Source organism: Balaenoptera acutorostrata, chromosome 4 (genome assembly GCF_949987535.1).
Source record: "Balaenoptera acutorostrata chromosome 4, mBalAcu1.1, whole genome shotgun sequence".
In the NCBI taxonomy this organism is placed as follows: domain Eukaryota; kingdom Metazoa; phylum Chordata; class Mammalia; order Artiodactyla; family Balaenopteridae; genus Balaenoptera; species Balaenoptera acutorostrata.
In genome coordinates, this window is record NC_080067.1 from 25,399,286 (window position 1) to 25,459,231 (window position 59,946).

At 46.4% G+C, this 59,946-nt stretch overlaps 2 protein-coding genes across 2 annotated transcripts; both read right to left on the bottom strand.

Annotated features, from left to right (window-relative positions):
* Positions 1–12,340: 12,340 nt before the first annotated feature.
* LOC103017961 (IQ domain-containing protein F2-like) lies at positions 12,341–13,477 on the bottom strand. The gene is made up of 2 exons (XM_057545686.1): positions 13,403–13,477; positions 12,341–12,886 (listed from the first exon to the last, which is right to left on the bottom strand). Exons 1-2 carry the CDS (start codon positions 13,475–13,477, stop codon positions 12,341–12,343), a joined length of 621 nt encoding a protein of 206 aa, XP_057401669.1.
* Positions 13,478–37,013: 23,536 nt separating this feature from the next.
* On the bottom strand, positions 37,014–58,589 carry RBP2 (retinol binding protein 2). The gene is made up of 4 exons (XM_007188039.3): positions 58,430–58,589; positions 44,098–44,276; positions 38,847–38,948; positions 37,014–37,274 (listed from the first exon to the last, which is right to left on the bottom strand). Exons 1-4 carry the CDS (start codon positions 58,500–58,502, stop codon positions 37,224–37,226), a joined length of 405 nt encoding a protein of 134 aa, XP_007188101.1. The 5' UTR covers positions 58,503–58,589; the 3' UTR covers positions 37,014–37,223.
* Between the last annotated feature and the right edge of the window lie 1,357 nt (positions 58,590–59,946).

Consider the following 59,946-nt stretch of genomic DNA (forward strand, 5'->3'; position numbering starts at 1 on the left):
CTGCCAGGTTCTGAAGGTTCTGGGAAAACCTTTGCTTTTACTAATAAAGGGGACAGACATAGCTAGCTCAATCTCTTCACATCTTCTTCTTAACTTGGGGAAGTTTGCCACCTCTAGCAACCTCAGCCTTTTCAATGTAAACTGATAATAATACCTAACTCATGGATTGCTGCAAGAGTTATAAAGATAATATATTTGAAATGAGGATACCATTTTAAAAATATTAGCTCATTTTTTTTGCACCTCATATTTCCTTTTTTTGTGTGTGCTAAAATTCCCCACCCCCATCCCCTTTTTCATGGTCAACTATTCTATGATTACTACTACAGGGATGAGATGTACTGTGTAAAAACAGAAGTCCCTTTTAGTCACTGAGTAGGTGTAGATGAGAAAAGAAAGGACACAGGACATAGACCATAGAATTCAACAATTTGGATGTTTTAAAATTTGTAAATATCAGTACTTGACTTCCACTTCCAGGAAAATTAAGTAAATGGATTTTTCCCTAGTCTTCTCCCTAAGTATAAGACACCAGCTAGGGACCCCAAGACCCAAATAACGACATAATGGTGAGTTCCCTGGGTTCTCTCTTTGTATTTACTATACATCCCAGAATTGGAGCTGAAGAAGCCAGCAATCTGGAAACACCGATGGGCACAAACAAACAAACAAACAAATAAACAAAAAAGCCCAAATAAGAGCCTGTTCTTACTGACCAATGGACCAGGAAAGAGGCAGTCTAGAGAGACAGAAAACTTTTAGATGCTAAACACTCAACTCTAGCCAAACACCACAGAAAAAAATGCTGCCCCACACCACTCATGCCAGCAAAGACCAAGTAGTGAGCCTAGACTTCCACTCTGGTCAGACTATGATGAGGTGTCCCAGCCCTCTTGCTGCAGTGGTGTCAGAGGAGGCCAGGACAGAGCTGGATCCTTCGTCCCCACTGGATGATAAGGAGGCCCAGCTCTCCACAGTGTGGAGATGATGTGGGGAGCCTGGACTTCCCCCTCTACCTGTTCGTAAGGAGGTACCCCTCCATTCTGCTGGAGTGATATCAGTGGAGAGTTAGCAGTAAGGTGACCACCTTCCCCTCCACCCCTGGGATGTTAGTGGAGGCCACGTGGGGAAAAACAATGTGACACTCTTACCCCTCCCAGCTAGAGAGGTATCAGTGGAGGCTTAGTGGGGCCTCCCTCCACCTAACAGTAACAGGGAGCTCCCCCCATCCTGCTTTTAGGTGTCAAAGGAGGCTACATAGTGAACCTGAACTTCTACCTGCATCTGGCAATGAGATGCCTCTCTTCTCCCCCATCACTAGAGCAGTGTCAGAGGAAGTCAGCTAAAACAGAAGGTTCAAATAAGGTCAAGAGTCAAACATAATACCCAAAATGTCCAGATTCCAATTGAAAATCACTCATCATACCAAGAACCAGGAAGATTTCAAACTGAAAGGGAAAATACAATCAATAGATGTCAACACCAAGATACCAGAATTGTTAGAATTATCTGACAAGGATTTTAAAGCAGCCATCTTAAAAATGCTTCACAAGCGATTACGAACATACTTGAACAAATGAAAAGTAAAAAGAAAGTCTCAGCAAAGAAACAAAATATATAACAAGAAGAATATTTGTGTTATCAGAGTCCTGGAAGGAGAGGAAAAAGAGGATGAGGCTGAAAAAATATTCAAAGAAATAATGACCATAAACTTCCCAAATTTGGCAAAAAACATAAACCAACAGATTCAAGAAGCTGAGAGAATGCCAAACATGATAAACCCAAAGAAATCCATACCAAGGCTATATCATAGTCAAACTTTTGAAAACTGAAGACAAAGAGAAAAATCTTGAAAGCAGCAAGAGAAATGCAACTTATAGGGGGAAAACCATCTGAATGATGGCAGATTTCTCATCAGAAACCATGGAGGCAAAGGAAGTAGCATGATATTTTTCATATGCTGAAAGAAGGCACTGTCAGCTCAGAACACTGTATCAAGCAAAAATAACCTTCAGGATTGAAGGGGAAACTCAAGACATTTTCAGATGAAGGAAAACTAAGAAAACTTGTCACCAGTAGACCTGCTCTAAAACAGGGGTCCCCAACCCCCAGGCCATGGACTGCTACTGGTCCTCAGCCTGTTAGGAACCGGGCTGCACAGCAGGAGGTGCGCAGTGGGCAAGCAAGCAAAGCTTCATCTGCTGCTCCCCATCATTACCCACCACTCGCATTACCGCCTGAACCATTTCCGCCCCACCCACCGCCACTCCGTGGAAAAATTGTCTTCCATGAAACCGGTCCCTGGTGCCAAAAAGGTTGGGGACTGCTGCTGTAAAAGAATGGCTAAAGGAAATTCTCTAAACAGAAAGGAAATGATAAAAGAAGGAAATTTGAAACATCAGGGTGAAAAAAAAGAATTTGAAAGCAAAATATGGGTAAATACAATAGACTTTCCTTTTCCTGTTATGTTTTCTAACTATGTTTGATAATTAGGCAAAAAGTATACCACTGTCTAATATGGTTCTAATGAATGTGGAGGAAATATTTAAGACAATTATATCAATATCATAGGTGAGAGAGGGTGAAAATATGTAAAGGGTGATAAAGTTTCTACACTTCACTTGAACTGGTAAAATAATCAGTAGACTTTGATGTTACATACATATAGTGTAATACCTATACCAACTGCTAAAATAGCTATACAAAGAGATATGCTAAAAAAAACTATAGATAAACTAAAATGGAATTCTTTAGAAAGTTTAGGTAACCCACAGGTAGGCAGGAAAAAGGAAACAGAAGTGAAAAACAGAGCAAATAGAAAACAAAAAATAAAACGACAAACTTACGTCTTGACAGATCAATAGTTACACTAAATGTAAATGGTCTGAAAATCGATACACTAATTAAAAGACAAGAATTGGCAGAGTGGATTAAAAACTGACCCAATTACATGTTATCTATAGGAAACTCACTTCAAATATAATGACACAGGCAGATTGAAAGGAAACGGATGGAATAAGATATATCATACAAACATTAGTCAACAGAAAGCATAGATGGCTATATTATATTAAATAGACTTCAGAGCAAAGAAAATTTCCAGAGACAGAGAGGGAAATTATATAATGATAATAGCAATAAAAAAGACACAGCAATCTCAAATGTGTATGCACCAAAAATAGTGCCACAAACTATGTAAGGCAAAGAAGGACAGAACTGAACAGAGAATTAAACAAATTATAGCTGGAGACTTCAACAACCCTCTCTCAACGACTGATAAAAACAACTAGACAGAAAGTCAGCAAGGACATAAGGGAACTCTATGAACTGAACAACATCATCAACAAACAGGATCTAATCAACATATATAGACCATTCTACCATACGATACCAGAATACACATTCTTTCCAAATGCCCACAGAATATACACCAAGATAAACCATATCTTGGGCCATAGAACAAAAATTCTAAAGAAAAAAATTTCAAAGAATTTAAATAATACAGAGTGTGTTATCGGATGACAATTGAATCAAACTAGAAATCAATAACTGAAAGGTAACAGGAAAATCTCCAAACACTTGAAACCTAGATGATACACATCTAAATAATCAATGGATCACAGAGGAAGTCTCAAGGGAAAGAAAAAAATACATTGAAAGGAATGAAAATGAAAATAAAACATATCAAAATTTGTGGATCACAGCTAAGGCAGTGCTGACAGGGAAGTTTATAGCACTAAATGCCTACATTAGCAAAGAGGAAATCTCAAATCAATTACCTAAGTTTCCATCTCAAGAACCTAGAAAAAGAAGAGCAAAATAAACCCAAAATGCTTAAGCAGAAAGAAAAAAAAGTTGACCCTTTAACAACACGGGTTTGAACTGCGTGGGTCCACTTACACACAGATTATTTTCAATCAATATGTACTACAGTAGTGCGTGACCTGTGGTTGGTTGAATCTGTGGATATGGAACCCAGATATGGAGGGCCGATTGCAAAGTTATACGGGGATTTTTTACTGTGTGAAGCGTCAGCGCCACCAGCCCCCGCATTGGTCAGGGGTCAACTGTAATAAAGATAAGAGCAGAAATCAGTGAAATGAAAACAGAAAAATAATAGAGAAAATCAATGAAGAAAAGAGCTTGTTCTTTGAAAAGATCAATAAAGTAGACAAATCTCTAGCAAGACTGACAAAGGAACAAAAAAGAGAGGAGACACAAATTACCAATAACAGAAATGAATACAGACTCTGGGCAGACATCAGAAGGATAATAAAGGAATACTACAAATGACTCTACATAAATATGACCACTTAGATGAAATGGGTCAATTTCTAAAAGAAACACAAATTACCACAACTAATCTAATATGAAACGGATAATTTGAATAGCTTTATGACTATTAAGAAAATTGAGTTTATAATTTTAAAACTCTCCAAAGAGACTCTCCAGGCCCAAATGATTTCACTGGAGAATTCTACCAAATGTTTAAAGACGAGTTAACACTAATTCTACACAGTCTCTTCTAGAAAAAAGAAAATAGAGAACTTTTCACTTCATTTTATAAAGCTAGTGTTACCCTAATACCAAAACTAGGCAGAGATAGTACCAAAAATAAAAGTAAAAACCCTACAGACCAATATCCCTCATGAACTTAGGCACAAAAAGTCTCAAAAAATATTAGCACATATAATTCAGCAATACATAAAAATAATTATACACCAGGGCCAAGTGGGGTTTATTTACCAGGGATGCAAGGCTGCTTCAATATTTGAAAAAAGTGTAATCCACTACATCAATGGGCCAAAAAAATCACATGATAGTATTAGTTGATGCAGAAGAAGCATGTGACAAATTGCAACACCTATTCATGATAAAATCTCTCAGAAAAGTAGGAATAGAGGGAAACTTCCTCAACTTGATACAAAGCATCTATAAAAACCTTTAGCTAACATTATACTTAATGGCAAAGGATTGAATACTTTCCCCCTAAGATCAGGAACAAGGCAAAGATGTCTACTTTCATCACTCTTATTCAACATAGTGATAAAAGTTCTAACTCATGCAATAAGGCAAGAAAAGAAAAATAAAAAGCATACACATTGGAAAGGAAGAAATAAAACTGTTCCTATTTACAGATGACATGGGTGTCTATGTAGAAAATCTCAAGTAATCTCTGTATAACTATAACTAATAAGTGAGTTTAGCAAATTTGCAGGATATAAGATAAACATACAAGAATAATTTATTGCTATATACTAGCAATGAACATGTAGACAATGAAATTAAAAATACAATACCATTTACAATTGCTTTAAAAATTAAATACTTAGATGTAAATGTAGCAAAACATGTATAAAACTTGTATGCTGAAAACTACATAACACTGATAAAATAAAGAAGATCTAAAATAAATGGAGAGACATCTCTTGTTCATGGATTAGAAGACTCAGCATAGTAGAGATGTCAACTCTCCCCCAATTGATGTAGAGATTTGCACATATTTGCAATTCCTATCAAAATTCCAGCAAAGTATTTTGTACATATAGACAAGAGTATTCTAAAATTTATATTGAAAGGCAATGGAACTGGAATGGCTAGAACAATTTTGAAAGGAAAAGTGAGAGGAATAGTCTTTTTAAGTCTTATTATGTAGCTACAGTAACAAGACCATGTGGTATTGGAAGAGGGATATTCACATAGATCAATGGAACAGAATAGAGAATCCAGAAAGAGATGCACACATAGATGCTGTACTGATTTTTAACAGAAGTGCAAACACAATTCAGTTGAAGAAATATGGGCTTTTCAAAGAATGGTACTGGAGCAGTTGAATATCCATAGAGGGAAAAAGAGAACCTCACGCTAAGTCTCATACTTTGCATAAAAATAAACTCAAGATGGATCATGGACTTAAATGTAAAACATGAAACTATAGAGGAAAAATAGGAGAAAAATGTTCATATCTAGAGTTAGGCAAAGAGTTCTTAAACTTGGCACCGAAAACACAATCCATAAAAGGAAAAATTGACAAATTGGACTTCATCAAAATTGAAAACTCTTTGCTCTGTGAAAGACCCTGTAAAGAGGATAAAAAGACAAGCTACAGACTGGCATAAATATTTGTATACCCCTTGGTAATAATTGAATAAATGACAGTGAATACTGTGAATAAAGGTATATATATATATATATATATATATATATATATATATATATATATATATATATATATATATATATATACACATATGCCTAGTAGTGTATGAATGAGTATGAGTGTGTGGTCTGTTCTGAGCTGAAAGAGCAGCATGCTCAAATCCTGGAGATAGAAGTGAGCATGTATATTTTGGGAACTTCAGACCATTCATGGGAAAGTACACATCAATTGGCAGGTGGGGTTCTTATCTATACTGTGTTGTGTTCCTTCTTTTACACAGTGACATGGGTGCAACGCACCAAGTTGTGATGCCAGGAAAAACATCTTTTTATGAAATGTCATACCCACTATCTGGGCAATGGTGTTGCATGTCTTTGGTTCTCCAGACCACCCCAGAGGGTGTGCTGCCAGTGACCATGAGGGGGCGCCCTCAGCACGTTTATGAGTGTGGGTGGGGCGACTTTCCTCTCCTTCCCCCAAGTGATGAGCCGCTGAAGGGACAGCTCAGCCAGGTCACCACCAATAACACTCCCTAACACCCTGCAGCTCTTTATGGACTGGGTCTCAGACTTCCAGGCTTGTGGAATGATAGAATTTCAGACCGAGGAGGTTCCTAGAGGAGCCAACACCCTAAATATTTTACAAGTGGAGAGACTGAAGCACAAATAGGGAAGGATTCCTTGTCTAAGCGTGCCCAGCAAGCCAGTGACTGAGTCTCTGGGTCTCTGAGCCCCCATCCCGGTGTTTTCTGGCTACTTCACCGCGTTTCATGACCCTCTGGGGTAGCCTCCACCTGGGAAAGCACTACCTGCCCCCCCAAGCCCACCTAAATCTTACCCAACTTTCAAACCCCCCCCCCATATGTCCCCTGAATTAAACTTTATCATGGCAATTCTTGTCAATACTATTTGGCAATTAAACAAGCATTGTCTTAATGCCTTATCTTCTAAGGTTGCTCTGTCGTCTTGAATACATATGCGTATATATATTGAGATTACTTAACTTCTTAACCAATTATGCATTACCTTATCCAATAAAACTATTTAATTCTCAAGGATGGGCATCATGCTGTGTGTGTGTGTGTGTGTGTGTGTGTGTGTGTCTGTGTGTGTTCTCTCAACAGTACCAAGCATCAAGTGGATATACAATATTAGTTGATTGGATGCCGGTAACACAAGCTCACTGCAGTGTAATATATGCCACAAAGGCAGGGTAATATGGAGGTTAATAACATGCGTTCAGGTGTTAGTAGGCTTGGTTTTGACAGGTTGTGTGACCTTGGGCAAGTTGCTTAAGTTCTGAGCCATATATATATATGGCATACAACATACTTATATACACACATGGTCACAGCCATAAGCCTTCAGTTGATGGCAGCTATTACTACTACTAATGTCATGTGTTGGAAATCACTGCAGGTCTATTAACATCATGGAATTCTGTGGCCTCAAACTCAACCTTCAACAAACACAGTCATTTCAACACCTCACAGAAGGGTTACAGGATCCAGGCAGGGACATGTGGATGTGTGACCATAATTCTCACCTATTCTTATCCCCATCCCACTCTCATCTCCATAAAAAATGGTGATGGGGACTTCCCTGGTGGCACAGTGGTTAAGAATCAGCCTGCCAATGCAGGGGACACGGGTTCGAGCCCTGATCTGGGAAGATCCCACATGCCGCGGAGCAACTAAGCCCGTGCACCGCAGCTACTGAGCCTGCGCTCTAGAGCTCGCGAGCCACAACTACTGAGCCCACACACCTAGAGCCCGTGCGCTGCAACAAGAGAAGCCACCGCGATGAGAAGCCCGTGCACTGCAATGAAAAGTAGCCCTCGCTCACAACAACTAGAGAAAGCCCGTGCACAGCAATGAAGACCCAACACAGCCATAAATAAATAAATAAATAATAAATTTATTTTTTTAAAATGGTCATGTGTATTTGATACATAATATATATATGTATATATATATTATTTTCAACAAATCTTTGCAGGGCATCCCCTCCAAAACACCCCAAACAAGCCAGTATCCTGTCCTACAGTTGTTAGCCATGTTCTGTCTCTGCATAAATAGTTTCAGCCACTAGACAGTGCTTTAGTTCTTCTCAGTGGCAGCATTTTTGCTTGTTAACACCGGGGAGTCAGCTCAAAAGCCTTTAAATGAATCTTTCTCAACCTACCGCAGAGTGAGCAAATCATTCCCTCTGCTGATTCAGATGTATTATGATGTGCTGGGAAACCTGAGCATTCTCTCACCTCACGGAGATTAATTACCTTGAAATATTCATTGGATTAAATGTATTTAAACACGCACTGTTAAAGCTCAGGGCTGCAAAATGCCATACTCAAGATCTATATTGTGGGCATCAAATAATAACTTTATCGTGTGAAGGGGAGGGAGAGAGGGAGAGAAGAAGAGAGGAGGAGAGAAAGAGAGGGAGAGAAAGGACTTATTTAGTACTAGGCCATGGGTGAGACTGATAGCCTCCAAGTCTCTTTCCACAAATCCGCTAAATCCTAGATTCACCTAATACTCGAATTATGTGACGTTGGGCAAAATACTTAACCTCTCTAAGCCTCGGCTTCCTCATCTGTAAAAAAGGAATGATAGGACCTCAGAAGTATGAGTGTTACATGTCTAATACATGAAAAGCCGTGGGCATTGTCTAACACATAGCAGGCACTCATACAAAACAAGATTCGGGGGTTTTTTCTTTTTGCTCCTTTAGATGCAGAGAAGGCCTTTGTCCTGGCTCTGTGGCACTCTTCTTCCTGCCCTGTGCCAAGGTGTTTCCCCTTAGCTCTGGGAGAAGCATTAGAGCATGGATGTTAAGTGCATGGACTCAGGAGCCAAACAGCCCTGGTCCGTGGCCCAGCTCCACCACACACCCGCTGTGGGACCTTGGGCAAATTTCTAAACTCCTAGTGCCTCAGTTTCTTTATCTATAAAAGGGGATAGTAATAGTACCTTGTCTCATAGGGTTGTTAGATGGGTCGAATGAGTCATCATTTCTAAAACCATGAGAACAGTACCTGCTGCATAGTTAGTGCTCTGCAGGTGTTGGCTATTCCTATTATTTCAGGTTCAATTCAGGACTCATGTGCATTCACCTCTTAGCTGGCCTTCACACCCAGGGTAGGGACTGTATTGCCGCCCAGTGCCCCAACCTGTTTGTCTCAGTGCCATGCTCAGATCTTGGAACTTCTAGAAGCCCCTATGCAGACCTACCTTCTGCATAACGGCACCTGCTCCATGCTGTAAACCTTCCCTCTTTTACTTGTTGAAATTTCCGCCTCCTTAGTAGCCTGATTTGTGGCTGCTGTAGAAAATGGAGCAAACCAACTAATTCATACTAAGATGCTAATGGCTGTTTATAAGCTCCGGGGCAAGAGGCGTCTCATCTGTCTTTTTCTCCACCTATCCCTAGTACCTAACATTTGCCTGAACGTAGAAAGTGCTCAATAAATATCTGTTGCATGACTATTTGGACCTTAGTTGAAAGGCATGCGTCTTGACTGATGGGATTTCAGACATCTTGACAGGCTGGAGAGGAAAATGTGAAAGCAGGGCACTCCTACTTGTGTCTCTCAGACCACAGTGTCTAGGGGAACTTCTACTTCACTTAAGTATACAGCAGTATTTTTTTTTTCACTTTTTATTTTGAAATGAATTTTGACTTACAGAAAAGTTGCCCCGAAAGGACCCATCTCTCAGCTCTCCCGGAGGTAAATGTTAACATCTTACCTAGCCGTAGTCCAGTGATCAAAACCATGAAATTAACAGTGGTACTATGAATGTTATTATTAGCACTATTATGATTTGAATTTCACCAGTTCTTCCACTGATGTCACTCTCACGTTGCATTTAGTTGCCACATCTCTTAGTCTCTACCAACCTGTGACCGTTTCTTCATCTTTCCTCGTCTTTGGTGACTTTGCCACTTTTAGAGCATATTGGTCAGTTATATTGTAGAATATGTGTCAGTTGGGGTTTGTTGGATGTTTCTCACTACTAGATTGAGGTTAAGGATTTTTGGCAGGAATATCGCAGAGTGATGTGACCTTCTCAGCATACATATCGGGGGTAGATGATGTCAATATGCCTTATTACTGGTGATAATTAACCTTGAGCAGTTGGTTAAGGTGGTGTCTGCTGGGTTTCTCTACTGTAAAATTGTTATTTTCCCTTTATAATTAATAAACCGGGGGAAATACTTTGAAGCTATGCAAATATACTGTTTCTCTTCAAAGTTTCTCATACTCATTTGAACATCCATAGGTAGGTTTTGCCTGTGATAACTTACTGTGGTGTTTGCCTAATCGTGGTTTTTTACATTTCTCATTTCTTCTACATTTATTTCTTGGAATTCTTTAAGGAAGAGCTGTCCCTTCTTCCCCATTTATTTATTTATGCAATTGAAAGTTTATATCAGTATGGAATCATGGATGTTTATTTTATTTTATGGATTATTACACAGTCCTTTCTTTAGTTATTTCTCATTTTGTTCCAGTTTTGGCCGATGGGGTTGCCTTCAGGTTGACGGTGTGTCTTGTCACGTGCCCCATTTTTTTCTGAGCCCTCCCATAAGGTCATATTTGGTAACCGTGGAGATCACCTGGGCATATCCCCCATCACACACTGGGGGGAAGGTCCAAGAAGGCAGGCTGCTGTTAGGGGCGGTTGGGCTTAGAAGCCAGGTCTCCTGAATGCCTGTCCTGCTCTCTGCCAAGGGACCTGTTGCCTCTCTACACTTCACAGCCTTTGTTTACCAAGAAATTCATGTAATCCCAGGCATCCCTCCCATTTCTTTCTTTCTTTCTTTCTTTTTTTTTTTTTTGCAAACACACCAGAGAAATTTATTGGGAAATTTGTCCAATGGAGATTTGCAGTCATGAATATGAACCAAGACCATGCCTCATGGTTGTTTTGCTCTAGCCATGCCACTCTTCTGCAGGCACAGAGCAGGTAGATAATTAAGTTCATCCCACACACGTTTGCAGAGAGAGGGTCAAGGGAAGTCAAGTTGTTCAGGGGAGAGATTACAATAATTAAGTATAGACTCTGAACTGGGTAAAGAAAGATACAAGGGTTTGTCAGGGGTGATGGCTGTAAAAAAAATTGGTAGGGTCAATAGATTGGAAGACCTTATCACATCTGAAGAAACATTCTATTAGGGGTGTTTGAAAGATGAACTGGAAGGAGAGAATAAAGTAAAAAGAGAACGGAACTCTAGAAAAAGCAATGTGGGCAACAGTACACTGATTGGTAATGGTAAGGTCCAGAGCCACACTATTCAATGGAATAGCCACTAGCCATATGTGGCTATTTAAACATAAATTAATTTAAATAAAATTTAAAATTCAGTTCTTTAGTTGCACCAGGGACATTTCAAGTGCTCCACAGCCATGTGTGGCTAGTGGCTACCACATTGGACAGCACTGATACAGAGCATTTCCATCATCACAGAAATTGCTAGTGAGTAGAGCACTGCTTTAGTATGACCATGGGAGTGAGAATGGAGACAAGAGTAGGGATGGGGGTAATACCAGGGGGAGCCCTGTTTGCTACACAGCCCTCAGGGAGAGGAGTTCTGGTAAGGGAATTGTGAAGGTGGAGTCGAGGTGCCACGAACTCCTGTTTTCTACCAGTCCCCAGGGTCATCACCTGCTCGTCGGCATGCCCAGTCACATCTGTCACTAAGGCCGGCCTCCTGTCCTTTACCTGGGGCTGCACTGCACTGCTACCAGAAGAGTCAGCCACATGCTGGCCTTTTCACTAGGTGATTGCCAAAGATACCTTGTCCGAGGCATCTGAGATCCCAGTCAATCCCCAACTGCAGGCGGACAGAGAAGACCCTCACTGTCTGTTCTCATGTGCAGAGGTACCCAAAGTCTTCAGGAAGATGTAGCTCACCTGTCTCGCAGATTCCCGGCGAGAAGAAAGGAATGGGGCTGGGGATGGGAACTGGGACTTCTGGCTCTGTTATATTAGACTAAGACCTCGGTTTCTGTTTTGACAACGAAGTAAGTAGCATAGGGAATTGTCAGTCCAGAACAGGGTTCATGGGCACAAGGGGAGAACCTCACTAAAGTTCTTTCCCAGGGAGAAGAGGAGGCAGCACGGCTTAAGTCCTAAAATTTCCATTAGCTGGCGAGGAGACCACGAGACATACCAGGTCAGGTTAGACCTTTACTGAGGAGAGGAGACAGTGCCGCATTCTTGCCATTGATGATTTCAATGTGGAACTGCAGGTGAGTGGCTGTGACGACACGGTGGCCCCGGAGGAGAGCACAGGTCTGGCAGTTGTGGCATTGCCAGCGGTACTGGATGATGTAAATGGCATTGAGCACCTGGCAGTATCGCCAGTGGATGCACCACATACGGACCAAAGACTGGAGCTGGACCACCGCCCTCTCCGTGTGTGCGTAGGAAATCAGGGCTGCCCTCCGCTTCTTCTGCCGCAGCCTGTCCATTGTCAGTCTCCACCAGCACTGAATGATCCAGGCCCTGAGGGCTGCGTGGAACAATGTCTGGCGTACCAGGGTGCCACGCCACCAGGCCTGGATCTTCTTGGCTGCTTTTATTCTTTCTTTTATATTTTTCTTTTTTTTTTTCTGCTGCTGCTGCTGCTTCTGCTGCTTCTTCTGCTTCAACCTAATTTCTTCTTCGGAATCCTCAATCGCAATTAAAATTAAATTGCCGTCTGTCTGTCCACTTCCCTTCTGTCAGAGACGTATCCGAGCTCAGAGTGGAAAGACAGGGCACTTGGGTGCCGTTCCTCCAGTGAGGCCCATCCACATCCTTTCTCATTATCAGTCACACAGGAGGGCAGGAGGGACCATGGCAGGATAGCTCCATACAGCTCTCTAGTGTCTCCTCAGACTTAGCACTTCCTGTCTTCCCTGGATTCAAGTTTCAGTACCTCAGTGCGCCATAGGAAACTAGAGAGACTAGATGAATCTGGGTTCCAGTCTTGACACAGACCCTTTCTGGCTGTGTGAACTTGAGGCAGGAGATAGATGGGCCCCAGGCTGAGTAGCTGGAGTTTGTCCCCTGTGGTCAGATACTCCAAGATGAAGATAATAGCAGGAACAAGAGAGGAGGTGAGCCCTTCGGTGGAGGGGACGGAGGGGGTGAAGGTGGACGCTCTTTTTCCTTCTTTTTCTTCTCTCTCTCTTTTACTAATGTGGTTTCATCAAGGTCTTCGATCACGATTTGACAAACGTGGCCATCTTTACAAATCTGCGGGGCTCCAGGCAATTCTCCATGCGGTGTCCCTCCGGGTGCTTGCTCAGCCTTCCAGGCTGCTGCATGCTTACACCACCTCCACGTGGATACGAGCTCCTGTGATCGCCCTCCTCGAAGTAGGGGAAGGAAGGGCTGGAGAGAAGAGCCCCAGCGTAGTAGTTTTCCACTTGGAAGTGTCTTATTTCACTTCTGCTCCCTTTTTATTGGCTCAACAGCCATGCAGCTGTGTCTAAATTCAAGGAGAAGGAAAATACAATCTTCCAACATGCTTAAATAGATTGTAAGAGATTTCGTGCTGTGGTCTTGCCGCGGTCCCTTCGCGAGTTCCCTCGTGCCACAGGCGGTCTGCGTGTTGGGAGGGGGGCTGCCCCGCGCCCCTCGGTCAGGGCCCAAGGTGGTGGGACCGTGCCCAGGCCTCCATCATTAGCTGCACACTGCCTCCCATCCCTCGCATTTCTGATTCCCAGGGCTCAGCCTGTCACTGGGAGGTTGGGAGTCATGGCTCTCTCTCCACTTATGCCTGACAACTCCTGGAGCCAAGTGCCATGGAGGACTGGCCTTCTCTGGTGGCTTTTTGCGTCTTACCCAGCTCCTGGCAAGCAGTCAATAGTTTGGAAAGGTAAACCTTTAGCTTATCATTATTGTTGCTGTTATGTGACTGTAAAAGTAAAGCGTCTCATTTTTCAGCTGGTGTTAACAGCCAGAGCTTTTTAAAAAAGTGTAGGTACAATGTATTCCTTATTCACATAATAATGGTTCAAATGCAAATGAGGCTGGTTAAAGGAACCAGGCTGTCTAAGCTGAAAACTCTTTCCTCTAGAGAGAGAGCAGTAAGTGAAAGAATGCCACCAGGAAACACCAACACATATCCATAGTGTGGAATGTTCTACAAGAAAATTGGCCTGGACTCCTTACAAAGTCAGTGTCATAAAAACATAAAACAAAATACCATGTGTCAATCCTTGATGGGATCCTGATTTTTAAAAAGTTATAAAAGTCATTTTGGAGACATTTGAGGAGATCTGAACTCGAACTGGATATTAGACACCAGGAAATTATTAATTTTCTTAGGTGTAATCATGGTATCATCATTCTGTAGAAGAACATCTTTGTTCTTAGGAGATACATGCTGAACTATACAAGGGTGAAGTGTCTTAAGGGTGATGTCTGCAACTTACTCTCAAATAATTCTGGGAAAAAGTCTATAAAGTAAAGCAAATGTGGCGAAATGTTAACAGTTGTTAATCTGGGTGTATAACACGACAGTCCTCCTCATTCAGTATTCTGTTTGAAATTTTTCAAAATAAAAAGTCTGAAGGAAAATTACTTTTACAACCGGGTTTTATATCCTTTATTTATTGAAGAAACACCCTCTTCCCTTTATTCCCATAAAATTGGCAAAAGTCACTTCCATCCAACTGAAATGATCACGTGAGCAGGGGTTCAGGAACCCACATGAATGGGATCACAAGTATCAAGGCTGGATCTGTGGAGAGATGGTTAGGAGTGGGGAGTAGAGCTCTAGTCTCTGCATATCTGGCCTCAAATCCCAGCTCCCCTGCTGTTTCATCATTCAGTGACCTTGGCTAAGGAACTTAAAACTTCAGGGCCTCAGTTTCTGCAACTGTAAAATGAGGATAGTAGCATGTTATTTCCATTTGTACATGCTGTGTAATATGGATATGGGTAACATATCTATCCATCTCTTGTGAGTCTCTGCCTGCCCTCCAGTCCTTCTGAAGAGTGTAGGGAATGTGAAGATAATAGCTCAGGCCCTGGGGAGCTACAGGTTGACTGATGGAAGAAGGCTTGTGGGTGGGGCCTGTCTTCAGGGACCTCGAGATAATTTGAGCAAATGAGATTTTATATATAATCACTGTCTCATCATAATTTGAGGTTAAGAGTACTAACTTATTAAATGTGACCACTTAAAATACTTGAGAATATTTTAAGATTCTGTTTTGGTGTAGCTTCTTGTTTTTCAGTATCAGGAGCCTCAAGAATAGAAGGATTGACAGTTGGATATTGTGCAAAAACACAATCCTTGACCCTTATCTGACACTATATACAAAAATTAACATGAAATGGATCATAGACTTAAATGTAAGAGCCAACTAAAAGACTTCTAGAAGAAAATATAGAATAAAACCTTAATGATCTTGGGTTAGGCAAAGATTTCTCAAATAGGACACAAAAATTATGAATCATAAAAGAAAAAATGATTAAATTGAACTTCATTAAAAGACAGTGTCTTCAAAAGACACTGTTAAGAAAATGAAACAGCAAGCCCCAGACTAGTAGAAAATGTTTGCAAAACATATATCTAACAATGGACTTGTACCTAGAATACATGAAACATTTCTTACAACTCAATAATGAGAAGACAAGCAACCCAATTAAAAAAATGGACAGAAGACTTGAACAAATACTTTAATAAAGAACATATATAGATGGCAAATAAATACATGAAAAGGTGCTCAATGCTAGTCAAAAACACCGTGAGATACTACCACACACCCACTAGATGACTAAAATTAAAAAGACAATACCAAGAGTTGGCAAGAATATGGAGCAACTGAAACTTTCATACACTGCTGGTGTGAATGTAAAATCATAAGGCCACTTGGGAAAACAGTTTGGCAGTTTCTTATAAAGTTAAGCACACAATATAATTCCTAGAAATTCTACTCCTACGTATTTACCCAAGAGAAATGAAAGCATAAGTCCTCACACCGCTTGTATGTGAATGTTCATAGCAGCTTTATTCATAGTAGCCAAAAACTGGGAGCAGTCCAAATGCCCATCAGCTGGAGAATGGATGAAAGGCTGTGGTATGTCCATACAGTGCAATGCTATGCAGCAATTTTTAAAAAAGGGATGAACATGCAAAACATGAGTGAATCTCAAAAACATGGTAAGTGAACAAAGGCAGACACATAATTACACAATTCCACTTACATGGTGTTCTGTCAACTTTAAACAGGGATGTTCTGGGAAAAATAACCTAGGGGTGATGTGGAGGTTACTTGACTTGTGGAGAACCCCATGGTGGTGTACCTGCTAGGAGGTTGGCTGTAACCTTGATATGACCTGCTGGGAGCCTGGGGGGATTAGAGAGAAGGTATGAACATCAAGGGCATTATACAGAGACTTGGCTTCTCACCCTGGCTCTACTAGAGATGGGCTGTGTGCCACTGAGCAAGTCACTTAACCTCTCTGGGCCTCAGTTTTCTCATCAGTAAAATAGGGGTAAACTGGAGTTACAGGTAAAGTGTCTCATACCCAGAACAGAGGTGGGGCTTTTTGAAGATTAATTCCCTTCTCTGCAGATTTCTTCGCCTTGCGCCTCATTGACATGTACCTTGCCCCTTTCCTCTGCTTCTCTTTGGTAAGAAATATAAGCATAAACCTGGGTCAAAATGTGTCTTCTGGCCAGCTTTTTCTCAGCACCAGCCCTCAGTTTGGTCTTTCTTCAGCACACCTTGGTCACTAACATCCTGTGTGACCTTGGACAAGTCAACTTCCTTCTCTGGGCATCTTCTCCAAAATGAAAGGCTTGGGCTCGATGATTGCTCTGGGCTCCACTTATTAGCTCCTTCACTCCAGGATTACAGTCTAGGAGTGAAGAAATGGCAGGACTCAAGAAGCAGTTGCATATGAAAGTCCAAGGGAAGAGACAGATCCTCTGGGGCCTTGGGCCTGGGCCTGTGGTCCAGCTGTAAATGGAAAAGGAACGTTCATATCTGTCTAGAGCTAGAGAAGAAGGATGGTGAATTCAGAGTGGTCTCTGTTTCCCCTCTGGCACAACCCCCCACGCTGCAAAATGTTGTGTGTTGGATGGGGGCACTGTCCTTTCTCGGAGGAAAGTCACTCAGGGACCCTGAGTGTCTAAAGCAGAGGCACTGACCTGCTCTTCCCCAGCACAGCAGACCCATCAATGGCTTCCAAAGAACAATGGTACTTGGCAGCAGCCCGCCTTCTTGAATTTCTAGTTTTCCTGTTCTTTCCATCAGACTAAAAGCAGTGAAAACAATAACAACAAACAATCTAACTTCTCAGCCCCCTACTTTTGGTTGGGAACTACACATTTTGGTACGTCTTTCTGTAACCCAGCAGGACCCTATGGGTCTTTCCCGGGACAGGCCTTCCCCCATATCCTCTGCTTTAGCTCCTCTCTGAAGTACCTAGATAACAGTATTTGATGCACATTTCCTGAGTTGTTTTACAGAAGTGAAAGCCCCCCCCATTAAATGGAAGATGTTAACTACCTGATGACCATGAGCACATAGCCTCCTGGGGCCTAAGGACTGATAAGGTTAACCCCTGTGACACTGCCTGGTTACCTCACCATCAGCCAATCAGAGAAGTGTGTACCAGCTGATCACTTACCCTGGGACCCCCACTCCCTCACCTGGCTTTTACAAATGCTTTGCTGAAACGCTTCGGGGAGCCCGGGGCTTTTTAGGGCATGAGCCACCCATCTCCTTGTATGGCCCTGCAATAAACCTTTCTATGCTCCAAACTCCAGCGTTTTGCTGTGTTTGGCTTCACTATGCGTCAGGCACACGAACTCACGCTAACATCTCCTGAGCGGGGGCTGCAGTGTGGACTTGGCTCCTTCCTCATCTGTATTCTTCATGATGAGCAAGACATCTCCTATGGGGACAAACTGCCATCCAGGGAGTGCTTCAGATCCTGGCCTCACCAGACAGACAAGGTCTGCCTTCCCAGGTTTCCTCCCGCCCTCTCTGTCCAGCTCCAGCAGTGCATGGTCTCTGTGGTGAAAAATGAAGTGCCAGATCATCTGGGGCACGTGGCTGCTCTGTGATTCTTTCTGTTCTGCAGGCTTTTATATGTTGGTGTATTCTCAGGATAGGGGTATGATGGCTGCGGAGGTTCTAGATGTCACACCCAGACTCTGGCAACACTGCAAGAAAGAAGTCTATTTTTTTTTTCATTATTTATTTATTTATTTATTTAAGGCTGTGTTGGTTCTTCGTTTCTGTGCGAGGGTTTTCTCCAGTTGTGGCGAGCGGGGGCCACTCTTCATGGTGGTGCGCAGGCCTCTCACTGTCGCGGCCTCTTGTTGCGGAGCACAGCTCCAGACGCGCAGGCTCAGTAGTTGTGGCGCATGGGCTTAGTTGCTCTGTGGCACGGGGATCTTCCCAGACCAGGGCTCGAACCCGTGTCCCCTGCATTGGCAGGCAGACTCTCAACCACTGTGCCACCGGGGAAGCCCAGAAGCCTATTTTTGTGGCTCTTTCTTTAGGAACCAGGAAGCTTTTTCTGCAAGGTCCTGGAAGCCTTCCCTTCAGGTCTCATTGGCTGGTCCTAAACTACATGCCCACTTCTAAACCTGTAACCAACAAGGTGGTGAAGAACCATATTGGCTTATACCAATTTTGGGGAGTTGTTATGGGTTGAACTGTGTCCGCATTTCCCATCCCCCAAATTTACATGTTGAAGTCTTAACCTGCAGTACTTCTGAATGTGACCTTATTTGGAAATATGGTCATTGTAGATGTATTAGTTAAGATGAGGTCATACTGGAGTAGGGTGGACCCCTACTCCAATATGATTGTTTTCCTTATAAAAAGGGAAACTTGGACACAGGGAGACCTACACACAGGGAGAACAGTATGTAAAGATGAAGGCAGGTATTGGGGTGATGCAGCGGAATCCAAGGAACACCAAAAATTGCCAGCAAACCACTAGGAGCTAGGGGAGAAGCTGGGAGTAGATCCTTCCTCACAGCTGTTAGAAGGAACCAGCCCTTCAGACACATTGATCTTGGACTTCTAGCCTCCAGAACTGTAAGACAATACATTTCTTTTGTTTAAGTCACTCACTTTTGGTACTTTATTATGGCAGCCCTAGCAAACTAATACAGAGGTAGACTAGACGTTGGGGAGTGGGAATCATCATGATCACTACATTTGCCATCAGGTAATGAATGTTATACTAATATCACTACTATGATGTACACTTAAAATATGAGACAAGCAGGATCATGAGATAGTAACTGCCCAGGCTTTGGAATCCGAAGGTCTGGGTTCAAGCTGTATCCCTGACTAGTTATGTGACTTTGGGCAAATCAACTTAAGCCCTCTGAACCACTAAACTGTAAACACAGCTACTGAACTTGAGATAAGATACCAATTATTAGCATGGAGAAATTCAAAGATATTCCCCTTTCCCAGCCCACCAAAGAGAAACCATCCCCCTTAATTTCTACCTGGTTCCATTCTATTCCTACCTCAATACTCTCCCACCCCTCCTCCACATCAGGAGAGTAAAGAGTTGAGAGAAAAAATGCAGGAGGTGAAAAAAATAAAGTTGTGAAGGCTAGAGGTAGAGAGTCATAATTTTGGGGGCATTTTGGCTAGTGAGGGGCTTCAGAGAGGGTGGAGTATAAGAGAATTAGGAAGGAGAGAAAACATTTCCAAGGAGATTTGCTGGGGGTTATGGGTTGGATTCACCTTTGTGTTTTTCAAAACGTTCTAGTAAAGAATATAATTCCTGAGCTCTAGAGAGAGAATGAAGTTGGATCACAAACTCACTTTCCTGGGAAACTTAATGAAAAAATCACAAAATTAAAACCAACCTCCCCCTCCCACCTACCCCACCCCACAAATAAAAACCAGCAGCAGCCAATCAAGGAAAGGGGTACAACTTCATGCCAAAAAGTCCAAAGAGTGACGGTCAAGGAACAAAGCAAGGAAGTCTGGCTTGACTTGCCATGACTTGTAAACTTTCCAGAAGAATGCGAGTGAACAAAATTCTGAGAATTCACACAACTATGCCTCCATCTGGAGCAAGAGTGACAAAGGCAGGGCTGCCAGCTTAAATATAGAATATCTAGTGAAATGTGAATTTCAGATAAACAATGAATAATTCTTTGTTCATTGCAATATAATTTTAAATTATACTTATAAATATTATAATATTTATTCCATGCAATACTTGGGACTTACAGATCCTAAAAAACTATTTTTTTCTTTATCTGAAATTCAAATTTAACTGGGAGTCCTGATATTATTATTATTATTATTATTATTATTATTATTATTATTATTAAATCTGGCAACACTAGACAGAGGTAATAAGCAGATACTCTGTAGAAAATTAAAAACAAAACATAAGCACCTCAAGTAGAAGCCCCTAACTACCCTAGAAAGGTCTCATTAGCAATAGGACTTAACATTCCTCAGGCTCCTTTCTGAAGGGGGGTTATTAGGGACCATTCTAAAGTCTTAGGGGAGCTGCCTATAGCTTAAATAAAATCCCAGGAGAGAAAGCCAAAATCCTCCAGGTTTATACATGAGTCCTCCTCCTTACTGCACCTTCAGGATATAAAAAATTGGAGAGACTTGCATTACCCCAGTTTCTAGAGCTTGGAGAAGACAAACAGCCTTTGGGTACATTGGGACAGAGTCCACAAAGGAAGTTTTGTCAGAGGTACCTACATTATAATGACCAAAGCAAAAAGAAATATGTAAATATGAAAGCAAGCAACACGTAGAAGGCAAAGGATAGATGAAGAACACTGCCTAGAAGAAAAACCCAAGGAATAAAAGAAAATTCCCTCTAGCCATTTTGAAGCAGCTGTTTTTGTCCAGTTGGCCGTTCACCAGATTTTTATAGCAATGAAAGAAAAAGAAAAGAAAGAAATGGCCTTAGATCTTTGATTAGCCCTCTACTTCTGGGAATTCATGCTCAAGGAGAAAATGAAACAAACAAAAACAATATATGTTTAGGGATATTTCTACTGTTGTCTACAATCATAAGCAAAAATGATTTATATAGTCAAAAATTGGTTGGGTAAAGGATGGAAATTCATACAGTAGAATACCTTGTAGTGTTGAGATTGAAGACTGGGATTTCAAAATTTCTGAGTGAAAATAATTAGGATATGAAGCAACATGTAAAGGAAGACCCCACTCACTTTCATTTTTGGCTGCACCATGTGGCTTGTGGGATCTTAGTTCCCTGACCATGGATTGAACCCGGGCCCTTAGCAGTGAGAGCATGGAGTCTTAACCACCGGACCACCAGGGAATTCCCAAGGAAGACCCTTTTGATGCTGATCTGCATACCTGCAGTTGTGTACTTACGTTTGGAAAAGTGCCCAAGAGAGTGTTTGCTAAGATGTTATCAATGGCTGTCTCGGGATGATGGGATTTGTCATTTTTCACTCTCATTTCTCATTCTCTGCATTTCTCTGTATTGAGTTGACTTTTTTCTTCTACATCATATATATATTGATTTTATTTAAAAAAAAAAACAAACAGCTTGTATTCCCTTCTGCCTTTCTTGGGCTCAGGGGACTTGCAAGGTCCCTGAAGCCATCTGGGATGAGATGGACCAGACAGAATGAAACCAGGTCACGTTTGCTTTGTAATGAGTGGCCGAACACCTTGCCTGGCCTTAGGACAGTTCTATAGCCTTGAGCCTTTGGGAAGTTTCAGCAACAGCTGCTTGACCTAAAGCTACCGATGACCAGCTGGGCAGGCAGCTGTTGGGACGTCGGACTTGTGGCAGATGACCTGTTTTGGAAAGCAGCACCAGCAACTTTTTGGGCAGGCAATCTTGGGCAATTATTTCTCCTCTCTTGCTCAGTTTCTCTGTCCATAAAATACAGTTAATGGAGCCTACACTATAGGGTCATAGTAGGAATCAGAAAAAATAATATACTAGAAAGATACTCCATAAATGTCAGTTTCCCTCTTTAAAGTCTTTCCACTGTGCTGTTAAAATTAGATTTTTAAAATTTTATTGGTGATTGGACCTTGGGTTGAGGGCAAATTTACAAGGAAATGTTTGTGGAGGATAAATGGCCTCCCTGTCCCCTGGTCCATATCCACACATCTAGCCTTCAACACAACTTAGGATTTCACTACTGGTGGGAGACTTATAACTCAAGTATTTGTTTCCAGAACTTGATTTCCCTGTGCATTATCTTATTTGATATGTGGGAAGCAAGAGAATTCTACTGTAACTTCTATGAATAGAGCATGATTAAACAGTTGTCAGGAAATCAGAACAAAGGGAAAGCTTTGCACTGAAAAGGCTCACAGTCAAGGTTGAGAGGTCAGAATGGCGTTTGTCATCTGAGATGAGTAGGGTTTCCATTTCCCCCACGGGGTGACGGGCTCTTGTTTCCCAGGTCTTCATCTCTGGATTTCAGCTCAATTAAACAGCAGTCAGCCTGCTGCCCTGGGTGGAAACACAAGTTGAGCACATTCGGTTCCTTCTAGCTTATTCAGAGCAGCAATTTGGATTTTAAAAAATAATTAAGGTGAGTGAACCAGCCCTCCATGTTGTTTTTGGAGGGACAGTCTGTCCCAGGGTACGGTGAACACATTCTCTCTGAAGTCAGCTAACACAGGAACCCAGCAAAACGGAGTTGTTCACAGGATCAGTTTTGGAAACAGCGTTTAAAACAAAGACTATTTCATGGCAATTAGTATATCAAAGAAGTGAACTCAGAGAGCTGAGTTCCATTTCAGGCACCAAGCCTATAGCCATGGAATCCAGGATTCATCCCAGCAAATAACACACCTGCACATAGTCCAAGCAATTTCTCCCTCAGAGGACAACATCTGCTTTTTTCACCAATGTCAGTGTTTAGAAAAGATGGTTTAGAAAAGTCAACCTAGGTGTGTGCTTAGGCCAGGGGCTTCAGAATTTAAAAATGCATGAAGGTCCAGGTGATTACTTTCCCAAGTCAGAGGCCCTCCACTAGGTAAATTTCATCTCTGTCCAGTGGGTGTGCATCTGCACGGGGCTTGACAATATCTTGACCCTCATCAACCTTCTCTGGATGCGAGGGGAATCAACGTCCTCGGTGTGGGAGGAGGGGGATGAGGCGGCGTCTTGGGTTGAACACGATTAGGAAATGAGGACGCTGATGAATCAACCATGAATCAACCACCACCAAATGGTCAATCATTGAGACCAAGCTCTTCAGAATTTCCGTCATTGGTAACCATGGGATTAGTAACTTGGCCCATATTGTGAGGGACTGTGTGTGTGTGCATATGTGTGTGTGCATTCACACACATTAAGTGGACTAAGAGAACAGAAATAAAAGATTCCAAACAATTAGTTGCCCAATTAGCTGTCCTCGCAATTATGGGAATGAGACATTTAGTTAAAAACGCAATGATTGTTTAAATTAAATTGCCCGTTTTGAAAGCATCTTCCTGGCTCAGTCGCCGTGCCAACTGGTTCTCACAGTGGTGCCCTTGCTTTTGAGAGGCAGGCTCAATAGTCTCCCTTACAGCCAGGCCCAGTCTGCTTCCTTAACTAACAAGGTTGAAACCAGGGAGGGAAAGTGCTGTGACTGGGAGCTGGGAGCTCAGCTAGACTCCCTTTTCAGTGATTTCTCAGGCTTGAGGGTGGCCTGCCTGGCCTCTGCATGGGAGGAAATACTGCAGGCGGAGGCAGGGCAGGGTCAGAGTCTGGCTGATCAGGGACGTTTTGCAATCAGCTAAAGGTCTCTTTTTTCAAAGCATGGTGGTGAATAAGCAAAAATGAAAGACAAGTGAATATAAACAAACTCTCAGGTTCTAGAGATTTAACAGCATTACCGATCGAGGTCCTGCTGGATTCTTACCAGCATTTCCCACTGGCATCCAGAAATCCAAAAGGGGACAGAACATGAAAACTTTTCTTCCTCCTCTTCGTTTGCAAGTATCTGGTCTTGTGGACTGACCTGCTCACCCACCCAGGGCCCATCTCTAGGACACACAAGAACCTCGGGGTTTTTTGGCATCCTTTCCCCAGCCCCCCACTGCCTGCATCATGCCCACCCACTGCCCACCCATAAAGAGAGCACAACCTGAATACAATGGGCCCACTGTTCCCACATGTATCATTTTCACATCCCTGAGCTCAGAGCCGAGGGGAATCAGGATCCTGAAGGGCCTTGAGACCTCCTCCTAGACGGGTCTCTTCTGCCCTGGGTGGCTGCTCAGGTCCCAGAGCCCGGGGAGGGCTCTGTCCCAATAAACAATGAACAAATGCAAGCTTATCCGACATGGCCCTCCTGAGAAAGCCCCGCTGGCCAGCCCTTCTACTCTCCTGCCCTGTGAAATGTGTTGTTCATGATGTGTGTTACAGGACGGGAACCAGCACTTGCTTAAGAGCCAGCGGGGCGTTTGGATCTGGGTTTACTGTGGGCTCTGCTGCTTTGCGGCGGGGCGCGTTTGGACAGGTTACATAAACGTTCTGAACAGCACAGAGCCTCATCTATAAAATGGGGATCAAAAATGGTTATTGAGTTACTGTGAGGACTCAGTAAGTAAATGGTTGGGAGGGGTCTAGCACTGTGCCTGGGATATGGTAAGCACTCAAAAATGGTAACCTTTATTACTGTATATTTATTATTCCTTTCAAAAGGATGACTCAGTGTCAAAGCTGGGACTCCAGAGAAGATCGATCAACCTGTCAGCCTTGCACAGGCCCACTGGGCCCACTTCATGATCCACCCTCCACAGGGCCTCCAGCAGGGTCTTTCTAAACATGGAGTTATTAAACATACCTTTCATGCTACTTGAAGCCCTTCGGTGGCTGCCACTGAGGACAGGAGAGGGGCAGGGGCTTCTTGCAAGACGGAGGGTCCCTCTGAGTCCTGTGGGGTCTGGGTGGGCCCCTGAGCAGAGGCAAGGTGTGCAGGTCCAAATGAGGAGCCCGCCCACGAGGTAAGGGCCTGGGGGCCTGCATGCGTCAGCGTCCAGGGTTCCATCCAGGTCTGGAGAAGACTCAGGAACAGAATGGAAACAGAGATTTGGGACAGCCATTCCAGGATGTAAGGCAGGCTGGGAGGAGGGGAGGACCTGCACAACAGGGGGGCCCGAGAGTGACCATTGATCCTGGGGATGGGGGCAGATAGTGACCTCGCTCTGTCCCACCACCATGTGGCTGCTTTGCTTCCTAGGGTGTGAGGAGAAGTGTGGCAGTTTCCAGCAGCACCCGGGACAGCTTCAGTGGCTGGTGTGAGAAAGACACCCTCACCTCAGGCAGTTAAGATGCTTGGGTAGCCAGTCACAGAAACGGGCTTGAAAAATAGGGGTATTTGTTTTCTCACAATTCTAGAAGTCCAGGGGTAAGGCAGACTCCATGTGAAACTGAGCAGGACCCAGTGGGGCTCTTGGGCACAAAAGCCTTTCTGTGTCCTCCTGTTTTCTTGTTTGCAGGAAATAGGCTTCATTCAACCTCCATGGCCTTCCCTGATTTCCAACGGGCAGGTTCAAACAGTTGCTAATCAGGGAAGGGAGGGGATGCAGAGACAAGGGGGGAACAGTCAAGGTACAATAGCGTAGCCTTCGGGCAGGGTCCTGGTTCCCCCTCAAGGAATACAGACAACAATATCTTTGAGCTGTTTTGCAGATTCTGAAACCCCCTTAACGTGGGAGAAGTTAACTGTATGCTGCTCACAAGCACGTAGACTCCAGACCTACTGGAACCAGAAGGCTGATGATGCTGACTCCCACTTACCTCCCCACCAACCAATCAGAAGAATGTCCATGAGCTGATCAGGCCCTCTTTGAACCCTTACTATAAAACTCCTCATTATGCCCTCCAGGTCAGGATGCAGTTTTGAGGACATTAGCCCACTGTGGCCCCTTTTGCCTGGCAAAGCAATAAAGCTATTTTTTTCTACTTCACCCAAAACTCTGTCTCTGAGATTCAATTTCGTGTCAAGGTACAGAGGTTGGATTTCGACTACACAGGTGAGGGACTACGGGTGGCTCAACGATGTCATTAAGAATGCTGGCCGTCCTTGTGTCTGGGCTCTGCCATCCTTGCTGTGGACATCCTCCTAAGATGGTTTTCTTCAGAGTCTCCACATGGCTGCAGGGAAAATGGCAAGTACCTGCCTTCTTGTGAGGGTGGGGGATGAGTACAAGAGCCCCCTCCCCTAACCATGAAATGTAAATCTTTGCAGCCCGACCGGGCAACTTAGGGCACCCCAGAACCAATAACATGGTTTCCTGCTGGAGCTGGGTGGGTCCCAGAACAAACGTGAGACTGGACTGGAAGGGGGGCAGGGGAGAACTGTGGCTTGGGTAGGCAAGCAACCCCCCAACACGTCCTAACAGATACATGTCTCACCCTGGCACACGGGAAGCACTCCAGGCTTTTAGGACTGTGCTATCCTCTAGCTTCTTGAAGTTTGTTGGGATGCACCCAGGAGGCCCACAGGGCCCGTGCTTGCCCAGCTTCAAGACCAAAAAAGAGCCCAGAGTCAGCAACAGAGACATCTGTGTTTTAATGGATGGGGGAGCTTACACATCTGAAGTAAGCTCCTGGAGTGACACTCCATCGTGTGAGACGGATGGTGGGCAGGACGTGGTGGCAGTCTTCACTCCCAGGGGCACGGGGAGGTTGCCAGTTATAGGGGAGTGACATCAGGTGGGTTCATTAGTTAGCAGGGAAAACAGTAGAGGCGCACGCCCCTCACCACCCCTTTGAGAAGCTGTCGCTAGCTGGGGCAAGTATGTAGGAAGGTCAGTTATGTGTGTAGGGTGTAGGTGAAGCAGGCACTGGTTGAGCCGGGGATGTCCAGGGAGCAAGAGAACAGCCATCTTGAGTAGCCTGACCATAAGAAGACCCATGGCAACTTTGAGAGGTGGGCAAGGATTAGTCTACCTACTTGCCAGAAGGGGCTCAGACAGGTTAAGAAAGGACACAATGTTGCACGGGTGGAGGAGCAGCAGTGGGTCTTTCTTTCCCCTCCCTGCCCACTCGGAGCTTCTTCGTGGTCTAGAGCCCTATGGAGACCCAGAGGCCGTTGAGTTTTGGTTCTGTAGTTGACTGGTACATAGCAATGCACTCAGAGACAATCCCGCCACATGCACACCCTAGAACTTTGGTGCTAGACTTGTACCAACCCCCAGCCCTTAGCCGCCAACCAGGTGCTGCCCGGCACCCAGCTCTTCCCCTGCTTCCTACCCACAGGCAATGCTTTTTCACGTTTTCCCTTCCTACCTCTGTGTACCTTTGTCTAGTGACTCCCCACTATCAGTTAATGATGAAGTCCTCCCAGTGTGGGTGTGACAGGCAGGGGACAGGGAGGAGGGAGAGAAGGACATTCCTATACAGAGAGGCTGGGGCAGCTTGAGGCTACATGGCAGTGAAGCCCATCGGGGCAGATTTGAGTGGATCAGTACAGGTCCTGCCCCTGGAATGTCGATGCCATTAAAGCAAACACACTGACTCAGCCATTGGAATATGTGGTTCCTTCCAAGAAGTTTCCCTGTTGACGTTTGGTGCAAAATAAGGGATTGGAAACAGGACTTTGGACAAGCTGGTTTTCAAAGTAGCCAAGGGGCAGAGTCCACTTGTGGGCTGGAGGGGCCTAACCTTTGCTCCTGGAGGGGTGCAGGGAGATGTGGGGGGTGTGGCCTTTTTCTCTTTCTTCCTCCTATTCTGATGGGAGAACCAGAGTCAAGGAATATCCATTCCATCCCCCTGCCCTGGACAAGGGGCCTTCCCTTCCCAGGTGCCAGCAAGAGGCTCTGGGCTCCTCTGGCCATTCAGACGCCCACCCTCCATGTCAGTGAGTGCCTTGCTCTTTCAGGCTCTTTCTCTCCTTTTCCAAAGGGAGTCTCCCACACTTGGGTGACTCCCGCTGGGGATTTCTGGGCACCCTGAGGTTTCTACTGCCTTTTGGATTTCCTGAGGCTGGAACAAATGTAGTCCCCAGAGGAGTGGGTGATGTCCTGGAACACGGGTTAGGAGAACTGCAGCTGAGGGCCTGCTCCGCTGTTAGCATCTGAGTGAACTGGGGAAAGTCACTGAACCCCACTGTGCCGCAGTTTCCTCATCTGCCAAGGAAATTTTAACACCACCTGCCTTTTCTTCCTGGTTTTTAAGAAGATTACACACAATAACAAGGATGAAAATTCCATGCAAACTTAAAGATGTTTCATGAATGTCAGGTGGCGCTTTTAGTGACCCCAGTGCTGTGCCTTGTGATTTCTCCCTATTTGGAAAGAAGAGCATGGGAGCGGGCAGCACGGCATTCAGTGAGGGGGTTATTCTCCGTAGGTGCCATTGTAATTGGGAAGCCATCTGGAGCGGAAGCTGGGAAAACATGAATTCGAGTCCCAGCTTCCACATCAGTAGGCCAATTTAGCAAGTCCCTTCTCTGGCTTCTAGCAGGCGGAGGGGTGTCAGATGACCACCAAGGCTCCTCCTGGCTCCTGTTCTGTGAATTTTATTGAAATCCTTATCTCTACAGCCAGAGTTATAACCAGGTTCCCACCTAGAGCTTCGACTTTAAAAAAAAGGGCTCTATTGAGGTGCAATTGACATACGACAAACTAGGGACCCGACCTTTGGCCAATGTGGAGCAAACGGGCTAGAGTCCCTTTGGTTATGCGTGTAGGGTGTCTTGGAAGGTCTGTTATAGCCTCACCTGTTAGAGAAAATGTAGCTGCTTCCCAGCTGACACCTCTGCAATCCCAGAACCTCACCCGGATTAGAGAAAGCGGGGCCATATTTTCTAATTATCCCTACAATTCCGACAAGGCCGCTGTTCCTTAAGTCTAAAGGGATTTGAAGTTGTTCTAATCTGGCTGGGCTCATGTCACACGGCGCTGGCTTTCAGATTTCCCGTTATTGGAAGTGCATTAACATTCCCTCAAGATCATAATGGGGCTAAGAGGGGCCTCCAGGCCTGTGACAGGGAGAGAAGGAACTCAGAGAGGGAGAGCACTTAAAAATAGGAACTAAGTCTTGGAGTCCTGACTCTTTCTGCAAAGAAGTAGGTCTTGTCTAACTCCTCCATGGTCCTTGAGAGAGCCAACAAGATGGAGGGGGCGTGGGATGAGTCAAAGAGTGGCAACGCGCCGAAGCTCATCTGTGAAGCTGGGATGAAGCAGATTAATCCTATACTTAGGTTACAAGAAAAAAGGAGTCTTCCAACTAATTCTAGATCATCAGCCATGTAATCGATCTCTCTGTGTCTGTTGAAAATAATGTTATAAAAAATAATGATGCAAGAAAGGTCTCCAGGAGACCAGCTTCCCATCCTCTGCACTATTGGCATTTGGGCCACAACATTCTTCGTTGCAGGACCGTCCGGTACATTGTAGGACGATTATCAGCATCCCTGGTCTCTACCCATTAGATGTCAGTAGCACCCCACCCCTAGTTATGACAACTGTCTCCAGACAAGGCTGAATGTCCCCTGGAGGGAAAAATTGTTCTTTTTTGGGTTTTAAAAAATGGTCCCATTTTGTTCTTAAAAAAAAGTAATTACAGACTATTGTCTTAGATTTGTTGTGTGACTGTTACCTGCCAGGCTATGGGTTAAGGGCCTTACAGACAAGATCTTGTTTATCCGTGGCTAGTGGATTACAAGGGTCTTTTATTTTCTTCTCTTATTGTGGGAAACACATAAAGCAACAGCGTCTTCCAATTTCTCTAGTTAATTTGCAGATTCTCTCTCTGCCTCCTGCCCTGCCCAGCAAGGAGGAGGGGCAGTGTCGGGCAGGGAGGAGAGGTGAGATGCCTGGCCCGGTCACTTCCAAATCAGGAGTGTGCTTTTGGAAGCCTTCTCATCCTGTTTGAGCCTCATTTATAAAAAGAGGATAATGATGCCTGCCTTGCAAGCCTATGAGGCTTAGAAAACAAAATTTGGTAGGAGGGAACATGGCTACTTTGCTTCCCTCTCTCCCGTCAGTGCCTGGCCACTGGGCCTGGTTCAGAGTAGATGATCGATAACGCTCCTGGAATGAATAGGTTGATGAAGAAAAATGTCTGCATCTGTCACAGGCCCTGGCACCGAGGTGTCTGATAAATACTTCCTGGCTGACCATGTCTGCGATGCAGACAGGCAAAGGACAGAGGCAGCAGCAGGCACCAGAGGCTGTAGAGAGTGGTATGCGAACCAGAACCGCCCCTGCCCTTGCGGGAGTTTGTGATCCAGGAGGATGGGAATGACAATGAACAAGAATTACATATCACTGAACAATTACAAGTGTGAAAAGTGCCACTAAGCGGGTGTTCAGAGTCACTCACATCTCACACTTGCCCAGACACATGTAAGCACGCCGGCTACAGCTGTGGGCTAGCCTGTGGGATTGTGGTGAGCCAAAGATCTGGGCTCTAGGGAAGTTTTAGAGAGGTTTTCATCTCTTTTAAAGCTTAAAACAGTGAACTTTAATAAAAGAAAACATTTCCATTGAGCTTTTAAGTACTTAATAGGAGTTAAAAGTAAGGCGAATAAAATAGTCTGTTGTGTTTCAATTCAGTAAGTGCTCCCTTTGATCAACTTCATTGTCCTTTAAGATTGGGATTAATGTCTGTCTGCATTTGGAAAAGGTCACATTAGCCCAAAGGCTGGTGGATGTCAGGAGAAAGGCAGCCACAGGTACTGGGAATGCCAACAGGAGCCTGGGCTCTGTGAGGCTGCATCCAAACCCCCGCCCTCCCGTGTCTTTAGTGTCACCCTCCCAACCCTGCCAAGCCTCAGTTTCCTCTTGTGTAAAGTGGGCGTGGTACTGCCGTGCAAGGTTGTGTTGAGGATTAAGAGAGCTACAGTACGTATGGAAAGCACCTGGCACACTGCATGGCATGAGGAAGGTCAGTTAATGATGACCCCTCCCCTCTTCCCTGGCCTGAGTCAGACTGGGAGCTCTTGGAGGGCAGGGCCTGGGGGCCACTCCCCTGAGCGCCCCTCGGTGTCCATTTGCTCTCAGATGCCTTCCCCTCCTTTCCCTGTGCTGCTGCCTACGTTTCCTAGGCTTCCTGGCAACAGGCTTTGGGCTAGTTTTACTCGTGGGAGCACTGATTGGAGATTGAACAGTGGAAAGAAAGGAGAAGCCAGGGTGTTTCTCTGTCTTTTCCTCCCTCTTCTGTTTTAGTGATGTTTTTTGGTCTCCTCTGATAGCCCCTCCTGCTATGGTCCAGCACCACCTGGCAGGTGGCTTCTGGCTTCTGGCTTCTGATAACCATTTTCTTCCTGATCCATCTGTCCCTCAACTTCCTGCTGTTGCCAAGCTCCCAGCTGTTTCACACCTCCTAGTAGGCTTCCAAGCGTTCCCATCTTCTGTGTAAGCAATCCCCTGAACTGAATTCCCTCCATGAGAAATGCCTAGCATGGCTATTTCCCCGACAGGAGCAGACTGACATATCCATGTCTCCAGCCTCTGACCATGGCAGGAGTTCGCTAATCTCTTATTGGCCAAGTGCGTTTTCTATTATAATATTCTAAAAAGGTGGAATTTGACCACATCTTCCAGGCCTTCCCCTTGGCGCTCCTTCATTTTCCATAACCTTAGCAATCAGAAGCATGAGGAACAACTAAAGTAAGGGCCAGTCCCTTACTTTTCTTACTTAGAAAATCTATGACCAAATCTTGAAAGTTCTGAAAATTCTATTTCATTTTGTTAAGCCCCAGCTTCTAATTAGATCCATTTACATAACCAGTATAATCAGTGAGCCAAAATTAAATATCCCCAACTCCTGACCTTCTAATCAATCACAAATCACGAGTGAAAAAGGCCAGTGCAAGTGGAAAAATCAGTTCCAGGAAGCCTGCTCTGTCCATCAGTTCTGTCAGGCTCTGCACAGTGGCAGGACCCAAGCCCCCAGCCGGGAGAATGCAAACAAGTCATTTCCAATGACGTCCTGTCAGCAGAAGAATTAGTCTTCAAGGAGATTTAAGAAAAATAAAACCTGATTTCAAATGATTGGGAAAAAATGGCATTCGTGGTCTCCTGAACATGCCGGGGGCCCGGAGCCTGCAGGGGTGAGACTGGAAGTCCAGGAATGGAGAGGGTCACCCTGTCCCTGCCAGCAGCTGCCTCCTCCGTGGCAGGTCTCCAACTCTGGAGACAGACCCACCTGGGTTCAAATCCTGCCTCTGTGCCTTACCAGCTGTGGAGTCCTGGGTGAGTGTTGGACTCAGTCAGAGCCTCAGATTCCTCCTCTGTGAAATGGGCTCCTCTATCCTAGTCCTAGAAAGTGCCGTAGTACTGATGAGGTGCCTAACAAAAGGCCCAGTATCCTCTCTTTGAACACCGATTAAGGACCCAGGCCAAGCCTAGTGAGCGCCTGTAAGTACAACTGCTCTGTGTTGACTTGCCTAGTTGTATTTAAAGAAAGCTTCCTGTGCTTCGGGAGTGTCTGTGGGGGGAACAAAACTAGAGAAAACCCCTGTGGTGTGTCTCAGTCACTGCCACTCTGGCTGTGGTCTGCGTACTTGGTTAGTCAAGGCGTCCCTCCTCCTCCTCTCTCCTCCCCTCTTCCCTCCCTTCCCCTCCTCTCTCATCTTCTTCCCTCCCCCATACTTTCCTCCTATTCTGCATTTTCTCCTCCTCTCCTTCTCTTTCTTGCTCTCTCCTCTCCTCTCCCCTCCCCTCCTAACCCCTCCCCTCCCCTCCCCTCCCTTTCCTTCCCCTCCTCCCCTCTCCTCCTCCCTCCCCTCCCCCGGTGTCATCATCACTTCCTGGCCTCAAGAGTGTCTGTGACAGCTGGCCACTCCTTCAGCCCCAGCCCCAGCCCAGCCTCCCGCCCCAGCAGGAAGGTAAGATGAAGGGGGTGACACTTGGCCATCGGAGGGTGGCAGTGGGCAATGGGAGAGGCATGTGGGCTTTGCCATCACTGCTCTGTCACCTCATGTGCAGCAGGCCCAACCCAAACCCATGACCTTCTCTCTGGCCCCTCTCCCCTCGACTGCTAAGCCGCATTGAGTCTCCTCCTTCTCCCTCTTCCCCAAACTCACACCATCCTGTTGCCTCACCTCCTCTGGGGGCTTTGTGCAGCCATCACCTAGTGCAGGGGCCCCTCCCAGCGCCTCTCACCTCCCTCCCTCCCTCCCTGCAACCACTCCCTGGCCCTGAGGTGGGTCCCTCGCTGCCTCTCCTGGGAATGACACTGTAACAGCCTCTGAGCAGGTAATCCTGAGTCCCTCTGCCCGCCTCCATCCGTCCTGCCGACAGTGGCCGAGCATTACTCCTGGTCCATGAATCGGATCGCATCACTTGCTGCTCAGGAGCCTGCACTGGCCGCCATGATGCTTCCACTGAGGCCCGGCAAGGCCTTCACAGCCTCCCTCGGCTGACTAACGACCTTCCCCACCTGGCCTCCTCACGTACCCTCACAGCAGGTGCTCCACTCCCCCACCCCAGCCCTCTTCACCTTTTCTGCCCCCTGACTTTGTTCACGTCACTTCCTTCTCCACTGTGCCCTGTCTCCATCACCCACCGCCATCCTCCAGGGCCCAAATGCGTCCCCCGTCACGAAGCAGCTCCAGAAAGTGTGACGCCACTTCTGTTACAGGGCTCAGCCACACAGGCAGTGGCCCCGATGCCACGTGGCAGGAAAAGTGTGTGGGTGGGTCACGTGACCTTTGGCTACCTGCAGAGGTAGACCCGGCTTTTGCTTGAGAGTGTTCGTGGGTGACACATGGGTGAGTACACGTTTAAAGTGAATCATGCTTTACCTGAACAAGGTAGGGTTTGTCAGTGTGCTTGCCAAGCACCTGAGGGCGCCCACCTAGGGAGCTTGTAACAACACACATGCCTGGACCCTGCCCATGACCTCAAAGCCAGAATCTTGAAAGGCGTGTGGGGAGCAGGAATCTGTATTCTTAGTAAGTCCTCCTAGTGATCTTCCCATCTGAGGATTGGAGTAAGGATCTCAGTGTTGAAGCTTTTAGAAAGCAAAGAGTTTTAATGAAGGGAATCACTATCTCATTATGTATGTATGTATGTATAGATATGTGGGATTGGGGTGGAGAATGTGTATATATATATATATATATATATGTGTATATGTGTATACGTAATATACACACACATGTGGTCGTCCCTCAGTATCCGAGGGGATTGGTCCCAGGCTACCCACGGATACCAAAGTCCGTGGATGTTTAAATCCCTTATATAAAATGGCATAATACAGTTGACCCTCTACATTTGCAGGTTCTGAACCCACGGATTCAACCAAGCGGAGATCTAAATTCAGAACCTGTGGATACAGAGCGCTGAGGGTAATAAGGGTAACTGTTGGTTCAGTTACTGTGCTAAGATCTTATTCAATCCTGACTACCCCTTATGAATCACGGTCCTTATTCCTCATTTTGCAGATGGACAAACAGAGGCTCAGAGGGGGGAAGTAACTGCCAGACTGTCACACAGCTGAAGAGAGGTGGGGCAGGATTTGATCCAAGGGCCGATAGAGAAGTCCGTGCTTAAACCACTCAGCGGCACTGCCCATTTGTGCACTGGGATTTTCATGTGACAGGTTCTCTTTAACTTTCAAGATCAGGCCCCCTGGTTTATGTTAACCCCAGTCTCTCTCCTGACACCCCTTGGAGGCTGGGGTCCTGAAGGTCTGGGAGCCTTTCCCACCAAGGTGACCCCTTCCACTCTGTCCCCAGACAGCCTTGTCAGTATCAGGGTGAGGCATTTGTGTCATGATTTGGTTTTGAAATAGGCTGAGGGGACAGAAATAGGAGGCAGGGGACTTGCCCTACCTTATCCGCAGTGAGTGCAGGACTGGGAGGCCAGCCCTGGCCCCCAAGACCTGCCCTTGCTTTAAAATGGGTGCCTCAATCCTGACTACTTCTGATGAGTTCAGATGCATCTTAGTTGAAAAAGAAGGATCAGCAGAATGAATACTGCCACAACCGGTCTTTCATACCATATGTAAAGGAATTCAGTTACTCTTCATCTGTGGAAAAAAAATATACTGAGAAAATCCCAGTTGGGAAAGGGGAGTTTTAAATGATATTGTTTGTTTTCTCTCATTGAACGCAGATGTACAGTGTTTCCAAAACACCCTGTGGACAGGAAATGCTGCAGGGTGGAGGGGGTCCTGGGGTTTAAGGCCGGGCTTCTTTGCTACAGGAGTTTTCAGGGCTTTAAAGACACTCATTCTCACTGTACATTTCTAAGAAGGCGATATAGCTCTCAGCATTTCCGAAGTTCATTTGACCATGAACCGTTTCGCAGAATCTTGAGTGGCTAACATTCCCTAGAATATACTTTGCAAAAACTAGGATCAAATACTACTAATAAGTATAACCCCTTACATGTGCAGAACACTTTTTAGCTAGTCCTCAATGATCTCGTTCAACAGAGTTTTCTTGAGCGACAAAAGAGAGGGTCATTTGAGGCTGTGGTGAGCAGGGGCAAGACTTGGGAGAGCGGTCATCTGGGGACATGGGTCTCCTAGATGGGGAAGCTGGGGACAAGGGGCCCACTTCACCAGTCCCTCCACTTGGTCCCTGGTCTGCCCCAGGAGACGGGCCTGCACCTTCTCAGGAGGGTCCCCCTCCCCGGCACCTGAGAGAGGATCACCACCACCTCCCCTAGGTCCTCAGCCAGCACGAGGCCCCACCAGGCACTTCCCGGGACATGGCATGGTTGCTGGGGAACACGGCCTGCCAGGACGCCCACGTCACGGCCGCCTGTCACAAGCGCTTGAGCCAAGGCTGGCCCTGGGTCACTGAAGAGAGGTGGGGCAGGATTCAGTGGGCAGCTGACAGCCTGTCTCTCCTGTTAGGATGTTCAGGATCAGTGATCATTCAAATCATACCAGAGGGTGCTAATGCCACCTGCTACCCCTCCTGGCATGAACCCACCTTTCAAAGGCAGTGCTTGTCTAATGGTGGGATTCGAGGCTCTGCTACAGAAGGATACGGAGATGGCTCTGACCTGCAGTGCCTTCTCAGGATCCCATGAACGATCCACCATAAATCCATCCCTATTAACTACTCTCCTGTTCCAGGTGCACTATTCCATTTGTGTATCCAGCAGGAAGATACAAGTGCTGCCTTGCAGTAACGAACCTCATGTTCTGGAAGCAGCATGAAGCCTCGGAGGTGTTGACCTACTGTTACTGAGCATCCACTCATCTGGACCCCTAAGGTGGTGGAGGGGGTAGATCCACATAATGACCAGAGCTAGCAGGGACTGAGCCCTTACCATGTACCAGGTCCTATTCCAAGCACTCTGTATGTGTTAACTCACTTAATCCTCAGAGCGACCCATCCCAGTGGAGGAGATGCTATTTTTGTCTTCTCCATTTTATAGAAGAGATAAACAAGGGTAGAGAGGCCAAATGATGTACCTATGGTCACCCAGCTAAGAAGTGGAGCACAGGGCTTGAACTCAGGCTACCTGGCAGAGCTTGGTGACCCCTCTGCAGGGGTGAAAGTCTGCCCAGGGCTGAAGGGCAAAGGACTGGCCTGGACCAAGAGCAGATGATACTGCAGACCTGCAGAGGCCTTTAGAAGTAGAGCCACTCAGGCTGCTTAAGGGAAAGTACAAACTGGAAAGCATATGCTTCCTAAAATAGGATCTTGGAGAAATAAATGTGCTATCCATAGGAAAGAATCTCAAATAGGCAATGTCCAAGAATTAGTAGGGGATATGCTGGGCTGGCCAGAGAATGTTTCCAGGTAAAACCACCCCACACCCTAACTAACGACAAAGAAGCGAAGCTAAACTAAACTAAAAAATAAACAACACAAGCTGCACAGAAAACCACTACGCAGGCAATCACCTCTTCTGCTTGCGGATACAACGGACAGTTCTAGAAATAAAGGGGAATAGATTAAAGGGTTTCAAAGTATGGGAGTGATTTTTGTTTTCTCGTTTAATGCCAGCTTTCAAGGAAGGATGGCTATGTCTGTCACTGTTACATACTCGTTCTGTTTAAAACCCATCCAGATGCCTCCCCATGGGCTCTATCCGGAGTAGGAGGGTCCTGCGGCTGCTCCCCAAAGCCAGCAGAGAGCTCTTCACGGGGAGCGTGGAGCGCATGCTTGGTAGGCCCTTCTCACAGCCATCACTTCTTCTTGAACACCTGATGGCACACCTGGTCGCCGCACGTCAGCTCCTGCAACATCACAAAGCAGGTGAGTGACTAACAAGCCAGGCCTTCCTTCCGCCCACCCCCCAGCCCTCTGGGTGTCTGTCAGTTGGGGTGGGGGGTGGAGCTGGAATAAAGAGGACACTTAGTCATTCTGGGCAGTGAGCATCTCAGAGACCCAATCAGCTGGCGTGCCCTGCGGGTAGCAGTCATTTGATTTTGACACTTGAATTGAGCTTGAACAATTATAAAAATGAAAAAAATGCAAAGGAACTATCCTCTTGGGCAGGATTCCTCCTACTCTCGTGATTATAGCAACATCGCTTAATTTATAAAAGGCAGCAAAGCCACAAAGAAGGGAAGGATCTAGTGGGGAGCATTTGGAAGGCAAGGGCCTGGTGAGCTATCCCCGCACCCTGTGGATTTTCTGGCCTCTGGTGATTAGCACGCTGGGTGGTGGCAGCACAGGCAGTGACGGGGCATGGGCGGCGGAAGGGCTCCCCCAGGCCTGCCTGGGCCGACAAGATGCTGCCTTTCGTCTGGACAGAGGGGGCCCCCCAGGCCTTATCTGCGCCTCGTGACCCTTTGAGGGAGGAGAGGAAAAACACGAGTGTGGGAACAACCACAAAAATCATTGCAGTTGATGATGAATCCATTGGCTTAGCCACAGGGACAGTTGGGGTTTGTACTACAATTAAAAAAAATCCACCTTCCAAACCGGAGCAGGTAGGGAAAACGGTCGATGGAAAACAGTGACTGCCTCCCATTTATCACCAGTTGACATTGTCCCTGAAATAAAGATGTCAGGTGAGGCAAGGCTGGCTCTGAAGGGCACCCTGTGACATGAATAGTGACAGCAGAGCCAGGTACCTGCTTGACTCCACAGGTGAATGAATAAAGAGCCATCCATTGAATGAGCCATTCATTTAACAAACGACTGACTGAAGGCATGAAGGAGTGAAAGATTTTTCCCTATTTGAATGTTGGACAAATCACTTGTCTTAAAGACTGAAGAGTGAAAAATTAAGCTATCTAGACGGATATAATTTATACAAGGAAATCAGAAATAATTTATTCCAACTGCTGTGTTCCGGTGTCAAATTAAACTAAAATATTTTGGGATCAGGTGGACACACCTTAGGATGTGAGGCCAGTGCCTGGGGTCTACAGGCAGTTCCCAGGCCCAGATGCTCCTAGTGCAACCCGCTCCCACTGCATCCCATGCCCACCGCAACCCCTCTCCTTCCTACGCTCACATCACTGAGGAGGCCTGGTCTCACCCTCCTCCAGGGCATCTTAATTCTGTGCCTCGCATTTCTCCCCAGCTGGTCTTTGACAGGTTCCCTGCATTTCTCCCTGGATCTCGGCTTCCTAACTCAGCATCTTGAACTTTCCTTTTAATTGCAGCCGTTCACAGAAACAGCCATATAGATTTCCTCCTGTAGTCCCCTGAGCCAGATGGGAATGGCTCACGCATTTGACCACACGCATTTGGCTGGAGCTTAGGGGAGGAGGGCAGGGCCACTTTTCTTGTCAAAGCGCCTGGCTGGGTGAACCGGCAGTTGGCATAAGCAGAGTGGAGGGGAGCTGGGGACTTACCAGGTGCAGCTTGTCCCCCTCGACCCACTGCTTCCAGCCTCGGTTCTCCTTTTCCCCCTTCTGCACGCACACGAGGGCATCACCTTCCCAGACGATCAGAGTCTGTAATGAGAGGTTTCCAGGCAAATCAAATGTATGGTCTTGATGGGGACTGAGCACATGTAAACCTGCAGCTGCAGTTCCTGCAGCCACTCCTGGGCTCCTGCTCCATCCCCAGAGCAGAGCTCTCAACCACAACCACGCCAGCATCCCACCAGCCTCCTTTCCACATACACCCTTCATTCCAGCCAGACTGACTGATCTTGGCCGGTTCTGTTCTCTTTGAAAGACTTCTACTCTTCCATTTTACCATATGGTAAAGACAGCATTCCAAATCGGTGGGGGAAAAGATGATGAATTTAACTATGTCACAGTGTAAAATTTCTGGAAGGGAAAGATACCTCAAAAGTCAATAGATGAATAACAAACTGGGGAAAATAATTGTAACACATATCAGACAAAGACCTGATTTCCTTACATACAAAGGACACCTGTAAATCAATAAGGAAAAGATCATTAACCTAATAGGAAATTCAACACAGGACACCAAACCAACAGCTTACAAGGAAAAACAAAACAAAACAAAATACCCTAGCAGATGGCTTTTAAACATAAGAAAATATATTCAACCTCACTTATAACAAGAGAAATGCAAATTAAATCTGTTTTTCAGATACAATTCATCCTGTGGTCAAAGATCAAAGAGTCTAATAACACACTGGGTTGGAGGGGGTACAGAGAAGCATGGGCACTCATACAGGGCTGGTGCTTATATAAATCGGTATGAATCTTTTAGCAGGGCAATTTTACATTACCTTTCAAAATATAACATTGTGGGGGCTTCCCTGGTGGCGCAGTGGCTGAGAGTCTGCCTGCCAATGCAGGGGACACGGGTTCGAGCCCTGGTCTGGGAGGATCCCACATGCCGCGGAGCAACTGGGCCCGTGAGCCACAACTGCTGAGCCTGTACGTCTGGAGCCTGTGCTCCACAGCAAGAGAGGCCGCGACAATGAGAGGCCCGTGCACCGCGATGAGGAGTGGCCCCCACTTGCCACAACTAGAGAAAGCCCTAGCACAGAAACGAAGACCCAACACAGCCATAAATAAATAAAAAATAAATTAAAAAAAAAAATATATAACATTGTGCATACTCTTTGACCTAGAGATTTTACTTCTGAGAATTTTCCCCACAGGAAACACATTGTGAGGACTGCCCACTGTAGGGCAATAATAAAGGCAGGGAAGCTACCTAGTTAGCAGGGGGCTGCACATATAGCTCCAAAGCCAGCCTTGTCATCCAGAACCGGGAGGTGGACCTTCTCCTCGTCCTGGGTTTCCTCCAGGCAGCAGTGCTGATCAATTAGCACAGGGAAGGCAGCAGAGATGCAGAGCTTGTGCTGGACAACCAGGCTGAGTTGACCAGCAGGTAGGAGAAGCCACAAGAGGCTGAACCACAAGAGGCTCTAACCCCTCTTATTAAATTTACATATTTACAAATTTCACACCCTGCCCCAGCTCCTCCTCCTCCTGTTCCCCCCACTTTACCTGTCTTAGTACCTGCCAAGGGACGATGTGTATTATCCCTAAGTGGCCCTTCAAGGCCACCCACCTCTGTGCCCACATTAGGCTTGCACGTGAGGTTGATGGTATCATTCCCATCCGGGCAGTGGTGGTGTGTTGGTGCTGCCCTTCCTCGGGGATGATCCTGATGTGAGTTGGTTTTCTTCCAAGTATGTGCAAACCATATTACGCCTCTATGAACAATATTATGCTAAGGACCAGGCGTTTATTTTCCTCCCTATCTTGCAAACCCAGTTGGTGATAAACGAACCTGTGCTCTTTGGTTTTTTTTAAATTCACTTCAGGTCTGTTTTTTTGGTAGATATCTGTTTTCTACAGATTGTTAAGTCTACCTGTTTCTAAAGCAATATTTGACCTTGACCATATTATATATTTTATGTACAATTTTATTCCTCCTTATTTTACTCTTCAGCCCATCGCAGCGTTGTTTGTTACAACAAAGGCCTGCAAGCCTCATAAATTGCATCAGTGGGTGGCTGGTTAAATACGGGTGTGGTTCCTCCCCGCTCCGTAGCCTTTGAAGGGAGAAGGCAGTTCTGCACTTACGGAGAAGAGCAGTCTCCGTAGTGTATAGTTTAAGTTAAAAAAGCAAGGAGGAGGGCCATGTGCATAAAAGAAAGGAGCAGTGGGGATGCATGCATATGTTTGTACACGTTCTCGCCAAGGAGGCAAAAAAAACCCTTAATAGTAATTGTCCCTCGGGGAGAGAACTAAGGAGCTGGGCTCCAGGATAAGAAGGAAATTTCACTTTTTAGTGTTTCATTTTTTTTTAAAGCATGCATATGTATTAATATTCCCTAAATTAATTTAAAAATAAAATTCTACATGTTTTCTAAAGAAAACATGTCTCCTCCTCCTTTAGGACCATCTTAAGCCTCACAGTTTCGAATGTCTTAGAGAAGCTTAATTCATAGGTTGCTCTCTTTCCCCTTCTGGAAGCGAGATGTTGTCTGGAATATTCCAGAGATCTCTCCCACGTAGACGAGAAAGGACTCACATCTTCTATTTGGGCAAGGTCTGTGTCTTCCAATCCCCCAGCCCATATTGTCTTACACATCAAGAACACCTAATGCATGTTGATTGAATGAGTATCTGTCTCCCCTCTTTCAGAGGGGCTCGTGAGGGTGACCAAGGAGTTAAGAAGTGGAGTCCTGGAGAATGAGAGGACAAAGTGTAGAGGAGTACTACACGCACATGCAAGTGCACACATGCACACAGACGCAAGATTTCTGTGCACTTGGGTGTGCCACCAATGGTGGGCAACAGAAATTAATCAGAGAGATAGGCTCACCCACTCCCTGCCGTGCCTCTCCAGCTAAAGGGTTGCAGTCAAGTTACAGGAAGAAGGTAGTGCCAAGGGCACCTGCTCTGTGTTGTGATTCTCATGGGAACAGCCCTTTGCTGGAGGCTGGGCAAATTCTGTCTGGGTACTTCTCAATCTCGTGTGTGTGTGTGTGTGTGTGTGTGTGTGTGTGTGTGTGTGTGTGTTTATTAGCCCTGGCTTTTTGCTGCAGGCAAAGCAGAGACCAGAAGGGAAAAAGGGGATTATCTCTCTCTGCAGGGCTAAGAGCCGATCCTGGAGAGAGGATGGAACGCAGAGAGGACGGAGCGTGGAAGGGAGAGGCAGAAGCCTAGGTGTTAACAAATGGAACCCTTTAAGGGTCAGGAAGGGCCAAAAGGACATGATTTATTTCAGTAAGAGTGAGTTCTCCAACATCACAGGTGATAAAAAATGAGTCAGAGAGGACAGGCCTGCTTTTCAATAACCCACGCCCAAAACTGAGAAGCAAGGGGAAAGTGAATCATTTGGAACTGATTAGGTTAGAACAGCAGAGGGATGCAAAAATTCTGAGACAAATTTTCCTATCATTTCTGGTGTCTGATGAATTGGCCTCGCAGCCACACAGTTCAAAAAACTTGCCGATCCAGCAACTTCTCGGGGCGGGATCCTACAAGGGGCTGTTCCGGGGCTCGGGAGCTTAACGTCTCCCGCCAAGACTGGTTTGATGGAAGCATTTCCAAAGGGCTTTCCATTTCCCACTTTTCTTTTCAAGGAGCCCAAACGTCATTCAACCCTGACTCATTGGCTGAGATGATCAATGTGGCAGGACAACTTGATTGAGAAATAAAATGTGTCCTGCTCTTTTGGCTTTGGAATCATCCCCAAAGAATGATGACAGCTTTTCCTCCCCACCCCGGGAGAGCAGCCAGAGCTTTGGGGGAAGAGCTGAGACTTCGACTTGGAAGGAACTCCTGGAACCACCAGAGAAGAGTGGGGCTCTGGGGGGAGTGGGGCTCATGGGGAAAGGGGAAGGGCCCTGCTTCCTTGTGGTGCTCTGAGAGGGTGGCCCTCTGCAGTGCTTGAGAGCATGGATACCTGGGCACAGGAGTCTCAGCCCGGCCCTCCTCAGCTTGGGAGCCAGGGCAGAGGTCCTGGTGGCTGCGTTGGCACAGATGGAATGGGTGCCATGAGGGCTCAAGCTGCCCACTCCTGTATAAACCATGTGGGCTTGCACTGGACCGTGCAGTCCCCGGGGTTCTTGCATGATGCTAAGATTTGGGTCCGGGAATCCTTAAATACGGCTGAGATTGGGTTTTCCCCCATTTCTGTTGTTGGGACTGCCCAGGTGTAATTGGATTTGGAAAACCAAAGATGTTCACACTGAGCGTGAATGTGGACAGTGCAACAATCAATCACTGGGCTGTGATACCACCAGGTGATGCAGGAGGAGAGGGGACCTGCCGATGGCCCATCCTTTCCCACCTCTGCCCTACTTCTCCCCGCTGCTACCAACCTCTGCCTTATTCACAAAAAGCCCCTTGGATGCGGGCCTGCCTATTCTGCAGACTCCAGTTCTCAGGCTTGGAGATAACTCCCCACTCTGCACTCAGAGTTCTCTGCTCATTTTAGGGGCCTCCCTACATCCAAAAGCTTCAAGCGGCTAGAAGTGTGCCTTCTGATGCATGGAGGATTTCCTCGATTATGTCCTGAGAGTTAAGGTGAGGCTGAGACTGAAGCCACAAGCTTGCCAGAGATTTATCTGGGTTTCTAGGATTGGAGAAAGCCTGACTTCATCTAGTCTACTGATTTTTTGGTGTGATTTGCATTGCATTCTTCTAAAAAAAAAAGTAAATCAGTTGGGATCATCTAAAATTGAGATATTTCATATAAGAACATATGAATGCTCAACAGCTCCTGAAAAGAAAAAAAATTCTAGCAACATGAGGCCTCAGTCCTCCATGGCAGTGCTTGGCTGCTGCTGAGAAGCTGCCCCCAGGATGAAGCTATGCTATCCCGCTGGCAGTGTCAACGTCCTTCCCTATGAGTCCACCTGGCCCTCCTCGCTTTGCCTGCCAGGCCCATGTCAGTGTACGAGTTGGCCTCCTACCCTGGATCCTGGAGAGGTCAGCATCCTTTAATCCCTCCTTGGCTTATAAGCTTCATGCAGAAGCCAGCCTGCTTCTTCCCACTAAACTTTCAATACTTGCTTATTGCCAGCATCATTAAGTCCATTCTGGTCCCCCTCTCCTGATGCCTCCCAGGTTGTTTCTGTCATTTTTTCATTGTGCAGCTAAATAGCCAGCGCCTGCACGAAGACCGCATGGATGAAAACTCCACTCTGGTCAGTACCTTAATATTCCGGTTGTCCAGGCCCTTCGTGTACTCGTCAAACTCCACCCCGACTGTGAAATCCAAGTTATAATTTCGGAACGTGCTGTTGGTTTTCGTCTTGAACTTATCACCGTCCTGCTCAATGATCTTCGTCTGAGCCAGATGGATGGCGATCTTGCGGGTGGCAAAATCAATATCTGTTGGCAAAGGGAGTTGTGGAAGTTACGATGTGCTCAGCCAGACTCATTCATTTCTTTAACAAGGCCAAACACTCAGGACCAGAGACGCAGATCTCAGGCCGGCCACATTCTTCGCTCAAGTGGGAAACGAGAGCTGTCTTGCACACGGCCAGTTTGGGCATCTCAGTCAACTGTCGGGAAACCCAGGGTCCCTGGGCATCTCCTCGGGAGCCCTGATGGGAGGGGAGGTAGCACCCCTGAGCTGCAACTCCCCAGTGTGCGTGTGTGCACACCCATGCACACGTACGCGTATACACACGCACACGCCTACATATACACATGCACACGCCCCTGCCCTCACAGCAGCTCCCTTCTATCTATTTGACATATTGGTTTCTCTCCTAAGAGTTTGCTGAGCAGAAGACTGCATGGTTTAAAAGGAAAAAGACTGTTTAAAAATAACCAGCCTAGATCCTGGGTAAAGATGGATCTTTTGTTCATGCCCACTGAAGGGAAGAATACCTACAAACTTCCATTTTTACAGCAGATCTGGGGGATGCTCTGCCTCAGTCATGGCCCCAGCACAGCTTAGGCATATTTCAGACACTTAATAAACACTTGCTCAGAGATTTCTTTTGTTGTTTTTAAGGAAAAGATGAATAATTGTTTATATTTTTATTATGAAAGATTTCAAACAAACCAAAGTAGCGGGGAGAGTACAAGGAACCCGGCACACTCATCACGCAGATTCAACAATTGTCAAGGTTTTGCTGCATCTACTCCATTTACATCTTCTTTTTGCTGTGATATTTTAAAGAAAATCTTATTCATTTCTTAGAGACCATTTGTAAGTAAAAGGGAGCATGCCCCTCAACAGAGTGTTTCACTTCCTAAGCTTTACATTTTATGGTAAGAACCTAAGTGCTGAGCCCACCTCCTGCTAACCTCTGATTGTGCATAAAATGTCACCCAAGCCAAAATGTCACTATCCTATAGAAATGATGTAGAAACAGGATAATACTGGAACTGCTAAATTTCTACGCTTGTTACAAACATCATTAAGCTTTCTATCTCTAGCCAAATCTTTGACCTCCTTTATGCCTGTGAATTCTCCAGATGTCTTCAGATGCCAATATAAATCTTTAATTATTTTTTTAAGAAAGTTTACCTGGAAGATTTCGAAAAACACTGAGATTGATTCGCTCATAACCCAAGGTAATAATGACTTCAAGAGTAAGAATAGTTCAGATTCACTGAGTGCTGTTTCTCTGAGAATTCCAGCCTCATCTATATGGTAGTAGGTGATTAAACTTCACACTGTATGCTATCTGGTGGGAGATAAATACTAGTGTGCCCATGAGTGAGGCCAGCAGTTACAAACAGTTCACGGAGCTGCTTTCAGTTCAGAGAATGAACATCTCCGATGGTCGCATCCCCACCCCTTCTGCTGTCCTGACCTGGTAGCCAAGCATCACTTCCCTCACCCTCTTTCCCCATTTCCCTTCTGACACATTTCTTCCTGAATCACACTTTGGTCATTATCCCATTCCTTCTCCTAAAGGACCAAGAAGAAGAGGTCCAAGCTGGATGCTTGGACCGCAGCAGAATCCAGGAAGGACCTTGGCTGGTCTTTTGGATTCTAAATTGTATAAAGTCAGCTTTTATCCTAAGGGAATAATTTCAAGTAATAACAGGCAACCCAGAAGGTAAAAGGACTATATACCTGTATCCTAAGTTGAAAAGAGAAATAGGTTCAAGTTGGCCTGAGCTGGTGTATGAATGCCAGCGCTTTGCTCAACTACTGTTCACTACTATCGGTTGAGAACTTGCCTGGTCTAAGAATTCACCAATGGCTGCCCATCAGGATCACCTGGGAAGATGTAAAAACTACAGATTTCTGGGCCTCATCTCAGACCCTGAATCTCTGGGTGGTTTTAAACCTTGGATTTCCTCTCAGGGGGCTGTTTGGAGAAAGACTTCAATGGTTTAAGAAATTTGAAAGCTACTGTTTAAGCAGCTACCCCTCATGAGGTAGGAAAAGTCAAAGCTGGGCCCGAGCACAGCCTCCTCGTGCATAGGTGTTAGGGAGAAGGCAAAGCACCTCCTTGTTTTGCACTTAACGAAGCCACAACACGTAGAGGAATGGCATCCAAAACAGAAACTTTGTAGCATCTGAGCAAGAAACTCTGCCCATGAAAACCGTGAAGCCCGCGCAATAAAAATACACAGGTTGCTGATGACCGGATGAAAGATAAAGGAGCCCACTGGCAGCCTCCTCGTTCTTGCCGTCAAGAGCACTTCTCAGCCCGACACATGCACAGAGAGGGGTCTCAAGTTGCCCTCTAGCAACCCTGGCCGTATTGTAATATCATTATAATATCATTAGCATTGCCGTTTTGACCCCATCCCCACCCCTGTGGGTTTCGCTTAGGTGCTCAAGGGAAGGATTCAAAATGGTGCCTGGTGGAAGTTCAAATAAGGAACTGCCGATGACACAATCATAGGGGAGGAAAAGGGGAGTCACCCTCATCTAAGCCGCAGAAGATTAACCTCATATTAACGACCTAAGCTGCCCCTACTGCGTGCCCCTCACTCCCAAGGACGCCCCACTCTTCTCCTTCGAGTGTGTAACTTTTGCTGCTGCCCTAAATAAACGGCTTCTTTGTGTGCTCTCCCACACACACTGTGCTTCTAATAAACTCTGTGCCTGCTTTACAATCTTGGTCTCTTTGTTGAATTCTTTCCTCAAAGAAGACAAGGACTGAGGTCCTTTTGCTCCCCAAAATCCCTCATGGCATAGGCGATGATGTGGAGGCCCAGAGAGGTTAAGTGACTTGTCTAAGATTACACAGTTGGAAAGCAATCACAAGGGTTCGATTATTGGATGGATGTGTGGAAGATCAAGTTGGGAGGTGAAAACAGAGGTTCTGAGTTTAGGTAACCAAGGTAGAAGCAGAGAAGTAAAGAATTTTATGGGGGGAACTTAGGAGCTAAGTTTTAGGTAAGGTGGCTCTGGGGGCCATGCTGTGTGGACCTTTGGTGGTATTTGGGGTGATAGTTAAGACATGCCTTGGAACCAACCAGGAATGCTGTCCCATAGTGGAATCTCCCTTGGGAAGCTTCACTCACTTCATTCTCCCAAGAAACCCATGAGATAAGTACTATATTATTCTCCATTTTACCAGTGAAGAACCTGGCTCAGAGAGGCTGTGTCACTTGCCCTCGATTATATAGTGAGGAAGCAATAGAGGTGGTAATTGAACCCAGGATGGCCTGGTTCCAGGCCCAGCACCATGCTCCACAAGCTCTGGGCTGGCCCGTCCCATCACGTCAGACCACGCCAGTTTGTGCACTTCCAGTGGCTGCCCAAGATACCAGTAACTTCTGACTCTACGTTTCCCCTGGGGCCACAGGGGCTTCTGGATCCAGCTGGATGAGCCCTCCCTGTTTGGGGCAGCTTATGTTCCCCAGGGCTCAGGTACACTGCCCCCACCAGACAGCAGTTGTTTTCTAGGCTTAGGGCTCTACAAGAATTCGGAGCTGGAGAAACCACGTTCCAACGCTGGACATTTTCTGATAGCTTCAGCTTTGCGTCATATGAAATTGTACCTGGGCATGTCCAAGCCACACAGCCTGCAGGCCCCAGGGCATAGGGGTAGATAAATGCTCTCTCTGATGCTGTGAACCCTCCTAGGCATCTAGGCCAACATTCATAGAGCCCAGGGTGCCCCCACTGTATTTGCCATGGACTCAGCCCATAAAAGACTGGTGGTCAAAAAAATTTTTTAAAAGGGAGCTCATGATCAGCTAAGTTTGAGAAATGAGCAATTAAAACCAAGACAGGCTGGCTGCTTTCTATACTGAAGAATTTCACAGAGACTTTGGGGAAAATGCTGTGTAACTCCAAGAGCAGGACAGAAGATGCAGCCTTTCCCAATCTTAGGTGGCTGTAGAACCCTCCGTGGTGGGATCTCCAGCTGGCCAGGGTTCCCCAGAACATAATACAGGAAGGGTTGACAAAACCCTTTCTGAGGCATTTATCTCTGTCACCTGGTCCCTGCAATTATGGTAATATCCCTTGTTTAATTTTTCTCCCTTTAAGGCAACTGCTGGCCTGTTTGGAAAGGAGAAGACTAGACAGGACCAAGTGGTCAACTACATCTGACTTCAAAATGAATCCTTCCTTAAAACTGCTAAAAGCCGCAAAAGAGTGTTTTCTGCATTCTAGTCGGTATAAACACGTGCTTGTGCTAGGCAGGGGCTAACGTGTTACACTCCAATTCATGTTTCTCTCCTTCTGCCCCAGAAACACAGCCTAATGAGCCAGGTGACATCTAACTTCAGCTCCATCGCTGGACACTAGGGTCCAGATCTGGAAGCAGCAGAGAGCAGTAGCTATAAGTAGAGTTATTACTAATTGCATCCGGCTATTTTGAGGATTAAATTTGATGGTGTTTGTGAAGAGATCTGCCCGGTGCTGGTGGCTTGTGGTAATGGCCCCATAAGTGGTAGCTGCTAGCACCATCATAATCAACTCCCTGATCTCATAAGCTGGTTTCCTCGGAGCCCTTTGCATTTTTCCAGATACTCCCTGCACATCTGGTCCCTAAATCCCTGCCCCTCTCCTCCCAGCCCCAGCCTTGCCTGCTCCAGCATGTTCTGTTCTTTCTTGCCTCCTTCCTCACCTGCTTTCCAGGCCCAGGGTTTAACCCGCAGGAGGTACTACCTGGCATTTTCCTCTTTTTCATGGGGTTCATTATTTTTTTCTCCAAAGTCTCAGCTCTGTGAGGACAAGGATGATTTGTCTCTTTGCTCCCGTGTCCCCATAGAACCAGGCGCAGGGCTGGGCACACAGTAGGAGCTCAAGAGATACTTATGGTTTGGTTAATGTGGGCACCGTGGTCTAGGACGGTGGTTCTCAAAGTGAGGCCCCTGGGCTGGCAGCATCCACAGCACGTGGGACCCTCTTAGAAATGTAAATTCTGGGATCCACCCTAGACCTACAGGGGATTGGGCCCCTCTTGTTTTTACAAGCCTTCCAAGCGATTCTGTGCATGCCAAAGTTTAGAACTTCTGGCATAAAAGAGTGAGGGTCAGATCCAGGCATAAATCCTGTCTCTGATCTCCCAGCTTTGTGACCTCAGAGAAGTCACTTTCCCTTTCTGAGCCTCAGTTTCTCACAGTAAAATGGGGAAAAGAAAGCTTATCTCATAGGGTTATTTATGGAAGGATTCAGTTAAAACGATGGCAAAAATGCTTCACACAGTGCCGAGGAGCTGGTGGGTATTTGATGCACATTGGCTTCCACTCCTTGGCCTTTTCCACTCTGGTCGAACAGTGGTCAGATCGGCATTCAGTCCAGAGTGAAATATTCAGCTCATGTTTATGCATCTCCACAGCCATCTGCCACTCCGTGCAGCCCAAGTGTCCTGGGCTCTGAAGAAACAGTCAGAATGGTGGCTGATCCACGCCCTCCCTCCCTCACATAGCCCTGGCCTGTCACATGGGCGTTTAATCCAGCCTGGCCAAACCTTTGTTTGCATGGACTGGTTTCCTCATTCCATAGGGTGGCCAAAGGGTAGAAACGACTTTAGTTCCTGCTCTGTGCCGAGTGAGGAGGAGTTTCGGCTGTGCTAAACCATGCTGGAGCCATAGTTAGGAGATAAAGAAAGAAAACCACAGGTCATGTGCTAACCAGGTGAAACGGAGGGGAGGGCACCAGCCAAAACTGCAGTTGACCCTTGAAAGACACCGGTTTGAACTGCACGGGTCCACTTACACGTGGATTGTTTTCAATAGTAATTACAGAACTACACCATCTGTGGTTGGTTAAATCCGCGGAGGCAGAACCACGGATGTGGAGGAACTACGTATATACGGAGGGCCAACCATAAGTTACACGCAGAGTTTTGACTGCACCGAGAGCAGGGCCCCTAACACACCGCTGCTGCCTCCGCCCCCACCCTGTTGTTCAAGGGTCAACTGTACTAAGGAAGAATTGGGAATTACAGAGAAATTTAGAAGTCTAAATTTAAGTGGTCTTCAGAGAGCAAGTCTATTTTCACTCCACAGATGTGGAAATCAAAGCCCAGAGAATTTAAGTGGCTGGTTCAGAGTTGCCCAGCTAGGACAGAGCTCCTGACACTTTGCCTACAAACACATTCTGTTTAAGGCTCCTCAAATGGAAATTATTGCTTGTCCCTGGTTGCCCAGAGAGGTAGATCACAGCTAAAAATGTCTACTGCCAAGAGAACAGGTTTTGTCCTCGAAACACCACCCCCAGTCAGTCTTTCCGACCAGAGCCGGGGAATCTTATTAGGGGCTCTATGCAAATTGACTCAAACATTGCTTCTTCTCTGGGTTGAAAAATGGCTTGGCCTCTTGGCTACCCTTCACCGTGTGTGCAGGCTAGTTAATCATGTCACCTCTGTTCCATCCCGGGGAAGGGAGGCAAACATTCTGTTGGTGGATTTGTGATATTTCTAATCAAAAGGAAATGTTTAACTGCAGCTGTAGAATACACAGGCATACACACACAGATTACAAAAACACTTACTCTTTGTACTTTGCAGGGAAAATTATTTTCCTGGTATGGTATTTGAACACCAGGGTTATCAAATATGTTTCATCTGCTTTTCTGGATTAAAGGTATCTCCGAGCCTGATTTATAGCCAGGTGAAATGAATTTCTATCTCAGAGGAAAATGTCCAAAGGCAAGCTATTTCTGAATAATATATATGGCTTATAGCTGCTGCAGAAGAAAAAAAAAACCCACTGAAGTGACTTTATTAAAGCATACTTTTCATAACTGCATTTTGAACAATGCAGGCCATAAAGTTGAAATATGAGTATGCTACTCAACATTAAAATGCTTTGTAATATGCTTGTGGGAAAAGCTAAAGTTGTAGGCTAAAAGGGCAGACGCGATTTGTAAATTAAAGAGCAGAGATGCACACATTTTCATCATATGAAATCTGAAACCCATTCTCAGTGCAGCTTCCATGGGCTTCGAACCTGAACTCCTTAATTCACAAATCCTCAGCACTCAGGCATTGTGAGAAGCAGAGTGGAAGAGCAATCTTCTCCATCTTTCCATGCCATTTCCTCCTCCAGATAATCCACAGAAAGAGGAACTGTCCTTGCCCCTTCCTGCCTCCTTCTCTCTTACCCTCAGGGACACCTCCAAATGCATTCAGACCCTTCCCTAGCCAGAGGAGGCAGGCTGGAGACCCTCGGGTGCCTCCCTGCTCCTCTTGTATTTTTCACCTCCCCCCCATAGTCTAGTCTGCACCGTTGGGATGGGGGTCGGGGAGGAGAAGCTGCCACTACACGCCAGGGGAGACCCATAGGAAGGGACCAAACTTATCTTCACCTGGGCTTTTCCCACCTACAGCACTGTCCCTGTTTGAAAGTCCAACCAGATGCCACACAAGTACAGTCTTTGGCCAGTGTCTAACTTTACTGACTTGTGAGCACTGGCAGGAATCCAAATGCCGTGAAATTAACTCCTCGTTGGGTCATCAGACGTTCATTCATTCATTCATTCATGTATTCATTCATTCATTCCTACCCAGGGACTCCGAGTGACTCTCTTGCAATTTATCTGAGGGTCCTGCCTGCCTGCTTCGGAGGTCCCCATCCTGATGAACTTTGCTCAGCACAAAACTCCCCCTCCCCTAACCCCACACTGAGCACCTGCACCTGGAACCGAGCTATGGCAAGTGCTTGGGGGTTAGAAGCAGGCAGACCAGGCTCCTCTCTGAGCAACACCAATTTCCAGCCACAAGTGATCCCAGGAAAGTTCCTCCACTTCCCTGACCTTCAGATTCCTCACTCCTTAAAATAGCAAGCATTCCTTTGGCTTTATCCCGGACTCTACCCTAAGCTCTAGATCTTATATCAACATGCCAATTTTAATACTCCACTTGGATGTGTAATGGGCATCTGTAATCAAAAGATGTAAATCAGAATTCTTAATGCATTCCCCCCTGCCCGGCACCCCTGTCCAAACTCACTCGCCACCATGTCTTCCCCATGTCAGCTGATAGGGTCACAGCCTTCCCAGCTATTCAGGCCTAAGCCTGGGGGCCGTCTTCATTTCTTCCATTTCCTCTCACTTCATTTTTATCTGCGAGCCCTGTCAGATTTACCACCAAAATATGCACTGAATCTGTCCTCTCTTCTCCAGCCCTGGGCACCGTCCCAAACCAACCATCATCATTTCTTGCCTGAACAACACAGAAGCTTCCTTGATGGGCCTCTGTGTTTCTAGTCTTGCCCTCCTGTGATTCATTCTTCACGCTGTAGTCATAGCGAACCTTAAAGAATATGAATAAGATGGATTAAGTCTGCCCATCATAAGGCCTGACCTACCCCTGGGCTCACCACACACCCAGCACACCAGCCTTTGCTGTGCCCTGTGCCCAGAACAACACTTCTCAGCATCCAAGCCTCGGCTCCAATGTCACCCCCTCAGACAAACTTCCCTGACCACCCATCACTCTCCACCCAAGAATTCCTTTTTATTTTCTTTAAAGCACTTACCACTACCCAAATAGTCTTAAACTATTACCCTCTCCCTCTCCCACTAGCGTGCCCACTCCACAAGGGCAGGGAACTTGTTGCCTCATTTACCACTGCTTCACCAATGCCTAGAGCTCTTCCTGGCATGTCATAGGTGCTCAAGGCATTTGTTGAAACTGAATTAATTAAATGACATAATGTATAGAAAGCTCATGCTAGCACGATGCTTATCATGGCATGAGAATGGTTTGTGCATGTGCTCACCTCTGATGTTACACTTTGGATCCCTACAGTCAGGACAGGCTTTTGAACATTACGGGTAATCAGGAAAGATTTCCTGGCAAAGACCACTCAGGTGGCAGCTGCTTGACTTCAGCCTCTAAGGCTACCGCTTCCTGGTAGAATTTTCCAGAGACCCACTAGGACTTTTTGCAGTAGCCACTGCTCTTTTAAATCTGTACATGTTGATTTCAATGAAAAGATGCTCTTCATAGACGATGACCCTCACCTTCTTTTGTGAATTAAGAGAAGAACTGGATTTTTCCTAATGGTTACAATTTATTGAACAAAGATTTCCTAAAATATGTCTAAGTTTAACGTTAACTGACTACTTTTATATTTATTTATTTATTTATTTATGGCTGTGCTGGGTCTTCATTACTGCGCGCGGGCTTTCTCTAGTTGCGGCGAGCGGGGGCTACTCTTGGTTGTGGTGTGCGGGCTTCTCATTGCGGTGGCTTCTCTTGTTACAGAGCGCGGGCTTCAGTAGTTGTGGCGCACGGGCTCAGTAGTTGTGGCTCACGGGCCTAGTTGCCCCTCGGCATGTGGGATCTTCCTGGAACAGGGATCAAACCCGTGTCCCCTGCATTGGCAGGCGGATTCTTAACCACTGGACTACCAGGGAAGCCCCTGAGTACTTTTAGAACAGATGCCTTCCATTATACATCCCTGTCTTCCTGATTAAAGTTACATGGTGGGGTTTTATTTCTTAGGCTCACCCCCCGCTTCTTCTCCACTTAGTTACCAAATCTAGTCAGTTTCCTGCTATGGACAACCCCTTGGACACCCTCCTTGGCACTGCTCTCACATATTCCCAGGACGACTGCAACCACTTCCTCCTTCAGTTCTCTGACTGTCTCTGCTGATCTATTCACGCCCTGGCTGTCAGGGTGCTCATGGCCCTTCTCTCCTCTGTACACAGTTCTTCCCAGGACCCTCTCCTTACCTGATGTCCTTGGGTGATGATCACACATGGTGTCACACCTCTTCAAGATCCAGCCCTGGTACCTTTCTGACTCTTCTTACCCCTGTGCCCGCCCTTGCACTTCACCCCCTGGTAATATGGCTCCTGCTTCCTTTGGCCACCCACATCCTCATCAGCCTGACCTTGGCACATGCTCATAGGTCCAGACCCGACTCTATCCTTGTGTGGAGCACTCCTCTCCTTCCTTCAAAACCCCACCCAGAAGTACTCAGGAAGCCTTCAATGATCCACCTATTGTAGCTCCCTCCACCCTCACTGCCACACATACTGTTTTAAAAAATTATGTACATTTCAAGTGTACAGCATCATAATTCAACATCTGTATAGACTGCAGAGTGATCACCACCACAAGTCTAGTTACCATCCATCAACATACAGCGCACACACTTCCGGTCACCATTGTTCTATTGTCACTATAGCCCTTTCAGGCCCAAGGGACAGAATCACCCACTGTCCCATCTGTGGCAGACTATACTTTCTTTAATGGCTGCAACAACACCACCTCTCATCCTACAGGCTGGTCTTACAATATGATTTTGACATTTTGAGAGGCGGGGTCTATGTACCTTCCCCTTGAATGTGGGTGGGCTCATGACTGCTTCAACCAATAGAATACAGCGGAAGTGATGCTGTGTGACTTCTGAGTCTGGGTTATAAAAGGTCACTCAGCCGCTGCCTCCTGTCTCTTTAGACACAGCCAGAGTGCTATGAGGAAACGCAGGCCACATGGGTCACCACGTGTAGATATCCACAGCCCCTTCTGAGGTCTCAGCGGCTGGCCAGCACCAACTGCCAGACACAGGAGCCAGAAGCCTTTGAGATGGCTCTGGCCCCAGTCACTGTCCTACTGCAATGGAATGAGAGCCTCCTAGCAAGAACCCCCTACGTGAACCTGGTCAGCTCCCATAACTATGAGAGACAATGATAAAATCACTGTATAATAAACTCAAGCCACCACATTTTGGGGGTGATTTATCACACTCTAATAGAGAACAGGAATGCAATTTGCACACGGCTATAGCTTGACTGTCTGCACCAGGTTGAGCTCCTTGAGAACAGAGGCTGGGCCCGGGCCTGCTGCAGATGGCACCATCCCTGGCTTCCACGGGCGACGTCTAAAGCTTTGGTAAAGAAGCTGAATGATTCCCATGTACGTGCTGTGCTGGTCTCACTCCAGGGCAGAGTGAATGGACTCTCCCCCAGCGTTCTTTCACAGCGCAGGGACCTCACTTTGAGAGGTCTGCCCTTTAGATTGAAGACCACTCCTCCACTCCCCGACCCCCCGATCCAAGCTGAAGGTGGACCTCAGGGCATGACAGATTCCTCAGGGTAGAGGAGTTCATCAACTGCTCTCCTCACTGTCAAGAAAGAGTCTAGGGCCTCAGGAAACACGAGGTGTAAGAAGGCAGGAGAGGAGGTACCATTGACCCTTGTCACCCATTCTCTGAACAGCGAATGGCTTTGAAAATTTGGGGCAAACCCAAAGGTTGCCCTGACGTGTCATTGCTGAGGCTGGCGGCCAGGTCATGTGGGGAGGCTGGGGGTGGAGTGAGTCACCAACCGGGAACAAAGACAGTTTGTCCCCAGACCCACCTCTCGACAGGAGTATCTCTTTCCTAGGGAACCAGCCGCCAGGCCCACAGAGAAAGCCGACTCCCTGGTGCTAGGGATTAACATCTAAGAAAGAGACAGCTCTTTGGCAGGGAATGGAGTTATACTTAGTGATATTTCCATATCTGGGGATTTGGGAGTATCTCCACATATGTTCTTCCCAAATGCGAAGGGCCTTGCGCTCAAAAGGGCAAGAAGGCAAGCTTCACTGACTTGTCAGTGTTGGGAAAGCAACCCCTGTCTTGTGAGGTGGATGTGGAGGAAATTGTACAGATCTGCTGGGTTGCGTTTTGGTTTTTTGTTTTTGGCCACACCGCATGGCATAGTTCCCTGCTCAGGGATTGAACCCACGTACCCTGTATTGAAAGCGTGGAGTCTTAACCACTGGACCACCAGGGAAGTCCCTGCTGGGTTGCTTTCAGCAGATTCAGTTGTGGGAGGCAGCCCCACCCGGCTGCTTCTGGCTGAGCCCTTGAGACCTGTCTCCAGTCACTGCCAGTGCCTGTCTGCCCCACTTGTGTCCCCATGGGCAGGTGAGAGGGGTCAGGTGTCCCATCTCCACGGTGGGAAGGTGACTCTGGCTGAATCGTTTCTGCACAGAACCTCATGGATTCAAGCTGGGGCAAGCTCCTGGGATACTGTAGGCCGTCAGCAGCTGGGTAAACCGAGGCACCAAGCACATGCACATTCTGGGTTTAGCTAGTACCACCCCCTATGGTGTTAACCTCCATCAGGAAAGTGGGAGCCCACCCCTCTCCACTGCAGAGACTCGTACAAAGAGGTCAACCCGTTTGCTCATTAGAGCGAAATTAATGTAGTTAAGATGTTGAATTGGAAGTCATGACTGTAGCTCTAAGAGATAAGAGGTGTCCGATACCAAGGAGAACTGGAAAGGCCACTCCCTCCAAAACCTCCTGGACAGAGACATCCAAACCTCACATTCACGACCCACGAACCCCTCCCCTACAAGGAGGGTGTAAGTGGGTGTGAAAGAGTCCAGAGGAAGGCTGCTTTTAGGAAGAGGATTTTTTGGACAGAGCTGACAGGGTGCCCTGCATCCCGGCATCCCCCAGAGGGAATAGGGGATGGTGACAGGAGTGCTTGCCTCTCACCTTAAGACTAGAAAGAGGGGCTCCAGGTGCCCACCCTGTACAGCCGAAAACTAAACTGAGACTCGATTTTGTACTTAAAGTCACCATAGGACTTTATATAATTTAAGAATAAGCAACAAAGGACACAAATTGCTTTCTTATTATATTCCCTGAGTTGGGCTTGTTCAGCTTACTGCTGAAAGCTTGAAACCACCAAATAGCTCTTGTTAAAGTACTTTCAATCATTCAAAACAACGACCAACATCATCTGGAGAAACAGGCAAGGCTGGTGTTATTTCTCTATCTGGTGGATGAGGAGACTGGTTCAGAAAGGTTAAAAAATTGGTCAAGGTCAGAGAGAAAGCCTCAGCTGGCCCACTGGTTTGGTTTCCTCCTCTGTATGATCTTGTTCAGAATTCTGGTTCTGAGCTCAGCTCCAGCCCATTTACTCACGTATGGAAACAGGATTCCATTTTTAGTCTCACTCAGGATACTAAAATCAGGGGCGACAGGGTTAAGGCTCTGATAGGAGGATTTTTGTCTCCTCCCTCCTCTCCCAAGTATATTGGTAACATTCTGTAGCCAGGAGGGGAAAAAAAGCTATCCAGTGTTGTAAACATGTCTAAAGTACATGAAGAAATTTCCAATCTCTGTAAATTGCAAAACATGTCACATGGGCTCTCCTTGTTTGTTGACACGGTGGAAGTGTCATCAAGCTAGAAGTGAATTGCACAGAAAAACCCACAATTCCCATTCTTGATGAGACTTCCCATCATCACATCCAAATTATTGGGCCTCAGACCGCACCCGCAGCCATTTTTTCTCATGCTTCACGTAGGGAAGTTCCAGCTGGGAACTCCCTATGCAGAGAGATCTAAAGCTAGAAAAGGTGATCAGGAGGTTATTGCAGAAATAAGGACAGACAGCCAGTGCTCCTTGCTGGGGCCTGGCCTATAATATCTGCCCCCAAAAGTGAGCTCCCCTCTGTGGGCCCACTTGCTCTGGTTTTGTGTGTTTTCTGCCAGCCCCACAAGAGATCCCACAGGAGAGTCAACTCAGGACACATGGTGATGGAGCCCCCGGCTTGGAGTCTAGTTCAGAAGTCAGGTGAGCAGTGAGTTGTTTGATGTATATGATGAAAGCCTTTCCTAGCGTGATTTTCTCTAGGCTGAGAGATTTGTTATCTACTCTTTTTCTGCTTCTCCACTACAAGATTAATAAAAGAGCAATGCAGGGGTCATTTGTGCATAATATCAGATCCAACGGGTTATCTAAGAGATGGGAATCACAAGGCAGGGGAGCTACTGCATTTTCCTCTCAAGTCTGGCTTTCCTCACATATGCATGTGTGTGTGTGTGTGTGTGTGTGTGTGTGTGTGTGTCTCCTCCATTCAGTGAATCTTTTCTGTACGCCAAGGACATTCTAGACATAACCTCATTTATTATTGTTCCCAACTTGCCGATGAGGAATCTGAGCGTCAGAGAATGAGTATGACTTGCCTGATATTACACAGCTGGTAAGGAGCGAGGAACAAGGCTTGCACACAGGTCTGGGGAACTCCACAGTGGCACTGCCAGGAGGGCCAGACCACAGTCCTTCCAAAGTTGCCCTCCCTCTCCCTTTCCCACCTCCTCCCCATTTCCCACCTACTCCCCCTTTCCCACCTCTGGCACCCCCCTTACCCAGGGCCTTCATGTAGCCTTCAAAGTTGTCATTACTCTCCATCTCCCAGGTTCCACTATGGTCCCTTGTCATGGTGGTGGCCTTTGGTTACCGTGGGTGTGTGCTGGATGGCAAGGAGCAGGCTTCAGGGCGAACGTGTTAGAATGAGCTACTTTTATAATCCAGTGGACCAGGTTTATGGCTTTGAAGATAACACGCTCAAAGGTCACAAGCACAGCCCAAAGGAACTTTCCTTTCCTTTGCAAAGTTCAGCAGGACCATGAGCAACCCATGCTCAAAACCTGACGTGTCCAGGCATGGGTGTCCTTGTGACCTCCAACATACACAAGGCCTGGAACAGCTCATTTTTGTCTGGCTGGGCTCCCACAGAGCTCCTGGCCCCATGCAGAATACTCTGTCCAGCAAACACCCAGTACCCACCCTACATGCACAACAGGCCATCAGCTCCCAGGCTTCAAACCTGGAGTCCCTCAACTGTGTAGCCAGAACTTCTGGCCTGGCTGGTAAAGTCAAGAAGATGGGAACCTTGGGGCTTCCCTGGTGGCGCAGTGGTTGAGAATCTGCCTGCTAATGCAGGGGACACGGGTTCGAGCCCTGGTCTGGGAAGATCCCACATGCCACGGAGCAGCTGGGCCCGTGAGCCACAACTACTGAGCCTGTGCGTCTGGAGCCTGTGCCCCGCAACGGGAGGGGCCGCGATAGTGAAAAGGCCCGCGCACCGCGATGAAGAGCGGTCCCCGCACCGCGATGAAGAGTGGCCCCCACTTGCCGTAACTAGAGAAAGCCCTCGCACGAACCGAAGACCCAACACAGCCAAAAATAAATAAATAAATAAATAAAGTAGCTATAAAAAAAAAAAAAAAAAAAGAAGATGGGAACCCATGCCTGTGGGCCTCTACTCTACTTTGTGCTGGGCAGGAGACACCCTTCATCTTGTTTTCTTACAAGAGCTCTGAGCTATGTTTAACCATCTCCATTTTACAGATGAGAAAGGCTCAAGGAGGTTAAATCACATGCCCAATAACTACTGGTCAGTGGCCGAACTGGGATTCAAACTCAGGCCTGTCTGGCTCCAAAGTTCTTTCTAAGGAAAAGAGCTTTGTTAAGACAGTGTGCTAAGTTCAGCTTGGAAAGGGCAGCTTGGGTTGGGGTTTGACTTGAGAACCTGATTCTCACTTGCTTCCCAGCAAGGTACCCTGAGAGCATCTACACAGTGGGGTTAGTCAAGAAAAGCATTTTCTCAGAGCATGAATCTTCTAAAAGCAAGCAGGACCCAGAGGGAGGCCAGATGGAGGGCAGCAGGGTAGTGGGACTCTGCTTTAGACCCCAGGAAAAAGCTGAAGATCACCTGACTAAGGTGAATCGCATGGCTGGCATTTGGACAAGGACTCCTGGTTCAGGACTGTTCTTCAAACTGGCTATCCCAGTGGGTCAGAAAATGGGTTGGCTTACTGCTCTGACACATGGTTCTGAGAATTGGGGCTTGAGCAGGGGATCCTACACTCTGAAGAATGGA

Bases quoted from the DNA above. Each gene is read 5' to 3' on its own strand.
- RBP2 (XM_007188039.3), bottom strand. From the start codon at position 58,502: ATGACAAGGGACCATAGTGGAACCTGGGAGATGGAGAGTAATGACAAC. The intron at 38,949-44,097 runs GTACTGACCAGA...CTCTCATTACAG, and splicing joins TGGACAACCGGAATATTAAG to ACTCTGATCGTCTGGGAAGG. The intron at 37,275-38,846 runs GTAAGTCCCCAG...GTGATGTTGCAG, and splicing joins AGGGGGACAAGCTGCACCTG to GAGCTGACGTGCGGCGACCA.
- LOC103017961 (XM_057545686.1), bottom strand. From the start codon at position 13,477: ATGCAGCAGCCTGGAAGGCTGAGCAAGCACCCGGAGGGACACCGCATG. The intron at 12,887-13,402 runs GTAAAGATGGCC...CGTCTCTGACAG, and splicing joins GCCTGGAGCCCCGCAGATTT to AAGGGAAGTGGACAGACAGA.